The following is a 68,067-nucleotide window of genomic DNA, read 5'->3' on the forward strand; positions in this document are numbered from 1 at the left end:
ACTGTGCCCAAATTTCCTCAGCAGAACCCAAAATTACTGAACCATGGCCAGGTTTCCTCAGTATCACCCCAAAATTACTGAACCGTGCCCAAATTTCTTCAACAGCACCCAAAATTACTGAACCATGCCCAAGTTTCCTCAATATCACCCCAATTTTACTGAACTGTGCCCAAATTTCTTCAACAGCACCCAAAATTACTGAACTGTGCCCAAATTTCCTCAGCAGAACCCAAAATTACTGAACCATGGCCAGGTTTCCTCAGTATCACCCCAAATTTACTAAACCGTGCCCAAATTTCCTCAGCAGTCCCCAGATTTTCTGCTCTGAGCCTGCGGTCTTGGTCTGAGTCCAAATTTCTCACAATTTGCCCACTTTTGACAAACTGAGACCAAATTTCCGGAACTGAACCCACAATCTTGGTCTGGGTTCAAATTTTTTGCAATGCACTCAAATTTACTGAACCGTGCCCAAATTTACTGAACGAAACCCGCAGTCTTAGACTGAGTTTAAATTTCTCTCAATATGCTCAAATTTGCTGAACCAGGCCCAAATTTGCTGAACCGTGCCCAAACTTCCTGAACTGAACCCGTGGTTTTGGTCTGAGTTTAAATTTCTCTCAATATGCTGAAATTTGCTGAAGCAGGCCCAAATTTACTGAACCGTGCCCAAACTTCCTGAACCAAACCCACAGTTTTGGTCTCAGTTTAAATTTCTCTCAATATGCTGAAACTTGCTGAAGCAGGCCCAAATTTACTGAACCGTGCCCAAACTTCCTGAACTGAACCCACAGTTTTGGTCTGAGTTTAAATTTCTCTCAATATGCTCAAATTTGCTGAACCGTGCCCAAAATTCCTGAACCATGACCAGATCTTCTACACCAAATATCCAGTTTTGATATCTACCCAAATATCGACATATTTTGCCTCTTTTGGGTAGTTTTGCCTCAAGGATGGCGATGGTTTGTGGTTTAGAGACTTTTCTGCCCCCAAAATGGGAATGTTTTTGCCCTTTTGGCCATTTAGACCTCAAATACTGGCATTTTTCTGCCTTTTATGGGCATTCAGGTTCCAAAAACTGAAGTATTTTCCCATTTATTGCCATTTTTACCCCAAATATAGTGAGTTTTATCTCTTTATTGCCCTATTCTCAGCAGATAGAAGGATGTTTTTTATGATTTTTATGGAGGATGATTTTTATGATTTTATGGCCATTTTTCCCCAAACGTGGGTATGCATTGCCTCTTTTGGCCAGTTTTGCAGCAAATTTTGGGATGTTTTGTCTCCTATTGCCCATTTTACCCCAATATTGGGATGTTTTGCCACGTAGACTGGGTTTTCTCCCAAATTAGCATGCCATCGCCTTTCATGGCCAGTTTTGCCCATAATCTGGTGATTTTTACCTTTTCTGGCCATTTTAGTCCCAAACACAGGGATGCTTGACCCTTTATGGGGATTCTTTGCCATTTATGACCATCTTCACCCCAAAATGAGGACGTTTTGGAATCTTATTGCGAACTTTTGCCCCAATTTGGAGAACTCTTCGCCTTTTGTTCTCATGCGAGCAACAAATGTCGAGATGACATTTTTAGAGGAAATCTGGTTTTTTTTCCCCATTTGGGGCCCGTTGGGAGGAAGGAAATCAGCTTGAGGCTGCTCAGGCGTGGAGCTTCGTGGCATTTGGGGACGCTTTGGGGGATTTTGGTCCCCTCTGTGTCACCGTGAGTGCTGGTGCTGGTTGGGTTACACGGTGCTACATCCCATGACAAAAATGGTATTTTGCTCTACTTGAGCAAATCCGGGCATTTTTTGACCTCTATGGCCAGTTTTGCCCAAAATATAAGAATTTCCATGTCCTTTATGTCCATGGTGGCTCCAAATCTTGGGACATTTCACCCTTTATGCCCAAAATACAAGAATTTTTGTGTCTTTGATGGCCATGGTGGCTCCAAATCTGGAGATGTTTCACCCTTTATGGTCATTTTTGCCCCAAAGCCAAGAATTTCCATCTTGATGGGCATGGTGGCTCAAAACCTTGGGACATTTCACCTGAAATGGCCAATTTTGCCCCAAAAAAAAGAATTTCCATGTCCTTTATGGCCATGGTGGCTCAAAATCTTGGGACATTTCACCCTTTATGGCCATTTTTGCCCCAAATCCAAGAATTTCTGCGTCCTTGATGGGCATAGTGGCTCCAAACCTGGGGACATTTCACCTGATATGGCCAATTTTGCCCAAAATATAAGAATTTCCATGTCTGTAATGGGCATGCTGATTCCAAATTTGGGGAATTTTCACCCTTTATGGCCAGTTTGGCCCCAACCAGGAGCATTTTTCTGCCATTTATGAGTGTTTTGTACCCAAATAGATTTACCCCAAATAGATGAAAATTTCCCTTCTTCTACCAAATTTCATGCCAAATGTTGTGATATTTTGCCCTACATGGCCGATTTTCCACCAAATATAGTCATTTCTTAGGATTTTTGTGGCTAGATTTGCCCAAAAACTGGGGATAATTTCCTTTTTTTTTTTTTTTCCATCATTGAAACATTTTGTGATTTTTCTTATTTTTGACATGAATTTGTGAATGCTTTTCCTACATTTTTTTCTTGAATATTGCTCAAATCTCAAAATATCCAGGGACTTTTGCCCTCTTTAGCCCTTTTTGCAACAAAATGAGGATTTTTTAAATCAACTTCTGTAGAAAACCCGTGGACGTTTTGCCGTTTGTGGGCATTTTAGCTCTAAATTTGGTATGTTTTTTCCTTTTTGGGGCCGTTTGGGACCATTTCAGAGGAAGGAAATGATCTCGCGGCCCTGTGGTTTTTGGGGTCACACCGGGGGATTTTGATCCTTTTTGTGTCACCGTGGGTACTGGTAGTTGGGGTGCTCCTAATGCACACAGTGCTTCATCCCATAACAAAAATGATTTTTGGTGGCCAACGAGCAAATCTGGGGGCCTTTTGCCCTTTTTTGGCCAGTTTTGCCCCAAATACAATTTCCACACCCTTTATGGGGTAGGTGCCTTGAAATCTGGGGATGTTTCACCCTTTATGCCCAAAATACAAGAATTTTTATGTCTTTGAGGGGCATGGTGGCTCCAAATCTGGGGACATTTTGCCCTTTATGACCAGTTTTGCCCCAAATATTGGTTGCTTTTATACTTTATGGCCTGTTTTCCCCCAAATTTGGGGCTGTGTTGCCTCTTAAGGCCATTTTTACCCCATACACCAGGAACTTTTGGACCTTTATTGCACTTTTTAGCCAAATATGGAATTGTCTTTGTCTTTCATGTTCATATTTGCAAAAAAGAAAAATGGGGATAATTTTGCCTTTTATTGTCAATTTGCCACCAAATATGTAAATATTTGGCCTTCATGGCCATTTTTTTTGCACTGAATGTGGGGATATTTTAGATCTGGGGCAATAATTGGATGTTTTGCCCTTTATGGCCATTTCTGCTTCAAATAAGGACATTTATTTGCCTTTTATGGTGAATTTTACACTCCTTGGGGTCAAATTGTCCTTTTATGGACATTTTGGCACCTCATATAATCATCCCTTGACTTTTTTTTTCTGTTTTGCCCCAAATTCATGAATATTTTACCTTTCATGTATATTTTTTACCTAAATACTGAGATTTTATGTTTTTTTTTTTTTTATCACTATTGCCCCAAAAGTTGCGATATTTTGCCCTTTCTGGCCACACTTTCCCCAAATCAGGGCTGGTTTTTCTCCTTTTTTGGGGCCATTTGGGAGGAAATAACTCAGCCTGCGACCGCTCGGGCGTGGAGCTTCGTGGTTTTGGGGACGTTTTTAGGGATTTTGATGCTCTTTGTGTCACCGTGAGTACTGGTGCTTGTTGTGGTGGTTACACGGTGTTACATCCCATGACAAAAATGGTATTTTGCTCTACTTGAGCAAATCTGGGCATTTTTTGACCCTTATGGCCAATTTTGTACCAAATACAAGGATTTCCATGCTCTTCATGGCCATGATAGCTCAAAATCTTGGGATTTTTCCCATTTATGGCCAATTTTGTCCCAAATACAAGGGTTTCCATGCTCTTTATGGCCATGGTGGCTCAAAATCTTGGGATTTTTCCCATTTATGGCCAATTTTGTCCCAAATACAAGGGTTTCCATGCTCTTCATGGCCATGATAGGTCAAAATCTTGGGATTTTTCCCATTTATGGCCAATTTTGTCCCAAATACAAAGATTTCCATGCTCTTTATAGCCATGGTGGCTCAAAATCTTGGGATTTTTCCCATTTATGGCCAATTTTGTCCCAAATACAAGGATTTCCGTGCTCTTTATGGTCATGGTGGCTCAAAATCTTGGGATTTTTCCCATTTATGGCCAATTTTGTCCCAAATACAAGGGTTTCCATGCTCTTCATGGCCATGATAGGTCAAAATCTTGGGATTTTTCCCATTTATGGCCAATTTTGTCCCAAATACAAGGATTTCCATGTCCTCGATGGCCATGGTGGCTCCAAATCTGGGAACATTTCACCCTTTATGACCAGTTTGGCCCCAAACACGAGCATTTTGGGTTATTTTGGCCCAAAATACAGGAAAATGTTGCCCTTGATGGTCATTTAGTCAACACGTCTGGTGAGATTTCACGTTTTATGACTATTTTTACCCAAATACAGGTAAATTTGCCTCTTCCAGCCACTTCTTTGTCAAGAGTTGAAATATTTGAAATATTATGGGGATATTTTTCCTCCTTATCACCAGTTTTAGCAAAATTTGGGGCTGCTATCCCCTTTTAGGACCACATTTTTCCCAAATACGGGAAAAATTTTGCACTTTTTGGCTTTACTTTTTCCAATATGTGGGGCTGTCGTTTTTGCCGCAAAAATGGGATATTTTGGGGCACGGGGGATTTTGGTCCCTGCTGTGTCACCGTGGGTGCTGGTGGTGGTTACGGTGCTTATTACACGGTGCTACATCCCATGACAAAAACAGCAATTTTCGCTACTTGAGCAAATCTGGGGCTTTTTTGCCCATTATGCCCATTTTTACCCCAAATATGAAGACTCCCATATCCTTTATGGTCATTTTTTCTCTACATTCTCTATATTTTTCCCTTTAAGTCCATTTTTTGGGATCACTTTCACTTTTTTTGGTAAGTTTTCCAGCAAATCGTCTGAAGTTCTTCCTCTTCCAGCCCATTTTCCCCCAAATATAGTGAAATTTTACATTTTCTGGCCAATTTGGCCCTAATTATGGGGACACTTTTGCCTTTTATGGCTACTTTTGCAACACCGTTAGGGAAACTTTTGCCTTTTCCACCTTCTTTACCCCAAATATGCCCATGCCTTTTTATAGACAATTTAGCCCTAAATATGGGGGCATTTCGCTCTTTATAGCCATTTTTACCCCAAATATTGACATTTCTTCACATTTTGGGCAAGCTTTCCTCCAGATATGGACTTTTCTTTCCCCGTCGTGGTCGTTTCTCCAGCGAAAATGGGGCTGTTTTGCCTCTTTTTGCTTTTTTTTTTGCCTCAAATATTTTCCTTTTTTTGGACATATTTCCTCTACATATTTTGATCGTTTTGCCCTTTATGGCCAGTTTTGCACCAAAAATGGGGATGTTTTTCCTTTTAAGGTCATTTCCCCCCTATTATGGGAACATTTTTGCACTTTAGAGCCATTTTTGCCCATTTCTGCCTCTAACACCCTTGAACATTGGAGGCTTTTATGAGCCGTTTTACCCATTTTTGCCCATTTCAGCTCCCCATGAGAGGAAATTTGGGCCAAAAACCATCAATTTTGGCTCTTTTTGGGGGGGGATTTTGTTCCACCCTGTGTCACTGTGGGTTATACTGGTTGTGGTGGTTATGCTTGTACTTATCACCGTGCTACATCCCATGACAAAAAACCATCCTCAACATTTTGGGGACATTTCACCCTTTATGGCCATTTTTCTCCCAATACTCCCATTTCTCTACTTTTTATGCCTCCAAATACCGTTTTTTTAACCCCATATGGCACGTTTTCAACCAAAACACGACAATTCTTACCCCAAATATAACAAAGTTTGCCCCTTTATGGACATTTTCCCCCAAAACATGGAGATATTTCCCATTTGTCCCCAATTTTTGCCCCAAATATGGACATTTCTGTGCCACCGTGACTCAAATATGGGGGCGTTTAATCTTTTAATCCCATTTTTGCCCCAAATATTGCCATTCCTCAACATTTCGTGGCCAGCCATTCCCGAAATACGTTGATGTCATACCCTCAAAGTCCATTTTTGCCCCCAATTTGGTGTCGGCTTGCCTTTTCTCACAGTTTCTTCCCCAAATATGGGCTTTTTTTTTGCTCTTTATGTCCATTTTTACCCCAAATATGTTGATTATTTTGCTTTTTGTTCCCATTTTACGTTTTTCAACCATTTCTACTTCATAAGTCAACACTCAAGAAGGAAAACCCAAACTTTATAATTATAGAAAACACGCAAGAAGACAAAAAAAAAACACATTTTTACCCTCTAGGATGCCTCCAGGAGCCCAAATTGGGGTGAAAACGCCCGGAATTGGTGAAAATATATATTTTTGGCTGCAGAAAAAAGGTGGGAGGGGTTTTTGAGTGGCGGGTCGATGACTTTGCCCCGCCGTGGTACTGCTGGTAGCATTGATCTGTGGGGCCACGGGACCGAGGTCACCGTCTCCTCCGGTAAGTCCTCCGGCCAAAAATCTCGCCACGGCGATTTTGGGCCAATTTTCTTCAATTTTGGGCCGGGTGGGGGGTCCGTGGGGCGGCCGGCCCCCATTTTGGGGGCCGAAAAGGGGGCAAAACGGCCGTCGATGGGTGGAAATGTCCGATTTGGGGTCGATTTTGGGGGGGAATTTTCGTCTGGAGGGGGTTTTTGGGGCAGAATTGGGTGAAAATGTCGATTTTTGGGGTTGATTTTGATGGGGGGAAATTTGGTCATAGGGAGTTTGGTGTCAGGACTGGGTGAAAATGTCGATTTTCAGGTCTTTTCGGGGGGAAAAATTATTATGGCGGTGATTTGATGGCAGGGTCATGTCAAAAATATGATTTTAGGGTGTTTTTAGGGGAAAAATGTTAACTGAAGGCAGTTTGATGTCAGGATTGGGTCAAAAACTCAATTTGGGGGTCTTTTAGAAAAAAAAATCACGCGGAGGTGATTTGCCGGCAGGATTAGGTCAAAAACTCTTTGTCAGCCCTAAAATGTCTATTTTTAGATATTTTTTTTTTTTGGGGGGGGAGGGGAAAATAGGACGTGTGAGGGCAAAAGGGACCCGAGGGAAGGTTTTGGGGCTTAATTTGGCATTTTTGTTGAGTTGAGTTTAGTAGAGGGTTTGTGTAGAGTGGAAATGTCGATTTTTTTCTCTCCCCAGTTTATATATTTTATATATTTTATATATTTTATATATTTTTAATATATATAATATATTTAATAGATATTTCTATATGTTTATATATAATATATAATATATATATAAAATATATAATATATAGATTTTTAGATTTATAAATATATATTTTTTTTTCTGGGGGAGAAATTGCTTTGTTTGGGCAAAATATGGAGAAAAAAAGGACTTTTCAGGCAAAATTATGTCAGAAAATATATTTGGCAGATAAGGCTGAACAGGGGAAGACAGAAGACTTTGAATTTTGCAGTTTTTCAGGTTTTTTTTAGGTTTCGCAGTTGGGGCGTCTCTAGGGAGTTCGTTTTCTTGGTGACTTAGTCCCAAAGTTTGAGTTTCTAAGAAAAAAAAATAGAGATTTCTATTTAATAGGACAGTTTGATTATTGAGTCTTCGGGTCGAGCCCTAATTGAGGCTTTTTGAGAGCTTTTTGGGCAAAAGGACAGAAAAGTCCCTGTTTTTAACAAAAATGGCCAGGGAGGTTAGTTAATTGAAAAAATCATTGTGAATTGACCCAAAATAGTGGGTGAAGATTGAGGCTGAAGGATGAAATTTCAGGTAATGTCTTCCTTTTAATTTGGGCTGGTTTTGGGGTGGTTTGAGTTAAATTTGCCAGGCTGATGTCCCTAAGTCTAGGTCCCCGCAAATCTCCTGGAATTTGGCTTTTTTCATGGATTTTCTCTGAAATGAGGCATTTTGGGGGCTCTTGGGTGAATTTCAGGGGGTCTTGGTGGCTAAAAATATCTTAATTTTATCGATAATCGCTTTTGAGGCGGTTTTAGGAGTTTTTAGAGTTGTTAAAATTTCACCAAAGTCGAAATCTAATCCCTTTTTTACCCAGAAAAGGTTTAATAGGACATTTTTGGGGCAGTTTTAGAGGAGTTTGACTTACTTAGGGCAAAGACCCACCCAAAAAATATTGCATTATAATCCTTATTTTTAATTAATTAATTAGTAGGGACTTCATTAATTGAGACAAAAAGCAGGAGTGGCTTGAGACTGTTAGTTATTTTTTTCTTCCCTTCCAAATTTGGCTATTTAATGATAAATTTTGATACCATTAAATTTTAAATGAGGCTTAAGCATTGATTTTTGACCCATTATTGTCAATTTTTGGCATATTTTTGCTTTTATTCACCCATAACTCCTCAAAACCTCCCCACAAGTCTCATTTTTAATTTAATATCCAAAAATTAGGGTTTTTGGCATGACGATTTCTAATGCTTTTACGCAGTAGGCAGGCTTGGAATGAGGCATTTTGTGCTCAAATAGTGATTTTTATGGTATTTATGGCAAAATAGTGATTTTTAGGCAATTTCTCATTATAGTCTTAGTCGTTCTTTATGAGGGAGGAAAAATTGGTTGAAAAGAGCCAGGAATTGGGTTTTTTAAGAGCAGAGATGAACATTTTTAGAGGGGGAACCCATTTTATTGCATTTCTTAATTAAGCCATAAAAAGATAATTAGACATTTTACCTCTCCGGCTGCAGATACAACAATTTTAGCTAAATTCACGCAATAATCTGCTTTCCCCCCAAAAAAGCAAACACCCAATTATAGCAGAAAAAAAAAAAAAGGGGGGCAATAATTTGTGATGTTTAAGGTTTTTAGGTCAAAAAAGGGGGGAATTTGAGGTTCCAGGTTCAGTTTATTGCTTAAAATTATTTTAAATTGGTAATTATAATAATATTAACAATATATATAATAATATAATATGTTATAAAATAATATAACAAAATATATAACATATATAACACATATATAATATATATAATATAATATAATATATATAATATATAGTATTTATTATATATGTGTTATATATAGTGTATAATAATTATATATAATGATATTATTATAATTATTATCATTTAAAATCATTTTAATTTATTTTAGCCTAAAATCGACTCCAAGAGTTTAATTATTTGCCTGGAGTTGGTGATAAAAAATATTATTAAAAAGTTGTTTTTTTTTTCACCACAAACTTCCAACAATATGGCCCAAAGCTTTAAAAATATAAAGAAATTAAATTAAAAGTCACTTTTTTTTTCCTCTTTTCCACCTAAAATGGCTGATTTCAGCCCAGTTTGGTGGCCGGAAGTTGCAGCTGTGCTTGTTTTTCAGCTGGCTTTATTTTGAGGTTAGAATTGCCTGAAATAGCTCAGTTCTGGTTTCGAAAACAGCAAAAAAAGGGGAAGCGGGGGTTTTTCACCATTTTTGCATGTTAAATACGCGAAAAAAAAAAAGAAAAACAAAGAGGAGGCAAATCCTGTCTGAAAAACAGCACCTGGTTTTTGGGGAAAAATAACCCGCTTTGCAGGTGGTAAACAGCAGCTTTGGGCTAAAACCAGAGGGTTTCAGGCAAATTCAGTTGGGTCTGGCCGGGTTTCATTTCCCTGAAAATTGAGGAATTTGGCTCAAAAGATGTTGATAATTTCTAAGCCTCGCTACGTGCTTTAATGCATTTATACACCACTCCACCTCGTTTAACGTATATTCTATGTATAATATAGCATGTAATATATTAAATATAGGGAGATAATGGGTAGAATTATTAGATTTAATTATTAGATGAAATATATAGGTAGAATTATTAGATTTTATATAAATATTTAGTGTAGCAGGCGTATAATAGAAATTATATCCGATATATATAATATATCCGATATATATAATATATCCAATATATATAATATATCCAATATATACGCCAGGCTTCTAATATATATATCTATTAGCTATATCTGTAATATTTCATATATATTATATAAATATATATATTATAAATATAAATTAGATAAATCTGCTATGTCTAATATCTAATAAACGAATATTTATATTTATTATATATATTATATCTAATACCTATCGTATATGTTAGATATATAGGTGTCTCTATATATGTTATATCTAATATATATCATATATATTAGATATATTTTTGTATATTTAAGAAATATACATTTTTTGCACAGAAATATAACATAAAATACACGTTTTATGTATATTTTTTGTATATCTAACATATAAGATGGATATTAGATATATATAACATATATATAATATATAATAGCTATAGATAATATATAATTGATATTAGATATATGTAACGGATATATCGAATATATAATAACTATAAAATATATAATACATATTTAACGGATATATCTAAAATATTATATATTATATATATTATATATTATGTTTATATTATATATATTATATAGATGTGTGTAATATAATATATATATAATATATATAGATATATTATATTTATAGATATATATTTTATATATATATATATGATGTATATATTATATATATTATATATATGTGTGTGTAATATAATATATATAATATATATATATTATACATATATATAACGGATATATCTAATATATAATATAAATATATAATACATAATCGATATATATAATGGATATATCTAATATATAATAGCTAGAGATAATATATATTGGATATAATCAATAGATATATCTACTGCGTGTAATATATCTAATATCTAATATGTATAGCATGTGTTATAACGAATATATTTATTTAATATTTAATTAATTAATATTTAATGAATGTGTTATACATAGAAGATATTGGATATATAACAGATATATCAAATATATATATATATAATATAATATAATATATATATAATATATACTATATAATATATAGTATATATATCATATATATCGTATATTATATATCGAATATATCGAATATATATTATATTTTATAGACCTACTATAGGCTATTTAATGATATATATCACGATACATAAATTAATTAAATTAAATTAATTAATTAAATTAATCAATTAAATTAATTAGCTGAAGGCAAACCCATAAATTTTTATAGAGATATTTAAAAATCTAAGCATTAATTAATCGGCGGTAATTATTTCTATCGTAACGGGTTTAAATCCCTAGAATATTAATTATGCCCCTTAGATTTACAGAAAATTAATTAATTAGCTCTATATTAATCGATAATTAAGACAGAACTTAGACTTTCTCGATCGATAATCTAGACGCCCAAATTTAACCAAATTCACCCGCTTTTAGCTAAAATCGAAAGCCGTTCAAGTTGTTTTTTTTTTAATTTCAACCTTCCGGAGGGATTAATTAGCACTAATTATCTTCATTAATTCTCCGATTTTGACTTTTAGCCACTGATTCCCCCCCCAGCCCTCAAACCAGATTAATTTGGTTTTTGCCTGAATTCGGGCTTTTTTAAAGAAATTAGTGCTTGGCACTTAACGAGGATGGTGAGGGGACTTAATGAGCCGGGTTAATTAGCGGTAGCTGGGGACTAATTGCACTAATTGATGGTTGTAATTAGATGAGTTTAATTGCACTGGTTGATGGGACTGGCCCAGTATGGACCAGTATCAGGGCTCTGGGTACTGGTGGTACTGAACTGGATGCACTGGGGCTATAGGGTGCTGGTACTGGACCAGTACAGGTGGTACTGGGACCAGTACGGGTGCCCTGGCACCAGTACTGCCCATACTGGGACCAGTACGGGGGTTGCGGGACCAGTACTGCCCCTACTGAGACCAGTACATGGGCCCCGGCACTGGTACTGGTGGTACTGGCACCAGTACGGGTGCCCTGGCACCAGTACTGCCCCTACTGAGACCAGTACAGGTGGTACTGGGACCAGTACGGGGCCCCCGGCACCAGTACAGACCGTACTGGGACCAGTACGGGGGCTGTGGCACCAGTACCGCCCTTACTGGGACCAGTACAGGGCACCCGGCACCTGTACTGGCCCTACTGGGACCAGTACGGGCGCTCCGGCACCAGTACTAGCAGTACTGGGACCAGTACGGGTGCCCTGGCACCAGTACTGCCCGTACTGGGACCAGTACGGGGGTTGCGGCACCAGTACTGCCCGTACTGGGACCAGTACAGGGGTTGCGGCACCAGTACTGCCCGTACTGGGACCAGTACGGGGGTTGCGGCACCAGTACTGCCCGTACTGGGACCAGTACGGGGCCCCCGGCACCAGTACTGGCCCTACTGGGACCAGTACAGGGCCCCCGGCACCAGTACTGGCCCTACTGGGACCAGTACGGGGGCTCCGGCACCAGTACTGGCCATACTGGGACCAGTATGGGGGCTGTGGCACCAGTACTAGCAGTACTGGGACCAGTACGGGGCCCCCGGCACCAGTACTGGCCATACTGGGACCAGTACGGGCGCTCCGGCACCAGTACTAGCAGTACTGGGACCAGTACGGGCGCTCCGGCACCAGTACTAGCAGTACTGGGACCAGTACGGGCGCTCCGGCACCAGTACTAGCAGTACTGGGACCAGTACGGGCGCCCCGGCACCAGTACTAGCAGTACTGGGACCAGTACGGGTGCCCCGGCACCAGTACTAGCAGTACTGGGACCAGTACGGGCGCTCCGGCACCAGTACTAGCAGTACTGGGACCAGTACGGGTGCCCCGGCACCCGTACTGCCCGTACTGGGACCAGTACGGCGCCCCCGGCACCCGTACTGCCCGTACTGGGACCAGTACGGCGCCCCCGGCACCCGTTCTGCCCGTACTGGGACCAGTACGGGGGCTCTGGCTCCCGTACTGGGACCAGTACGGGGGCTCCGGCACCCGTACTGGCGGTACTGGGACCAGTACAGGGGCCCCGGCACCAGTACTGGCAGCACTGGGACCAGTTTGGGGGTCCCAGCACCAGTACTGCCCATACTGGGACCAGTACGGGGGCTCCGGCACCAGTACTGCCCATACTGGGACCAGTACAGGTGGTATTGGGACCAGTATGGGAGCTCCAGCACCCGTACAGGTGGTACTGGGACCAGTTCAGGGGCTCTGGCACCAGTACTGGCCATACTGAGACCAGTACAGGGACTCCGGCACCAGTACTGGCAGTACTGGGACCAGTACGGGGGCTCCGGCACCACTGCTGCCCGTACTGGGACCAGTACGGGGTCCCTGGCACCAGTACAGCCTGTACTGGGACCAGTAAAGGGGCTCCGGCAGCTGTACTGGTGGTACTGGGACCAGCAGGAGGCTCCAGCACCAGTACAGTCTTTACTGGGACCAGTATGGGGGCTCTGGCACCAGTGCTCACCCTACTGGGACCAGTTCGGGTGCTCCGGCACCAGTACTGGCCCTACTGGGACCAGTACAGGGGCTCCGGCACCAGTACAGCCAGTACTGGGACCAGTAAAGGGGCTCCAGCAGCTGTACTGGTGGTACTGGGACCAGCAGGAGGCTCCAGCACCAGTACAGTCTTTACTGGGACCAGTATGGGGGCTCTGGCACCAGTGCTCCCCCTACTGGGACCAGTTCGGGTGCCCCGGCACCAGTACTGGCCCTACTGGGACCAGTACAGGGGCTCCGGCACCAGTACTGGTGGTACTGGGACCAGTATGGGAAGTGAGACACCTGTACTGCCTGTACTGGGACCAGTACAGGTGGTACTGGGACCAGTTCGGGGGTTGCAGCACCAGTACTGCCCATACGGGGACCAGTACGGGGGCTCCGGGACCAGTACGGGGGCTCCGGCACCAGTACTGCCCATACTGGGACCAGTACAGGGGCTCCGGCACCCCTACTGGTGGTACTGGGATTAGTACGGGAGCTCCCACACTGGTACTGGTGCTACTGGGACCAGTACAGGAGCTCCAGCACCAGTACTGGCCATACTGGGACCAATACAGGGGCTCTGGCACCAGTACAGCCCGTACTGGGACCAGTAAAGGGGCTCCGGCAGTTGTACTGGTGGTACTGGGACCAGCAGGGGGCTCCAGCACCAGTACAGGCTGTACTGGGACCAGTAGGGGAGTTCAGGCACCTGTACTGGTGGTACTGGGACCAGTACAGGAGCTCCGGCACCAATATTGGCCATACTGGCACCAGTACAGGAGCTCCGGCACCTGTACTGGTTGTACTGGGACCAGTATGGTCTTTCTGGCACCAGTACTGCCCATACTGATAGCCACTAATACCAGTAAGGACCAGTACGGGGCGCTCTGGTACTGGTGGAGCTGAACCGGGTCTACTGGGGCTATTGGGTGCTGGTACTGGACCAGTAGGACCAGTATGGACCAGTATGGAACAATAAGGGCCAGTAAGGACCAGTATGAACCAGTAAGGACCAGTATGAACCAGTAAGGACCAGTATGGGGTTCTCTGGTACTGGCGATGCTGAACTGGGTGTACTGGGGCTATGGTGTGCTAGTACTTGACCAGTATGAACCAGTAAGGGCCAATAGGAACCAATATGGACCAGTATGAACCAGTAAGGGCCAATAGGGACCAGTAGAAACCAGTAAGGACCAGTATGCGGGCTGTGGTGCCAAACTGGGTCTACTGAGGCTATGGGGTGCTCATACTGAACCAGTAAGGGCCAGTAAAGGCCAGTAGGGACCAGTATGAACCAGTAAGGGGATTTCTGAAACTGGTGGTACTGGACTGGGTCTACTGAGGCTATGGGGTGCTCATACTGAACCAGTAAGGCCCAATACCTCCCAGTATGGCCCAATACCTCCCAGTACGGCCCAATACCACCCAGTATGACCTCCCAGTATAACCCAATACCCCCCAGTCTGACCCAATACCTCCCAGTATGACCTCCCAGTACAACCCAATACCTCCCAGTCTGACCCAATACCTCCTTATATGACCCAATACCACGCAGTATGACCTCCCAGTCTGACCCAATACCTCCCAGTACAACCCAATACCTCCTTATATGACCCAATACCTCCCAGTCTGACCTCCCAGTATGACCCAATACCTCCCAGTATGACCTCCCAGTACGGCCCAATACCACCCAGTATGACCTCCCAGTATGACCCAATACCACCCAGTATGACCAATACCTCCCAGTACCTCCCAGTACAGCCCAACACCTCCCAGTACTCCCCAACACCTCCCAGTACACCCCAATACCTCCCAGTATGACCCAATACCTCCCAGTATGACCTCCCAGTCTTCCCCAATACCTCCCAGTATGACCCAATACCTCCCAGTATGACCTCCCAGTACGACCCAATACCTCCCAGTACGCCCCAATACCCCCCAGTACACCCCAATACCCCCCAGTCTGACCCAATACCACCCAGTACAACCTCCCAGTACAACCCAACACCTCCCAGTACCACCCAGTCCACCCCAATACCTCCTTATACACCCCAATACCCCCCAGTACGGCCCAATACCACCCAGTACAACCTCCCAGTCCACCCCAACACCCCCCAATCCACCCCAATACCCCCCAATACCACCCAGTACGGCCCAATACCACCCAGTATGACCTCCCAGTATGACCCAATACCACCCATTATGCTCCAATACCTCCCAGTCCACCCCAATACCCCCCAGTACGGCCCAATACCTCCCAGTATGACCTCCCAGTCCACCCCAACACCCCCCAATCCACCCCAATACCCCCCAGTCCCCCCCAGTACCCCCCACTCTAACCCCCCACCCTCTTCCTCTCCCCTTTCCAGCCACCCCCCGCGGCCCCACCCTCTTCCCGCTGCTCTCCTGCTCTTCCTCCTCCTCCTCCTCCTCGCTCTACGCCGTGGGCTGCGTGGCCGTCGGCCACGTCCCCGCCGGGGTCACCTTCTCCTGGACCGATGTCACCAACGCCACCGTGGCCACCACCATTGTCAACTTCCCGGAAGCCCGCGGCCCCGGGGGCAACTGGGCCGCCAGCCGCTTGGAGTTGCCCCTGCAGGAGGGGAAGGGGCGCCAGCCCTTCTACTGCCGCGCCGCCCACCCGCGGGGCAACCCCGTGGTGCTGGCTGTGAGTAACCCCGGTGAGTAGGTGGTGGTGGCAGCGTGGGGGGTGGGGGGGGTGGGGTGTGGGGCGGTGGGGGGGTGTTGCTCGGGGTTTACTACTCGTTGGGGTTCTCCTTGGGGTGTCCTGCTGGGGGTGGCCTACTTGTTGTGTGCTACTTGTTGGGTTCTCCTTGTTGTATCCGATTTGTTGGGTTCTCCTTGTTGTATCCTACTTGTTGGGTCCTCCTCTTTGGGGACTTCTTGTTGTATCTTACTCATTGGGTTCTCCTTGTTGTATCCTACTCGTTGGTGTCTTCCTCATTGGGTCTTCCTTGTAGTGTCCTCCTCGTAGTATCCTCCTTGTTGTATCCTACTCATTGGGTCCTTCTGGTTGGGTCCTCCTTGTTGTGTCCTACTTGTTGGGTTCTCCTTGTTGTATCCTACTCGTTGGTGTCTTCCTCATTGGGTCTTCCTTGTAGTGTCCTCCTCGTAGTATCCTCCTTGTTGTATCCTACTCATTGGGTCCTCCTCATTGGGTCCTTCTCATTGTATCTTCCTCGTGGGTCTCCTCGTTGGGTCCTCCTTGTTGTGTTCTCCTCATAGTATCCTTCTCGTAGTGTCCTCCTCATGGTGTCTTCCTTGTGGGTCTTCTTGTTGGCTGCCTCCTCATTGTATCTCAGTTGTAGTGCCCTCCTCATAGTGTCCTCCTCGTTGTATCTTCCTTGCGGATCTCCTTGTTGTGTCCTCCTTGTTGTGTTCTCCTCATAGTATCCTCCTTGTTGGGTCCTCCTTGTTGGTGGCCTCCTTGTTGTATCTTCCTCGTTGTATCTTCCTCGTTGTATCCTCCTCATTGTATCCTCCTTGTTGTGTCCTCCTCCACCTCCTGAGCCTCCTCTTGGTCCTTTTTGGTCCTTTTTTTGTCCCTTTTTGTCCTTTTTTAGTCCTTTTTGGACCTTCTTGGTCCTTCTCCTCCTCTTGGTCCTCCATCTTCTCCTGAGCCTCCTCTTGGTCCTTTTTTGTCCTTTTTTGTCCTTTTTTGTCCTTTTTTGTCCTTTTTTGTCCTTCTTGCTCCTATTTGGCCCTTTTTTTTGTCCTTTTTTGTCCTTTTTTGGTCCTTTTTGGTCCATTTTGGTCCTTTTTGGTCCTTTTTGGTCCTTTTTGGTCCTTCTTGCTCCTATTTGGCCCTTTTTTTTGTCCTTTTTTGTCCTTCTTGGTCCTTTTTGGTCCTTTTTGGTCCTTTTTGGTCCTTCTTGCTCCTATTTGGCCCTTTTTTTGTCCTTTTTTGTCCTTTTTTGTCCTTCTTGGTCCTTCTTTGTCCTTTTTGGTCCTATTTGGTCCTATTTGGCCTTTTTTTTGTCCTTTTTTGTCTTTTTTTGTCCTTCTTGGTCCTTCTTGGTTCTTTTTGGTCCTATTTGGTCCTTTTTTGTCCTTTTTCTGTCCTTTTTTTTTTCTTTTTTTTTGTCCTTTTTTGTCTTTTTTTGTCCCTTTTTGTCCTTTTTTCTCCTTCTTTCTCCTCCTCACCCCCCCACCCCACCACCACCCCCTAACCCTCTCCCCACCCCCCCCACCCCACAGGCTCGTCCCAACCCACCGCCCCGGTCCTCTCCATCCACCCCCCGTCCCGCGAGGACTTCGAGGGCCCCTACAGGAACTCCAGCCTCCTCTGCCGCGTCCGCGGCCCCCGCGGCCTCACCCCCGTCACCTGGCTGAAGAACGGGGCCCCCGTCACCGCCGGCGCCGTCACCGCCGGCTCAAGGACCGACGGCACCGGCGCCTACGTCACCGACAGCTGGTTGAGCGTCACCGAGGCCGAGTGGGACGCCGGCACCGTCTACACCTGCCAGGCCGACGGCGAGATGAGGAACAGCAGCAAGTCGCTGGAGTGCGGGCGTAAGTGGTGGCCTCGTCTTTATTTTTGGGGGAAAAAGTGACATAAATTCAAATTTTGGGGGCACCAAAGCCAGCCCTGAATGTTAGATAAGACAGAAGTTATACCCTCGCCTTTATTTTTGGGGAGGAACCAGCCAAAATCCAAATTTTGGTTCCACCAAACCCATCCCTGAACCTTAGATAAGTCAGAAGTGAGGCCTTCATCTTTATTTTGGGGGAGGAACTGGCCAAAATCCAAATTTTGGTTCCACCAAACCCAGCTCTGAATCTTAGATAAGTCAGAAGTTGTACCCTCACCTTTATTTTTGGGGAGGAACCAGCCAAAATCCAAATTTTGGTTCCACCAAACCCATCCCTGAACCTTAGATAAGTCAGAAGTGAGGCCTTCATCTTTATTTTGGGGGAGGAACCGGGAAAAATCCAAATTTTTGTTCCACCAAACCCAGCTCTGAATCTTAGATAAGGCAGAAGTGATGCCCTCACCCTTATTTTTGGGGAAAAAACAGGCAAAATCCAGATTTTGGTGCCACCAAACCCAGCTCTGAATCTTAGATAAGTCAGAAGTGGTGACCTTACCTTTAATTTTGGGGAAGAACCAGCCAAAATCCAAATTTTGGTTCCACCAAACCCATCCTTGAACCTTAGATCAGGTCAAAGCTGTAGCTTTACCCTTAGTTTTTGGGAAAAAACAGCCAGAATCCCAACTTTGGTGCCACCAAACCCATCCTTGAACCTTAAATAAGGTAAAAGCGATATCTTCACCCTTATTTTTGGGGAAAAAATGGGCAAAATCCCAACTTTGGTGCCACCAAACCCATCCCTGAACCCTAGATAAGGTAGTAATGGTGCCCTCACCCTTATTTTTTGGGGAAAAAACAGCCAAAATCCCAACTTTAGTTCCTCCAACCCATTTTCCTTGTCCTTTGGGCCCACCTGCTTATTTTTTGGGGGGAAAAACACAACTAAATCCCAACTTCCCCCCCTCGCCCGCCTCTTCCAGTGGACAAACCCGACAGCAGCGACATCGCGGTGCGCGTCCTGCCCCCGTCCTTCGTGGACATCTTCAACGAGAAGGTGGCCAAGCTGACCTGCAAGGTGAGCAACCTGCCCACGGTGGAGGGCTTGGTCATCTCCTGGCTCAAGGAGGACGGGCAAAAATTGGAGACCAAGACCATGCCCCGAGTCCTCCAAGCCAACAGCCTCTACGGGGTGGAAGGGGTGGCCAGCGTCTGCGCCGACGAGTGGAACAAGGAGGAGGTCTACACCTGCAAGGTCAGCCACCCCGAGCTGCTCTTCCCCGTCGAGGAGAAGCTGCAGAAGGCCACCGGTGAGTCCTCTCGACGAATCGGGGGGGGGGTTAAAAATTAAGTTAAAAAAAGAAAAAAAAAGTTAAAAAGTTAAAAAAAAAATAAAAGTTAAAAAGTTAAAAAAAAAAAAGTTAAAAAGTTAAAAAAAGAAAAAGTTTAAAAGTTAATTAAGTTAAAAAAAAAGGTAAAAAGTTAAGTTAAAAAAAAAAGGTAAAAAGTTAATTAAGTTAAAAAAAAATAAAAAGTTAATTAAGTTAAAAAAAAAAGGTAAAAAGTGAATTAAGTTAAAAAAAAAAAGTTAAAAAGTTAAGTTTAAAAAAAAAAGTTAAAAAGTTAATTAAGTTTAAAAAAAAAAGTTAAAAAGTTAATTAAGTTAAAAAAAAAGTTAGTTAATTAAGTTAAAAAAAAAGAAGTTAAAAAGTTAAGTTAAAAAAAAAGGTAAAAAGATAATTAAGTAAAAAAAAAGTTAAAAAGATAATTAAGTAAAAAAAAAAGTTGAAAAGTTAATTAAGTTTAAAAAAAAAAAGTTAAAAAGTTAATTAAGTTAAAAAAAAAGTTAAAAAGTTAATTAAGTTAAAAAAAAAAGTTAAAAAGTTAAATAAGTTAAAAAAAAAGGTAAAAAGTTAATTAAGTTAAAAAAAAGTTAAAAAGTTAATTGTTAAAAAAAAAAGTTTAAAAGTTAATTAAGTTAAAAAAAAAAGTTTAAAAGTTAAGTTAAAAAAAAAAAGGTAAAAAGTTAATTAAGTTAAAAAAAAAAGTTAAAAAGTTAATTAAGTTAAAAAAAAAGGTAAAAAGTGAATTAAGTTAAAAAAAAAGTTAAAAAGTTAAGTTAAAAAAAAAAAGGTAAAAAGTTAATTAAGTAAAAAGCGAAGAAAAATCAATGTAATTACATCACAAATTTGGAAAAATGAGGAAAAGGTGTTGCAATTCCATCACAAAATAGTAAAAAGCAAAGGAAAATCAATGTAATTACATCGCAAATTTGCAAAAATTAAGAAAAGGTGTTGCAATTCCATCACAAATTAGTAAAAAACAGAGAAAAAGCATTGAAATTGCATCGCAAATTTGGAAAAATGAGGAAAAGGCGTTGCAATCGCATCTCAAATTTGGAAAAAGAACTAAAAGGTGTTGCAATTCCATCACAAATTAGTAAAAAAGAAAGAAAAATTAATGTAATCACATCACAAATTTGGAAAAATGAGGAAAAGGTGTTGCAATTCCATCAAAAAGTAGTAAAAAGCAAAGGAAAATCAATGTAATCACATCACAAATTTGGAAAAATGAGGAAAAGGTGTTGCAATTCCATCGCAAATTAGTAAAAATAAAAGAAAAATCAATGTAATTACATCACAAATTCGGAAAAATGAGGACAAGGCGTTGCAATCGCATCTCAAATTTGGAAAAAGAACTAAAAGGTGTTGCAATTCCATCACAAATTAGTAAAAAGCAAAGAAAATCACAAATTAGTAAAAATAAAAGAAAAATCGATGTAATTACATCACAAATTTGGAAAAATGAGGAAAAGGCATTGCAATCACATCTCAAATTTGGAAAAAGAACTAAAAGGTGTTGCAATTCCATCACAAATTAGTAAAAAACAAAGGAAAAGCATTGAAATTGCATCGCAAATTTGCAAAAATGAGGAAAAGGCGTTGCAATTCCATCACAAATTAGTAAAAAACAAAGGAAAAGCATTGAAATTACATCACAAATTTGGAAAAAAGAAATAAAAGGCGTTGCAATCGCATCTCCAATTTGCAAAAACGAAGAAAAGGGCATAGAAATTGTACCAAAAATTTAGAAAAACGAGGAAAAGGCTTTGCGATCCCATCTCAGATTGGGAAAAATAAGTAAAAAATGGAATAAAAAGCGCTTTGACCTCAACCTACCGCCCTCTCCCTTGCAGAGCGCGACGCCAAGCCCCCCGCCCTCTACGTCTTCCCCCCTCCTCCGGAGCAGCTCAACGCCCACGAGACCGCCACCGTCACCTGCTTGGCCAAGGGTTTCAACCCCCCGGACCTCTTCATCCGTTGGCTCCGCAACGGCGAGCCCTTGCCGGCCTCCAGCTACGTCACCATGCCCCCCGTGGCCGAATCGCAACTGGCGCGCTCTTACTTCACCTACAGCGCCTTGAGCGTGGCCACCGAGGACTGGGGGGCCGGCAACGTCTTCACCTGCTTGGTGGGCCACGAGAGGTTGCCCTTGCAAGTGGCCCAAAAATCGGTGGACAAGTCCTCGGGTAAACCCACCTCGGTCAACGTCTCCCTGGTGCTCTCCGACACCGCCAGCTCCTGCTATTAAAAAAAAAAATCATTTTTCCCCCCCCCATCCTCCTCCTCCTTCCGTCGGTTTTATCTCAACGTGTTCAAAAACCCCCCAAAAAATAGCTGTTTTGGTGAAAAATGTGTTCAACTCCTCCTCTCCCCCCCCAAAAATAATATTTTTGCAATGCAGAACGTCTCCCTATAATCCATTAATTATAATCCTGCCCCCTATAATCCATTTTTTTATTTTTTCAACGTGGATTGTTATAATCCCCCCCAAAAAAATTCATTTTTCAGTGTGGATCTCCTCAAAACCTCCATTAAAATTGGTTTTTTCAACACCATTTTTTTTTTTCGATACGTATTGCTATGCGAAACGTATCAAAACATCCATCAAAACTCCTTTCCGCAATGCAAAACGCCTTCAACCACCCCCAAAATTTTTTTCAACATTGGGATGTGTTGAGATCCTCCCCAGATTTCATTCTGCGGTGTGAAATGCGTTAAATTTTCCAAAACTTTGCTTTTACAACACAAAATATGTTAAAACACCCATTAAATGTATTTTTTTGCAATCAGGAACACGTTCAAGTCTCCCCAAAATTTCATTTTGTGGTGCCAAATGCGTTAAAACATCCCCGAAAACGTGTTTCTGCAATGCAAAATGTGTTAAATTCCCCCCAAAAGCTGTTTTTTGCCATGCAAAATTTCATAAAGCCCCCTAAAAATGTGCTTTTGTGATGGGAAAAGTGGTAAAATATCCACCAAAACGTCTTTTTGTGATGTTAAACATTTTTAAATCCCCTCCAAGTTGGTTTTTGCAGTGGGAAAAGTGTCCAAATTCCACCCAAATGTGATTCTGCAGGGCAAAATGTGCCAAAAATCCCCTCAAAAAAAAAAATTTTTTTTGCAATGTCAAAAAAAACCTGTTTCTGCAATGCAAAATGTATAAAAGTCACCCAAAAAATGTTTCTGCAGTGCAAAAAAAATATATGAATTGTTTCTTCGATGCAAAATGTACCCCAAATCCCCCCCAAAAAAACTCTGTTTCTGCATCCCAAAACTTGTCAACCTCCCCCCTTCGGGATTTGTATCCGCGGTGCAAAACCTGTGACCCCCCCTCCCCTCTCCCCGAGGGAGAACCGACGGAAATAAAGCAAAACGATGGATTTTTGTTGGAAAACTGACCAAAAGCTCATTTTTTGTCCGGGCTGGGCGGGGTGGGGGGCGCGCGGCGGTGCAGGCGGCGGCTGTGTGCATCTTGGTCTTTGTAAATCCTTCGTTTCGTCCTTTTTGGATCATGTTTTTTGTAAATCTTTGCATTTTGGTCATTTCAAATCCTTGACTCTTGGTCTTTGCATCTTGGTCTTTGCAAATCCTTCATTTTATCCTCTTTGGATCATGTTTTTTGGAAATCTTTGTGTCGTGGTTTTTGCATCTTGGTCTTTGCAAATTTTTCCTTCATCCTCTTTGTATCTTGGTCTTTGTGTCTTGGTCTTTGTAAATCCTTCGCTTCATCCTCTTTGGATCATGTTTTTTGGAAATCTTTGTGTCGTGGTCTTTGCAAATTTTTCCTTCGTCCTCTTTGTATCTTGGTCTTTGCATCTTGGTTTTTGTAAATCCTTTGCTTCGTCCTCTTTGGATCATGTTTTTTTGTAAATCTTTGCATTTTGGTCATTTCAAATCCTTGACTCTTGGTCTTTGCTTCTTGGTTTTTGTAAATCCTTCGTTTCGTCCTCTTTGGATCATGTTTTTTGTAAATTTTTGTGTCGTGGTCTTTGCAAATTTTTCCTTCATCCTTTTTGTATCTTGGTCTTTGTGTCTTGGTCTTTGCAAATCCTTCGTTTCATCCTCTTTGGATCATGTTTTTTGGAAATCTTTGTGTCGTGGTTTTTGCATCTTGGTCTTTGCAAATTTTTCCTTTGTCCTCTTGGCGTCTTGGTCTTTGCATCTTGGTCTTTGTAAATCCTTCGTTTCGTCCTTTTTGGATCATGGTTTTTGTAAATCTTTGCATTTTGGTCATTTCAAATCCTTGACTCTTGGTCTTTGTGTCTTGGTTTTTGTAAATCCTTCGTTTCATCCTCTTTGGATCATGTTTTTTGGAAATCTTTGTGTCTTGGTCTTTGCAAATTTTTCCTTCATCCTCTTTGCTTCTTGGTCTTTGTGTCTTGGTCTTTGTAAATCCTTCGTTTTGTCCTCTTTGGATCATGTTTTTTTGGAAATCTTTGCATTTTAGTCATTTCAAATCCTTGACTCTTGGTCTTTGCATCTTGATATTTGTAAATCCTTCGTTTCATCCTCTTTGGATCATGGTTTTTGGAAATCTTTGTGTCATGGTCTCTGCAAATTTTTCCTTCATTCTTTTTGCTTCTTGGTCTTTGTGTCTTGGTCTTTGTAAATCCTTTGCTTTGTCCTCTTTGGATCATATTTTTTGTAAATCTTTGCATTTTGGTCATTTCAAATCCTTGACTCTTGGTCTTTGCATCTTGGTCTTTGTAAATCCTTCGTTTCATCCTCTTGGGATCATGTTTTTTGGTAAATTTTTGTGTCTTGGTCTTTGTAAATTTTTCCTTCATCCTCTTTGTATCTTGGTCTTTGCATCTTGGTCTTGGCATTGTTCTCGTTCCAAATTCTTCGCATTTCTTGCACATTTCTTTGCAAACCCTTTGCTTTTTGCTCTTTGCAAATCCCTTTTTTTTTTTTTATTTTTCATGCTCTTTTTGCATCGTGCTCTTTGCAGACCCTTTGCTTCTCTTGCCTCGTGCTCCTCGTCCCTTTGTGTCCTCCTCATCCTCGTGTCCTCCTCATCTTCCTCATCCTCACGTCCTCACCTTGCACCACCCTCAGCCTCGCTTCCCCTTCTGCAACTTGCCCAAGATTTCGGCCCATTTTTCCCCCTAAAATCCCACAAAATCAGTTAATCGACCTCCCCCAGCAGACCTTTCGTTTATTTTGGGGGAGAAAAACGTGAAATTGGCTTTTTTTATGGAGGTCAGACACATGCTGCAGCAACTGACTGCAAAAAAAAAGGGGGGTGGCCTGCGTAAGGGAAACAAATTCAGTGGGGGGGGGGTTCCCAAAACCCAGCATTTTGGGTCTAAAAAACCCAATTTAGGTAAAAACCATAAATAACCAGCAAGGAACAGGGCCACCCTGTGACGCACAACCCGGAAAAATCGGGGTGCGCAAGGGATTGGCGTGGCCCCGCCCACTTTGGGGTGAAATCATCCATTTTTGGGGCCCCCGCGTCTCGTTATTTTGAGCCCAAATTCCCATTTTGGAGGATTTTGGGGGGGTTATTTTCGGCCAGGCTTGCTCAGCACCCCGCGTTCCCCAGCCCGCGGATGCCGCGCCGCCGCGTTCACCGCTCGCAGCCCCCCAAAACCCCGGGGATTTTCCATCCCTGCTGACAGCCGGACCTAAAATCCCGCAAAATTGACCCAAAACCATCCCCATTTTATATTTTTTTTAATATTTTTCTGCCCCGTGGCGACGGCGCTAACTCGCTCTCGCCTCTTCTCCCAAGCCTTCCTGGACTCCTACACGGAGGTGGAGGAGGACGACGACCTCGACAACCTGTGGACCACGGCCTCGACCTTCATCGTCCTCTTCATCCTCAGCCTCTTCTACAGCGCCACCGTCACCTTGATCAAGGTACGGATTTTGGGGGGAAAACGCCCCAAAACGGGGCTGGTTGGGTGGCCACTGGGAGACGTGGGGATGGGATCCACCATGTCCAAGAGCCGTTGAGTTGCAATAGAGCAAAGCCAACACCTCTCACACTCTTATATTCATTTTCCCCCCAAATTTTACTAAAATCTCAATGTTTTACCCCATTTCAAGACTTTTTAACATCAATCCCATCTCCTAATGACTTTTATTTAAGCAGAATTGGGTTAAAAGATGAGGAATTGGATCCACCACATGCAAGAAGACATTGAGTTTCCAAGGTGCAACCTCCTACCACCTCTCACACTCATAATTTCTCTTTTTTCCCCAAAAACTTTGCAAAAATCTCAATTTTTTACCCCATTTCAAGACTTTTTAGCATCAATCCTATCTCCTAATGACTATTATTTAAGCAGAATTGGGTTAAAAGATGAAGAATTGCATCCAGCACATGCAAAAAAACACATTAAATTGCAGCAACCTCCTGTCTCTTCCTCGCACTCATAAATTCAGATTTTCCCCCAAATTTTGCAAAAATCTGAAATTTTAATTAACCAAAACCCTCATTTTCCCCATCACCAGGTGAAATAACCCGGCTCCTGTCGGATTTTGCTGCCCACCGTCACCGGACGCCTTTTCCACATGGTGCAACCCCCTCCCTTTTCCCTTTTCCTTGTAAATAGTCATCGTGAAAATAAACATTTTTTTTTCTCCGGATTCTGCGTGGTTTTGTGCGTGTGTCGTGCATCGTGCCAGGATTTGGGTTTGATTTTTTTTTTTTTTTTTGGAAAAAAAATGGATTTGCATGATCTTGCAATTTTATTTTATTTTATTTTATTTTATTTTATTTTATTTTATTTTATTTTATTTTATTTTATTTTATTTTATTTATTTTATTTTATTATTTTATTTTATTTTATTTTATTTTATTTTATTTTATTTTATTTTATTTTATTTTATTTTATTTTTTGCAGTGGATTACATACTCTTGCAATTTATTTGTGTTTTTTGTTGTTGTTGTTATTTTGTTGTTTATTTTATTATTTTTATTTTTTTTTGCAATAGATTGCATGCTTTTGCAATTCTTTTAATTATTATTATTATTATTTGCAATGCATTGCATGTTCTTGTAATTTTTTTATTTTTTTTTGCAGTGGATTGCATGTTTTTGTAATAATATTATTATTATTATTGTTATTATTATTATTATTGTTATTATTATTATTATTATTATTATTATTATTATCATTATTATCATTATTATCATTATTATCATTATTATTATTATTTTGCATGGATTACTCGGTCTTGCCCTTTATTTGGAGTTTTTTAGTGGATTGCATGCTTTTGCGATTTATTTTATTTTATTTTATTTTAATTTTATTTTATTTTATTTTATTTTATTTTATTTTATTTTAATTTTATTTTATTTTATTTTTTATTTTATTTTCCAATAGATCGCATGCTTTTGCAACTTATTGAATGTTGATTTTTTTCTTTTTTTGCTATAAACTGCATTTTCTTGCAATCTATTTTGGGGCTTTTGCGATGGATTGAGTGTCCTTATAATATTTTATTTTATATTTTATTTTGTTTTGGTTTATTTTATTTTATTTTAAGATAAGATCGTGTTGGGTCTTCCAAGACCACGTTGGGTCTTCCAAGACTTTTTTGGGTCTTCCAAGACCAACTTGGGTCTTCCAAGACCGATTTGGGTCTTTCAAGACTTTTTTGGGTCTTCCAAGACAGATTTGGGTCTTCCAAGACCAACTTGGGTCTTCCAAGACCGATTTGGGTCTTCCAAGACTGAATTGGGTCTTCCAAGACCGATTTGGGTATTCCAAGACCGATTTGGGTCTTCCAACACCAAATTGGGTCTTCCAAGACAACGTTTGGTCTTCCAAGACTTTTTTGGGTCTTCCGAGACTTTTTTGGGTCTTCCAAGACTTTTTTGGGTCTTCCAAGCCCCTTTTGGGTCTTCCAAGTCCACAACCAGGCAGCCAATTAGCATCGCGGAAGGGTCGTTAGGGGTTAATTAGCTGGGTTAATGACGGCGTCCCCTGCCCCACGGATCTCTGGGATGGCGGTGGGCCGAGCGTCGCGAAATGGGGCGGAGGAGGAGCCTTCATCACCCTCTTCCTCCTCATCCTCTACGTCAGACCCCAGACCCTGCCCACTCCGTCCCCTCCTTCCCATTGGCCAACGGCCTCGGAGGGAGGACAAGCCAAAAAACGGGGTGAAAAACACCAGAAAATGCCCAAAAAACGTTAAAATCCCACTTTATTAACAAATTTCCACTATTTGTTTCTCCATTTCCATATTTTCAGCAAAAAATCCGCCTTTCTCCTCGCTCCCGCCATGTTTTTCCCATCATGCACCGCGCCCGTCCGTGGGAAAGGCGCCGGGGGTGGTTTTGGGGCAGGAAATGGCTATTTTGGGTGCGGTGACTCAGACGGAGAGGCGCGGTTTGGGTAAACAGGACACATCTGGCCGGGGTGACGCCGAAATCCAGATGTTTGGCGCTGCTTTTTTTGGGGGGAAAACAACCAGTTTCGGCTCCCCGAATGACTCAGGCGGCAGCCCAAGAAACCACGGCGGGGAGGAAAGAGGAGAAATGAAAATGGCTTTTGTCGTAAACAGGATTTTGGGGTTTTTGGTCAAAAAAATGAAATTTTGGCTCCCCGGCACGCAATCGAGCCACGGAGGGGTGTAGGGCTGGGGAGGAAAATGGGGGGAAAAAGGTGGAAAATGGGGAAAAAAAAAAAGGGAAAAAATGTTTTTTTTGAAGCTTTGTGATTAGGATAAGATCAACACAAAGTGGCTTCACTTTTTGGGGGGAAAAATGGGTTTTTGGCAACGTGATGGACATTGGGATGCGATAACACAACAGTGCTTTTTTTGGGGGAAAAAATGGATTTCTTGAGGCTCGATGAAGATTAGGCTGAGATGAAGCAACACGATGAGGCTTCATTTGGGGGGAAAAATAGTCTTTTTTGTTAACCCGATGGAAACTGAATAGGAAGCACCAACACAACAGGGCTGTTTTTTGGGGGAAAAGGGGTTTTTGGAGATTTATGGAAGTTAGGGTGTGACGCACCAACACAACATGGCTTCATTTTGGGGGAAAAAAAGAGTCTCTCGAAGCCTCCTGGAGATCACTGAGGCAACGCGGCTCCATTTTGGGGTGGAAAAAGGGGTTCTTGAAGCCCGTGGAAACAGTCTGAAAATCGTTTTATTCTGTGCATTTTCGGGAAAAGCACAAAAAATTTTGGTCCAACCCCTGGGACAACGGAGGGGTGAAGACCTCCAGCGATCAGAGGACCTGTGGAGACACCAAAATTAAAATTTTTAGCTTTAATTAACGTTAATTATCAGCGTTTTGGGGTGTGGGGGGGTACCTTGAAGAGGGTGACGCCGGTGCTGTAGCAGAGGCTGAGGAGGAAGAGGATGACGAAGGCCACGGCGGTCCAGAGGTCGGAGACGTCTTCGTCCGCCTCCAGCTCCGTCTCCTCGCCCAGGGCCACCATGATGCATTCTGGGGAAACTGACCAAAAAAAGGGGACGGGGGTCAGCACCAAAAAGACGTGTTTTTACCCATTTTCCACCCAATTCATCCACAAAACCCTACAACGAGCAATGGGATCGTGGGGATTTTTGGTACATGCATCAAAACCCCATGTTTTCACCTATTTTCCACCCAATCCTTGACCAAAACCCTTCAACAATCATCATGATCATGAGGATTTGGGGTACATGCACCAAAAAGCCACATTTTCACCCATTTTCCACCCAATTCCTCCCAAAATTTGATGCATTTTTGATACATGCATCAAAAATCCACATTTTCACCCATTTTCCACCCAATCCTTGACCAAAACCCTTCAACAAGCACCATGGTCATGAGGATTTTGGGTACATGTACCAAAAAGCCACATTTTCACCTGATTTCCACCCAATTCCTCCACAAAACCCTTCTGCAAGCAACAGGATCACAAGGATTTTTGGTGCATGTACCAAAAATCCACATTTTCACCCATTTTTCCACCCAGTTCCTCCACAAAACCCTACAACGAGCAATGGGATCATGAGGATTTTTGGTACATGCATCAAAACCCCATGTTTTCACCTATTTTCCACCCAATCCTTGACCAAAACCCTTCAACAATCATCATGATCATGAGGATTTGGGGTACATGCACCAAAAAGCCACATTTTCACTCATTTTCCACCCAATTCCTCCCAAAACCTCTTCTGTAATCAACAGGACCATGACAATTTTTGATACATGCATCAAAAATCCACATTTTCACCCATTTTCCACCCAATCCTTGACCAAAACCCTCTAACAAGCACCATGGTCATGAGGATTTTGGGTACATGCACCAAAAAGCCACATTTTCACCCATTTTCCACCCAATTCCTCCACAAAACCCTACAACGAGCAATGGGATCATGAGGATTTTTGGTACATGCATCAAAACCCCATGTTTTCACCTATTTTCCACCCAATCCTTGACCAAAACCCTTCAACAATCATCATGATCATGAGGATTTGGGGTACATGCACCAAAAAGCCACATTTTCACTCATTTTCCACCCAATTCCTCCCAAAACCTCTTCTGTAATCAACAGGACCATGACAATTTTTGATACATGCATCAAAAATCCACATTTTCACCCATTTTCCACCCAATCCTTGACCAAAACCCTCTAACAAGCACCATGGTCATGAGGATTTTGGGTACATGCACCAAAAAGCCACATTTTCACCCATTTTCCACCCAATTCCTCCACAAAACCCTTCTGCAAGCAACGGGATCACAAGGATCTTTGGTGCATGTACCAAAAAGCCACTTTTTCACCCATTTTTCCACCCAGTTCCTCTCCAGAACCCTTCAACAATCATCATGATCATGAGGATTTGGGGTACATGTACCAAAAAGCCACATTTTCACCCATTTTCCACCCAATTCCTCTCCAAAACTCTTCCATAAGCAACGGGGCCATGAGGGTTTTTGGTGTATGTATCAAAAAGCCACTTTTTCACCCATTTTTCCACCCAATCCCTCTCCAAAACTCCTCAACAAGCAACGGGGCCACGAAGATTTTGGCGCATGCACCAAAAAAAGCCATATTTTCACCCAAATTCCACCTAGTTATTGGGCAAAACCCTGCTGCGAGCAAAAGAGCAGTGGGTTGATTTTTGGTGCATGAAAAATAATAATTATAATTTTTGCCCATTTTCTACCCAATTCACGTCCAAAACCCTGCCGCAAACAAAGTGGAAGTAGGATATTTTTTTTAGCTAAATGTCACATTTTCACCTATTTTCTACCCAAATCCCTCTCCAGAACGCTCCCAGCAAGGAGGGATTTTTGGTGCGTGCAGCAAAAACCCCATTTCCGCCTGTTTTCTCCTCAATTCGTGTCTAAAACCCTGCCGCGAGAAAAGGGGAAGTGAGATTTTATTATTATTTTTTTGGGTAAGTGCAGCAAAACACCGCATTTCCACCCATTTTTTCTCTCGTTTCTCTCTAAAACCTTGCTGCAAAAAAAGAGGATTTTTTTTAAATTTTGGTGCGTGCAGCAAAAACCCAATTTTCCCTGTTTTCTACCCAATTCTTGGCCAAAACCCTGCTGCGAGCAAAGTGGGAATCCCTAATTTCTGTAAATCCTGCTCTTTTTCACCTCTCTTGATTAAAAAAAATAGGCAAAAAAGAGGGGAAAATGGAAAATTGATTAGCCCCTTCCTAATTGATTAGCCCTCTCCCTAATTGATTAGCCCAATTCCTAATTAATTTGCTATGTCCTTAATTAATTAGCCCAATTTCTAATTGATTAGCCCAATTCCTAATTGATTTGCCCAATTCCTAATTAATTAGCCCCATTCCTAATTAATTTGCTCTGTCCTTAATTAATTAGCCCCATCCCTCATTGATTAGCCCCGTCTCTCTTTAATTAGCCCCGTTGCTAATTGGGAGGGTTTGGGAGGAGGTGGATGTGCTGGATGAAGGTACATTTCTGGGTGATTTCTCTGTTTTTTTAATATTATCTTTTTTTTTTTTTTTCATTTTTATTCTGATTTTCAAATTTATCATCATTAATTATTATTTTTTTAATTATTATCATTAATTTCCTTTTGGGAGGGGATTGGAAGGAGGTGGATGTGTTGGATGAAGACACCAGTGCTGGCACATTTCTGTGTGATTTCTCTGTTTTTTTGGTTTTTAACTATTTATCCTTATTTTTTTCTTATTTTCATCATTATTATCATTTTTTTTGAATTATTATCTTTTTTTATCCTTTTTTTGGAAGGGGATTGGGAGGAGGTGGACACACTGGATGAAGACACCGGCACCCTCATATCTCTGTATGATTTCTGTGTTTTTTTTTTTTGTTTGTTTGTTTGTTTTTAATTATTATCCTTTTTTTTTTTTTTCCATTATTTTTTTTCATCATTATTATTATCTTTTTTTTTTTTTTTGAAAAATTCTTTTGATTTTTTTTTTTAATTTTTTTTGGAAGGGGACTGGGAGGAGGTGGACATGCCAGATGAAGACACCAGCACATTTCTGTGTGATTTCCTTGTTTCTTCTTATTATTATTTTTAATAATATTTTTTTTTATCTCTTCTTTTTATTATTTTTTCATCATCATCATTATTGTCATTTTTTATTTTTATTTTTTAATTAATATCAATATTTTTTCGGAAGGGGACTGGGAGGAGGTGGACATGCTGGATGAAGACACCAGTGCCAGCACATTTCTGTGTGATTTCCATGTTTCTTCTTATTATTTTTTTAATAATAATATTTTTATCCCTTATTATTTTTTCATCATCATTATTATCTTTTTTGGGGATTTTTTTGTTTTTTTGTATTATCATCTTTTTTTTTTGGAAGGGGATTGGGAGGAGGTGGACGCACCGGATGAAGACACCAGTGCTGGAACTTTTGTGTGTGATTTCCATGTTTCTTCTTATTAATTATAATTTTTAATAATAATATTTTTATCTCTTATTATTTTTCATCATCATGTTTTTTTTTTTAATTTTTTTTGATTTTTTATCCTTTTTTTTCGGAAGGGGACTGGGAGGAGGTGGACGCACCGGACGAAGACACCAGTGCTGGAACTTTTGTGCGTGATTTCCATGTTTCTTCTTATTATTTTTAATAATATTTTTATCTCTTATTTTTCATCATTATTATCATTTTTTTTAATTTTTTTGATTTTTTTATATTTTTTTGATTTTCTGTTTTGTTTTTTTGTTTTTTTGTTTTTTTTATTTTTTTCTTTTTTATTTTTGATTTTTTGATTTTTTGATTTTTTTGATTTTTTTGATTTTTTTATTTTTTATTTTTTTGATTTTTTTTGATTTTTTTATATTTTTTGATTTTTTTTGAATTTTTTTGATTTTTTTTTTATTTTATTTTATTTTTATTTTTTATCCTATTTTTCGGAAGGGGACTGGGAGGAGGTGGACACACCGGACGAAGACACCAGTGCTGGACCTTTTGTGTGTGATTTCCATGTTTCTTCTTATTATTTTTAATAATAATATTTTTATCTCTTATTTTTCATCATTATTATCATTTTTTTGATTTTTTTTATTTTTTTGGTTTTTTTGTTGTTTTTTTATTTTTTTATTTTTTTTATTTTTTTTGATTTTTTGATTTTTTGATTTTTTGATTTTTTGATTTTTTGATTTTTGATTTTTTGATTTTTTGATTTTTTGATTTTTTGATTTTTTGATTTTTTGATTTTTTGATTTTTTGATTTTTTGATTTTTTGATTTTTTGATTTTTTTGATTTTTATTTTTTTGATTTTTTGATTTTATTTATTTATTTATTTATTTACTTCGATTTTTTTTGATTTTTTTTGATTTTTTATCCTTTTTTTCGGAAGGGGACTGCGAGGAGGTGGACGCACCGGACGAAGACACCAGTGCTGGACCTTTTGTGTGTGATTTCCATGTTTCTTCTTCTTATTTTTAATAATAATATTTTTATCTCTTATTTTTCATCATTATTATCATTTTTTTAATTTTTTTGATTTTTTTGTTTTTTTTTGTTGTTTTTTTATTTTTTATTTTTTTTATTTTTTTAAATTTTTTTTGATTTTTTGATTTTTTTTGATTTTTTGATTTTTTGATTTTTTTGATTTTTTTATTTTTTTTATTTTTTTTATTTTTTTTTAATTTTTTTAATTTTTAATTTTTTCTTATTATTTTTAATTTTTTTAATTTTTTTTGATTTTTTATCCTTTTTTTCGGAAGGGGACTGGGAGGAGGTGGACGCACCGGACGAAGACACCAGCGCTGGAACTTTTTGTGCGTGATTTCCATCTTTTTTATTCCCACACTTCAAATTTCCCCCCCCCACCACACTTAAATTTTTCCCGCCGAACTCATATTTTTTCTATTTTTTCCATCCTTATTAACAATTTTTGGGTTTTTTTGGACGGATTTACAAGGACGGATTTTGGACGGCCCCGCGCTCAGTAGCAGGTGCTGTCGGCGTCGCTCAGGACCACCGAGACGTTGACTTGGGTGGGTTTACCCGTGCTCTTATCCAGGCTTTTTTGGACAAAATTCAGCGGGATCCCGTCGTGCCCCACCACGCAGGCGAAAACGTCCCCGCGCTGCCACTCGGCCGCCGCCACGCTCAACTTGCTGTAGACGCTGAAGAGCCCGGCCTCCCCTTCTTGGGGTCCGAAGGTAGAGAAGCTTCCGGAAGCCACCGGTCGGTCCTGCTGGGTCCAAGTCACCAAAATGTCGCGGGGACGGAAGCCCGAGGCCAAGCAGGTCAAGGTGGCGGTCTCTTGGCGGGCCAGTTCCTCCGCCGGCGGGGGGAAGACGTAGACGGAGGGCGCCTGCACCGAGACGGCTGCGGGGTGGGCGCAAGAGAAGGTCAGCGGGGGGGCTCCCAGTAAGAGCCTTCCCGTTGGCTGGGGCCTCCCAGTAAGACCTTTCCAGTTGGTTGGGGCCTTCCAGCTTGATAGACCTTCCCAGTAGGCTAGATCTTCCCAGTAAGGTAGACCCTTCCAGTTGGCTAGGTCCTCCCAGTAAGACCTTCCCAGTTGGCTATGTCCTCCCAGTAGGACCCTTCCTGTTGGCTGGGGCCTCCCAGTAAGACCTTTCCAGTTGACTAGATCCTTCCAGCTTGATAGACCTTCCCAGTAGGCTAGATCTTCCCAGTAAGGTAGACCCTTCCAGTTGGCTAGGTCCTCCCAGTAAGACCCTTCCAGTTGGCTAGGTCCTTCCAGTAGGCTAGATCCTTCCCAGTTGGCTAGGTCCTCCCAGTAAGACCTTCCCAGTTGGATAGACCCTTCCAGTAGACAAGACCCTTCCAGTTGGCTAGGTCCTCCCAGTAAGACCCTTCCCAGTTGGCTAGGTCCTCCCAGTAAGACCTTCCCAGTAGGCTAGATCCTTCCAGTTGGCTAGACCCTAGTTGGCTAGGTCCTTCCAGTTGGATAGACCTTTCCAGTAGACAAGACCTTTCCAGTAGGCTAGGTCCTCCCAGTAAGACCTTCCCAGTTGGATAGACCTTTCCAGTAGACAAGACCCTTCCCAGTAGGCTAGGTCCTTCCAGTTGGATAGACCTTCCCAGTTGGCTAGGTCCTCCCAGTAAGACCTTTCCAGTTGGTTGGGGCCTTCCAGCTTGATAGACCTTCCCAGTAGGCTAGATCTTCCCAGTAAGGTAGACCCTTCCAGTTGGATACACCCTTCCAGTTGGCTAGGTCATCCCAGTAAGACCCTTCCAGTTGACTACATCCTTCCAGTAGGCTAGGTCCTCCCAGTAAGACCTTCCCAGTTGGATAGACCCTTCCAGTAGACAAGACCCTTCCAGTACGCTAGGTCCTCCCAGTAAGACCCTTCCAGTTGGCTAGGTCCTCCCAGTAAGACCTTTCCAGTAGGCTAGGTCCTTCCAGTTGGATAGACCCTTCCAGTTGGCTAGGTCCTCCCAGTAAGACCTTCCCAGTTGGCTAGGTCCTCCCAGTAAGACCCTTCCAGTAGACCTCTTCCAGTTGGCCAACCCAATCCACTCAACTCCTCCAGCCAACTGGTTCCACCTGGCCCCAAACTCCTCCACTCTTTCCCCAAAAACGTCTCCACTCATTCCCCAAAATTCTCCGCTCTTTCCTTCCCCAAAAACGCCTCCGCTCTTTTTTTCCCCAAACTTTTTTCTGCTCGTTCCCCAAAATTCTCCGCTCTTTCCCCAAAAAGTCTCCACTCTTTCCTTCCCCAAAAACGCCTCCGCTCTTTCTTTCCCCCAAATTTTCCGCTCGTCCCCCAAAAACGTCTCTGCTTGTCCCCCAAAAATGTCTCCACTCTTTCTTTCCCCAAATTTTCTCCGCTCTTCCCCAAAATTGTCTCCGCTCTTTCCCCAAAATTCTCTGCTCTTTCTTTCCCCAAACAACTTCTCCTCTCTTTCTCTCCCCAAAAACTTCTCCGCTCGTTCCCCAAAATTCTCCGCTCGTTCCCCAAAATTCTCCGCTCTTTCTTTCCCCCAAAAACACCTCCGTTCATTCCCCAAAAACGTCTCCGCTCTTTCTTTCCCCAAATTTTCTCCGCTCGTTCCCCAAACTCCTCCGCTCTTCCCCCAAAAACGTCTCCGCTCGTTTCCCAAATTTTCTCCGCTTGTTCCCCAAACTTTTCTCCGCTCTTTCCCCAAAAACTTCTCCGCTCGTTCCCCAAAATTCTCCGTTCTTTCCCCAAATTTTTCTCCGCTCGTCCCCCAAAAACTTTTCTCCGCTCTTTCTTCCCCAAAAAACGCCTCCGCTCTTTTTTTCCCCAAACTTTTTTCTGCTCGTTCCCCAAAATTCTCCGCTCTTTCCCCAAAAAGTCTCCACTCTTTCCTTCCCCAAAAATGCCTCCGCTCTTTCTTTCCCCAAATTTTCCGCTCGTTCCCCAAAAACGTCTCCGCTCTTTCTTTCCCCCAAATTTTCCGCTCGTCCCCCAAAAACGTCTCCGCTCTTTCTTTCCCCAAATTTTCTCCGCTCTTTCCCCAAAATTCTCTGCTCTTTCTTTCCCCAAACAACTTCTCCTCTCTTTCTCTCCCCAAAAACTTCTCCGCTCGTTCCCCAAAATTCTCCACTCGTTCCCCAAAATTCTCCGCTCTTTCTTTCCCCCAAAAACGCCTCCGTTCATTCCCCAAAAACGTCTCCGCTCTTTCTTTCCCCAAATTTTCTCCGCTCATTCCCCAAATTTTCTCCGCTCGTTCCCCAAATTTTCTCCACTCGTTCCCCAAAATTCTCCGCTCTTCCCCCAAAAAAACTTCTCCTCCCCCATCTTCGGGCGGGGTTTCCTACCTAGGTCTTTCTGCACCGATTTGGTGACGGATCCTTGGATTTCGGGGCCGGCCACGCCGCAGGTGAAGCTCTCGCCGCTGTTCCACTCCTCGGCGCAGATTTTAAGGACGCTGGTGAGGCGGTAGAGGCCGTTCTCCTGTTTTTGGGGTTCCCCGGTGACCACGTCCAAGGCGGTCCCCTCGCTGCGGGACCACGAGAACTTCAAGTCCTGGGGGGCGTTGGTGGCCACGCAGGTGACGCTGGCGTTTTGGCTGATGTAGAGGTCCTCCAAGGATGGGGGGAGGAGGGTGACCTCCAGTTTGGGTCCGGCACCTGGGTGGGGTGGGGTGGGGTGGGGAGCGGCGTTGAGCGGGGTACGGAGGGTGGGGACGCCAAAATCCGCAGCCAAACGCTCGCCCCGTCTTCTCGATCCCACCAAAAATGGAGATTTTGGGGGCGTTTTGCAGCCAAACGCTCGCCCCGTCTTCTTGATCCCACCAAAAATGGAGATTTTGGGGGCGTTTTGCAGCCAAACACTCGCCCCATATTCTCGAGCCCACCAAAAATGGAGATTTTGGGGGCGTTTTGCAGCCAAACGCTCACCCCGTGTTCTCGATCCCACCAAAAATGGAGGTTTTGGGGGCGTTTTGCAGCCAAACGCTCGCCCCGTGTTCTTGATCCCACCAAAAATGGAGATTTTGGGGGTGTTTTGCAGCCAAACACTCGCCCCGTGTTCTTGATCCCACCAAAAATGGAGATTTTGGGGGCGTTTTGCAGCCAAACACTCACCCCATATTCTTGATCCCACCAAAAATTGAGATTTTGGGGGTGTTTTCCCCAAATTGAGCATTTCGGGGCAAGTTTTGGGACCTCGCTCCTACCAAAAGTAGAGCTTTGGGGCGTGGCCCCCCCTCGGGAGCTCTTGGCCGAGCACCAGACCCTAAAAACCTCCCCCAGAAGACAGGAATCGGGGCGTTTTCCAAGAAAATCGCAAAAAAAAAACATTTTTTCATTTTTTTTCCTAATTTTTTGGGGTCTTCATCCACCAATTTCCTTAATTCCTGCCTTTTAGCTCCGAAAGCCGCCGTCGCCGCGTTTTTGGGTGCCGCGACGTCACTCACCTGGCCGAGTGTCACCTCCTGGGTGCCCCCCCACCCCCAAGACCTCCACCCAACCGTCCTTCTTGACCTCCCACCCACCCCCCCACCCCAAGACCTCCACCCACCCCAAGACCTCCACCCACCCCAAGACCTCCACCCACCCCAAGACCTCCACCCACCCACCCCAAACCCCCCCGCCCCCAAAACCGCCCCCGAAACCGCCCCTCACTTGTGCAGTAGGTGCTGATGGACTCGACGATGGGTTCCTTGAGCGAGGTGTGGGACACCCGGCAGGAGAACTCGGCCCCCTGGTCCCAGCTCTGCCGGCTGACGTTGACCTGGCTCCACTGGGTGGCCTTCTTGTTGGAGCACTCGCTGCAGCTGTAGTTGTCCTCCTCCAGCTCCTGGACCTGCTGGTTGATCAGCCACTCCACCTGGGCGTTGCTGCCCTGCAGCCCCTCGATGAGGCACACCAGCAGGACGCGGTTCTCGGGGTCTTCTTGGGTTGGGTAGCTGAGGAGCTTCACCGTCGGGGGGATGTCCTCACAACAGTGGCCTACAGAAGAAAAGGATCAGAACCCATCTAGGAGTTGACCAAGATGTCTTGGAAGACCAAGATCAAGGTCAAAACCACCCAAAACCCATCTAGGAGTTGACCAAGTCATCTTGGAAGACCAAGATCAAGGCCAACCCAACTAGGAGTTGACCAAAAACCATCCAAAACCCATCTAGGAGTTGACCAAGTCATCTTGGAAGACCAAGACCAACGCCAACCCATCTAGGAGTTGACCAGGTCATCATGGAAGACCAAAATCAAGGCCAAACCCACCCAAAACCCATCTAGGAGTTGACCAAGCCATCATGGAAGACCAAGATCAAGGCCAACCCAAATAGGAGTTGACCAAAACCACCCAAAACCCATCTAGGAGTTGACCAAGTCATTGTGGAAGACCAAAATCAAGGCCAAAACCACCCAAAACCCATCTAGGAGTTGACCAAGTCAACATGGAAGACCAAGATCAAGGCCAAAACCATCCAAAACCTGTCTAGGAGTTGACCAAGTCATCATGGAAGACCAAAATCAAAGCCAAAACCACCCAAAACCCATCTAGGAGTTGACCAAATCATCATGGAAGACCAAAATCAAGGCCAAAACCATCCAAAACCCGTCTAGGAGTTGACCAAGTCATCTTGGAAGACCAAGACCAACGCCAACCCAATTAAGAGTTGACCAAGTCATCATGGAAGACCAAAATCAAGGCCGAAACTACCCAAAACCCATCTAGGACTTGACCAAGTCATCATGGAAGACCAAAATCAAGGCCAAAACCACCCAAAACCCAACTAGGACTTGACCAAGTCATAATTGAAGACCAAAACCACCCAAAACCCAACTAGGACTTGACCAAATCATCATGGAAGACCAAAATCAAGTCCAAAACCACCCAAAACCCAACTAGGCCTTGACCAAGTCATAATTGAAGACCAAAACCACCCAAAACCCATCTAGGACCCCACCAAACCCCCCCATGACACCAGGCCCGGCCTTTTTTTGGTCTCACCGGTGATGTCCTCGCTGAGGGAGGTGGAGGTGGGCGCGTGGGTGACCTTGCACTGGAAATTTTGGCCGTCGTAGCTGCTGGCCGGCACGGTGAGCTGGCTGCTGACGGTGTAGAAGCTGGCGCTATTTTGGACAGCCGGGAAGGTCAACTGGTCACCAGTGACACCAGAGACCCAAGTGACGGTGACGGGCTCGGGGAAGAAGTCGGTGACGAGGCAGCCGATGGTGACGTTGCTCCCGTCCTTGCAGTCGGTGGCGGGGACCAAGGGGTAGGCGGTGGGACGGGTGGCGGAGACTGGAGGAGGAGGAGAAGACCCCCAAATTGGTGGTCACCCAAATTCTGGTCACCCCGAAGTTTGGAGGAGATCCCCCCCCAAAAAAAAGTGATGTGAAAGCGCCCTCGAGACGCCGGGCGCCCCCGGGGGACCTCGTGGCCAGACAGGGGGGAAGTTCACGAATTTCCTCCCGACGCCGTTTCTCACCCCGAAAATAATTAAAAAAACCTCAACGCGGCGTTTCTCGCCCCAAAAAACCCACCCCCACGTCACGGCGTCGCACCGAGGTCTCCCACCCGCCCGCCCCGACCCCGAAATATTTCGGTGCGCGGCGTCGGCTGCGCCGCTCCGGCTGTCCCCCTCTAATTTGGGGGCTTTTCTGCGCTTTTTGGGACATTCTGATGGTAAGGAGAGGGGGGGGGGTTGGAGGGGACACGGGGCTGCTTTTGCTGAGCGGGGCTGGAGGAAAAAAGGGGCTGGATTGGCTAAAAAGTGAGGTTTTCTACCCAAAATTGAGGCTGAGCGCGACAAAAATGGCAAAAATTTGGGGTTTCCTAGAGGAGGTCGAGCACAACCGAAATGGCTCAAAACTGCGATTTTTTTAAATAATTTTGCAGCTGAGCATCGGTCAAAGACCTCAAAATTGGCTTTTCTAGGGAAAATCGAGGGTGAATATTTTTGGCAGGGCTCAAAATCGGTTTTTCCTCGAAAAAACTGGGGTCGAACAGGGCAAGCGCAGCCCAAAATCGGAGTTTCCTAGAGAAGATCGAGGTCGAGCATCACTGCACAGCTGAAAAAGTGAGATTTCCTCTAAAAATATCAGAGCTGAGCGTCACCGCGCAGCTCAAAATTGAGATTTCCTCTAAAAATATCAAATCGGAGCGTCACTGCGCAGCTCAAAATTGAGATTTCCTCTAAAAATACCCATCTGGGCATCTCTGCGCAACCCAAAAATGAGATTTTTCTCTAAAAATATCAATTCTGAGCATCTCTGGGCAACCCAAAAATGAGATTTCTTCTAAAAATATCAATTCTGAGCATCTCTGGGCAACCCAAAAATGAGATTTCTTCTAAAAATATCAATTCTGAGCGTCACTGAGCAGCTCAAAATTGAGATTTCCTCTAAAAATACCAATCTGGGCATCTCTGCGCAACCCAAAAATGAGATTTTTCTCTAAAAATATCAAATCTGAGTGTCACGGAACAGCTCAAAGATGAGATTTTCTCTAAAAATATCAATTCTGAGCATCTCTGGGCAACCCAAAAATGAGATTTCTTCTAAAAATATCAAATCTCAGCATCACTGCGCAGCTCAAAGATGGGATTTTCTCCAAAAATATCAATTCTGAGCATCACTGAACGGCTCAAAAATGAGATTTTCTCCAAAAATATCAAATCTGCGCACCACTGAACAGCCTAAAAATGGGATTTTCTCCAAAAATATCAAATCTGAGCATCTCTGCGCAGCTCAAAAATGGGATTTCCTCCAAAATTATCTAATCTGAGATAATTTTGAGATAATATCGAGGCGGTGCACGGCTCAAACTCGCCTTTTCCTTGGAACACCAAACCTGAGCATCCCACAAAAACCTCAAAAATTGATTTTTTGGGAAGAAAATCGAGGTTGAGGACCTCCGGCACAGCTCCAGGCTGGATTTTTTCTAGAAAAATCTCCAGGTTGAGCACTGCTGGTGGGATGGAACCTCATCGGGGTGGGTTTTTGGGGGGGTTCTTGGGTGGGCTTTGCTGGGACATCTAGGTGGGCTTCCCTAGCAGATCTAGGTGGGCTTCCATAGCACGTCTAGGGGAATATGGCTAGAAAAGCTAGGTGGGCATGGCCAGAACATCTAGGTGGGCTTCCGTAGCACGTCTAGGTCAGCATGGCCAGAAAATTTGGGGGGGCTTCCCTAGCAGATCTAGGTGGGCTTCTGTAGCACGTCTAGGGGAGTATGGCTAGAAAAGCTGGGTGGGCATGGCCAGCATGTCTGGGTGGGCTTCCCTAGCACATCTAGGTGGGCTTCCATAGCACGTCTGGGTGAGCATGGCTGGAAAATCCGGGTGGGCTTCCCTAGCATGTCTAGGTGGGCTTCCATAGCACATCTAGGAGAGTATGGCCAGAAAAGCTAGGTGGGCATGGCCAGCACACCTAGGTGAGCTTCCCAAGCTTATCTAGGTGGGCTTCCATAGCTCATCTAGGAGAGCTCGGCCAGAAAAGCGAGGTGGGCTTCCCTAGCAGATCTAGGTGGGCTTCCATAGCACGTCTAGGTGGGCTTCCCTAGCATGTGTAGGTGGGCTTCCATAGCACGTCTAGGGGACTATGGCTAGAAAAGCTAGGTGGGCTTCCATAGCACATCTCGGTGGGCTTCCGTAGCACGTCTAGGGGAGTATGGCTGGAAAATCTGGGTGGGCTTCCCTAGCATGTCTAGGTGGGCTTCCCTAGAAGCTCATCTAGATGGGCATGGCCAGAAAAGCTAGGTGGGCTTCCATAGCACGTCTAGGTGGGCTTCCCTAGAAGCTCATCTAGGTGGGCATGGCCAGAAAAGCTAGGTGGGCTTCCATAGCACGTCTAGGGAAGCATGGCCAAAAAAGCTGGGTGGGCTTTGCTAGAACAGCTAGGTGGGCTTCCGTAGCACGTCTAGGTGGGCTTCCCTAGCAGATCTAGGTGGGCTTCCATAGCACACCTAGGGGAGTTTTCCTAGCTCATCTAGGGGAGCATGGATAGAAAAGCTAGGTGGGCTTCCATAGCACGTCTAGGTGGGCTTCCATAGCACGTCTAGGTGGGCTTCCATAGCTTATCTGGGTGGGCTTTGCTAGCACAGCTAGGTGGGCTTCCATAGCACATCTAGGGGAGCATGGCCAGAAAATTTGGGTGGGCTTCCCTAGCACATCTAGGTGGGCTTCCATAGCACGTCTAGGGGAATATGGCTAGAAAAGCTAGGTGGGCTTCCATAGCAGATCTAGGTGAGCATGGCCAGAAAATCCGGGTGGGCTTCTCTAGCACATCTAGGTGGGCTTCCCTAGCACATCTAGGGGAGTATGGCTAGAAAAGCTAGGTGGGCACGGCCAGAACATCTAGGTGGGCTTCCATGGCACGTCTAGGGGGGCTTCCCTAGCTCATCAAGGTGAGCATGGATAGAAAAGCTAGGGGAGCTTCCCTAGCATGTCTGGGTGGGCTTCTGTAGCTCATCTAGGTGGGCATGGCCAAAAAACCTAGGTGGGCTTCCATACCGTGTCTAGGTGACCATGGCCTGAAAAGCTGGGTGATATTTGCTAGCACATCTAGGTGGGCTTCCATAGCACGTCTGGGTGAGCATGGCTGGAAAATCTGGGTGGGCTTCCCTAGCATGTCTAGGTGGGCTTCCATAGCACATCTAGGAGAGTATGGCCAGAAAAGCTAGGTGGGCATGGCCAGCACACCTAGGTGAGCTTCCCAAGCTTATCTAGGTGGGCTTCCATAGCTCATCTAGGAGAGCTCGGCCAGAAAAGCGAGGTGGGCTTCCCTAGCACATCTAGGTGGGCTTCCATAGCACGTCTAGGGAAGCATGGCCAAAAAAGCTGGGTGGGCTTTGCTAGAACAGCTAGGTGGGCTTCCGTAGCATGTCTAGGTGGGCTTGCCTAGCAGATCTAGGTGAGGATGGCCAGAAAATTCGGGTGGGCATTGCTAGCACATCTAGGTGGGCTTCCCTAGCAGATCTAGGTGGGCTTCCATAGCACGTCTAGGTGGGCTTCCATAGCACGTCTAGGGGACTATGGCTAGAAAAGCTAGGTGGGCTTCCATAGCACATCTCGGTGGGCTTCCCTAGCACATCTAGGTGGGCTTCCGTAGCACGTCTAGGGGAGTATGGCTGGAAAATCTGGGTGAGCTTCCCTAGCATGTCTAGGTGGGCTTCCCTAGAAGCTCATCTAGATGGGCATGGCCAGAAAAGCTAGGTGGGCTTCCATAGCACGTCTAGGGCAGTATGGCCAGAAAATCTGGGTGGGCATTGCTAGCACTGCTTGGTGGGCTTCCATAACATGTCTAGGTGGGCTTCCCTAGCAGGTCTAGATGAGCATGGCCAGAAAATTTGGGTGGGCATTGCTAGCACATCTAGGTGGGCTTCCCTAGCACATCTAGGTGGGCTTCCATAGCACGTCTAGGGGACTATGGCTAGAAAAGCTAGGTGGGCTTCCATAGCACATCTCGGTGGGCTTCCCTAGCACATCTAGGTGGGCTTCCGTAGCACGTCTAGGGGAGTATGGCTGGAAAATCTGGGTGGGCTTCCCTAGCATGTCTAGGTGGGCTTCCCTAGAAGCTCATCTAGATGGGCATGGCCAGAAAAGCTAGGTGGGCTTCCATAGCACGTCTAGGGCAGTATGGCCAGAAAATCTGGGTGGGCATTGCTAGCACTGCTTGGTGGGCTTCCATAACATGTCTAGGTGGACTTCCCTAGCAGGTCTAGATGAGCATGGCCAGAAAATTTGGGTGGGCATTGCTAGCACATCTAGGTGGGCTTCCCTAGCACATCTAGGTGGGCTTCCATAGCTCATCTAGGTGAGCATGGCCAAAAAATCTGGGTTGGGTTCCCTAGCACATCTAGGTGGGCTTCCATAACACGTCTAGGTGAGTATGGCCAGAAAATTTGGGTGGGCTTCCCTAGCACATCTAGGTGGGCTTCCATAGCTCATCTAGGGGAGCTTTCCTTGCTTATCTAGGTGAGCATGGCCATCAGAGCTTGGTGGGCTTCCCTAGCACGTCTAGGTCAGCATGGCCAGAAAATTTGGGTGGGCATTGCTAGCACTGCTTGGTGGGCTTCCATGGCACGTCTAGGTGGGCTTCTGTAGCTCATCTGGGTGAGCATGGCCAGAAAACCTGGGTGGGCTTTGCTAGCACTGCTTGGTGGGCTTCCCTAGCATATCTAGGTGGGCTTCCATAGCACGTCTAGGGGAGTATGGCTAGAAAAGCTAGGTGGGAACGGCCAGCATGTCTGGGTGGGCTTCCGTAGCACGTCTAGGTGGGCTTCTGTAGCTCATCCAGGGGAGCATGGCCAAAAAATCTGGGTTGGGTTCCCTAGCACATCCTGGTGGGCTTCCGTGGCACGTCTAGGGGAGCTTCCCTGGTAGATCTAGGTGATCATGGCCAGCAGAGCTTGGTGGGCTTCCCTAGCTCATCTGGGTGGGCTCTGCTAGGACATCTAGGTGGGCTTCCATAGCACGTCTAGGTGAGCATGGCCAGAAAACCGAGGTGGGCTTCTCCAGAACATCTAGGTGGGTTTCCGTAGCTCATCTAGTGGAGCATGGCCAAAAAATCTGGGTGGGCATTGCTAGAATATCTAGGTGGGCTTCCATAACACGTCTAGGGGGGCTTCCCAAGCTCATTTGGGTGAGCATGGCCAGAAAACCTAGGTGGGCTTCCATAGCACATCTCGGTGGGCTTCCATAATGCATCTAGGTGGGCTTCCATAGCACGTCTAGGGGAGCATGGCCAGAAAATCTGGGTGGGCTTCCCTAGGAGATCTGGGTGGGCTTCCCTAGCCCGTCTGGGTGGGCTTCCCTTGCTCCTTCAGGTGAGTATGGCCAAAAAATCTGGGTGGGCATGGCCAAAAAACCCAGGTGGGCTTCCATAGCACGTCTAGGTGACCACCATCCCCTTGGTGGCCACCATGACCTCCTGGTGACCTCCACCATGACCCCTTGGTGGCCACCATGACCTCTTGGTGGCCACCACCATCACCTTCTAATGGCCACCATGAGCTCTTCTTGATGGCCACCATGACCCCTTGGTGACCTCCACCATGACCCCTTGGTGACCACCATCATGACCCCTTGGTGGCCACCATGACCTCCTGGTGACCTCCACCATGACCTCTTGGTGGCCACCATGAGCTCTTCTTGGTGGCTACCATGACCTCTTGGTGGCCACCATGACCTCTTGGTGGCCACCACCGTCACCTCCTAGTGGCCACCATGATCTCCTGGTGACCTCCACCATGACCCCTTGGTGGCCACCGTGACCTCCTGGTGACCTCCAACATGACCCCTTGGTGGCCACCATGACCTTTTGGTGGCCACCATGACCCCTTGGTGGCCACCATGACCTCCTTTTAGTGGCCACCACCATGACCTCCTGGTGGCCACCACCATGACCCCTTGGTGACCTCCACCATGACCCCTTGGTGGCCACCATGACCTCCTTTTAGTGGCCACCACCATGACCCCTTGGTGGCCACCATGACCTCCTGGTGACCTCCACCATGACCTCCTGGTGGCCACCACCTTGACCCCTTGGTGGCCACCATGACCTTTTGGTGGCCACCATGACCCCTTGGTAGCCACCACGAGCCCTTGGTGACCTCCACCATGACCCCTTGGTGGCCACCATGACCTCCTTTTAGTGGCCACCACCATGACCCCTTGGTGGCCACTATGACCTCCTGGTGACCTCCATCGTGACCCCTTGGTGGCCACCACCATGACCTCTTGGTAGCCACAATGACCCCTTGGTGGCCACCACCATGACCTCTTGGTGACCTCCACCATGACCTCCTGGTGGCCACCACCATGACCTTTTGGTAGCCACAATGACCTTCTGGTGACCTCCACCATGACCTCCTGGTGGCCACCACCATGACCCCTTGGTGGCCACCATCATGACCTCTTGGTAGCCACCATGACCCCTTGATGGCCACCACCATGACCCCTTGGTAGCCACCGTGACCCCTTGGTGGCCACCATGACCTCCTGGTGACCTCCACCATGACCCCTTGGTGGCCACCACCATGACCTCCTGGTGACCTCCACCATGACCTCTCGGTGGCCACCATGACCTCCTCGTGGCCTCCACCATGACCCCTTGGTGGCCACCGTGACCTCCTGGTGACCTCCACCATGACCCCTTGGTGACCTCCACCATGACCTCCAGGTGGCCACCATGACCTCCTTTTAGTGGCCACCACCATGACCTCTTGGTGACCGCCACCATGACCCCTTGGTGACCTCCACCGTGACCCCTTGGTGGCCACCATGACCTCCTTTTAGTGGCCACCACCATCACCTCCTGGTGGCCACCACCATGACCCCTTGGTGGCCACTATGACCTCCTGGTGACCTCCACTTTGACCCCTTGGTGGCCACCACCATGACCCCTTGGTGGCCACCACCGTCACCTCCTAGTGGCCACCATGATCTCCTGGTGACCTCCACCATGACCCCTTGGTGGCCACCATGACCTCCTGGTGACCTCCACCGTGACCCCTTGGTGGCCACCATGACCTCCTGGTGACCTCCACCATGACCTCTCGGTGGCCACCCTGACCTCCTCGTGGCCTCCACCATGACCCCTTGGTGGCCACCGTGACCTTCTGGTGACCTCCACCATGACCCCTTGGTGGCCACTATGACCTCCTGGTGACCTCCACTTTGACCCCTTGGTGGCCACCCCCATGACCCCTTGGTGGCCACCACCATGACCCCTTGGTGGCCACCACCATGACCTCCTGGTGACCTCCACCATGACCCCTTGGTGGCCACCATGACCTCCTGATGACCTCCACCATGACCCCTTGGTGGCCACCGTGACCTCCTGGTGACCTCCACCATGACCTCTTGGTAGCCACTTTGACCTCTTGGTGGCCACCATGACCTCCTGGTGGCCACCACCGTGACCTCTTGGTGACCTCCACAATGACCCCTTGGTGGCCACCATCGTGACCTCCTGGTGACCTCCACTTTGACCCCTTGGTGGCCACCACCATGACCCTTTAGTGGCCACCACCATGACCTCCTGGTGGCCACCACCATGACCCCTTGGTGGTCACCATGGCCTCCTGGTGACCTCCACCATGACCCCTTGGTGGCCACCACCATGACCTCCTGGTGACCTCCACCATGACCTCTTGGTAGCCACCATGACCTCTCGGTGGCCACCCTGACCTCCTCGTGGCCTCCACCATGACCCCTTGGTGGCCACCGTGACCTTCTGGTGACCTCCACCATGACCTCCTGGTGGCCACCACCATGACCCCTTGATGGCCACCACCATGACCCCTTGGTAGCCACCGTGACCCCTTGGTGGCCACCATGACCCCTTGGTGGCCACCACCATGACCTCCTGGTGACCTCCACCATGACCTCTTGGTAGCCACAATGACCCCTTGGTGGCCACCACCATGACCTCTTGGTGACCTCCACCATGACCCCTTGGTGGCCACCGTGACCTTCTGGTGACCTCCACCATGACCTCTTGGTGACCTCCACCATGACCCCTTGGTGGCCGCCACCATGAGCTCTTCTTGGTGGCTACCATGACCTCTTGGTGGCCACCATGACCCCTTGGTGGCCACCACCGTCACCTCCTAGTGGCCACCATGATCTCCTGGTGACCTCCACCATGACCCCTTGGTGGCCACCGTGACCTCCTGATGACCTCCACCATGACCTCTTGGTAGCCACCGTGACCCCTTGGTGACCTCCACCATGACCCCTTGGTGGCCACCATGACCTCCTGGTGACCTCCACTTTGACCCCTTGGTGGCCACCACCATGACCCCTTGGTGGCTACCACCATGACCTCTAGGTGGCCACCATGACCTCCTGGTGACCTCCATCGTGACCCCTTGGTGGCCACCACCGTGACCCCTTGGTGGCCACTTTGACCTCTTGGTGGCCACTGTGACCTCCTGGTGGCCCTCCCGCGCCCACCTCTCCCCACGCGTCGTCTCCTTCGCCAGCACCAACCTGGAGGGAAAGAGGAGAAAAATTGGGGTGAAAAACCTCGATTTTGGGTAAAGTACCCGGATTTGGGGTAAAATACACAGATTTGGGGTAAATTTCCTGGATTTGGGGTTAATTACCTCGATTTTGGGGTGAAGAATGCGGATTTTGGGGTGATGTGTTCTTGGGGGTGAATAAACTGGATTTTGGGGTGAATTACCTGAATTTGGGGTAAATTACATTGATTTTGTTCTGATTTGGGGTGAATTACCTGAATTTGGGGTAAGTTACATGGATTTTGTTCTGATTTGGGGTGAATTTCCTGGATTTGGGGTTAATTACATTGATTTTGGGGTGAATAATGCAGATTTGGGGGTGAATAAACTGGATTTTGGGGTGAATTACCTGAATTTGGGGTATGTTACATGGATTTTGTTCTGATTTGGGGTGAATTACACAAATTTGGGGTAAAATACACGGATTTTGTTCTGATTTGGGGTGAATGACATGGATTTGGGGTGAATTACCTCGATTTTGGGGTGAATAATGCAGATTTGGGGGTGAATAAACTGGATTTTGGGGTGAATTACCTGAATTTGGGGTAAGTTACATGGATTTTGTTCTGATTTGGGGTGAATTACATGGATTTGGGGTAAATTTCCTGGATTTGGGGTTAATTACCTCGATTTTGGGGTGAATAACGCGGATTTGGGGGTGACATGGGTTTGGGGGTGAATAAACTGAATTTTGGGGTGAATTACACGGATTTGGGGTAAATTACATGGATTTTGTTCTGATTTGGGGTAAATTTCCTGGATTTGGGGTTAATTACATCGATTTTGGGGTGAGTAACATGAATTTGGGGGTGACGTGGGTTTGGGGATGAATAAACTGGATTTTGGGGTGAATTACCCGAATTTTGGGTAAGTTACATGGATTTTGATCTGATTTGGGGTGAATTACACAAATTTGGGGTAAAATACACGGATTTTGTTCTGATTTGGGGTGAATGACATGGATTTGGGGTTAATTACCTCAATTTTGGGGTGAATAACATGGATTTGGGGGTGACGTGGGTTTGGGGGTGAATAAACTGGATTTTGGGGTGAATTACCCGAATTTTGGGTAAGTTACATGGATTTTGATCTGATTTGGGGTGAATTACATGGATTTGGGGTTAATTACCTCAATTTTGGGGTGAATAATGCGGATTTTGGGGCTGAAATGGGTTTGGGGGTGAATAAAGTGGATTTGGGGGTGAATTACCTGAATTTGGGGTAAGTTACATGGGTTTTGTTCTGATTTGGGGTGAATTACACAAATTTGGGGTAAAATACATGGATTTTGTTCTGATTTGGGGTGAATTACATGGATTTGGTGTTAATTACATCGATTTTGGGGTGAATAACGCGGATTTGGGGGTGACGTTCTTGGGGGTGAATAAACTGGATTTTGGGGTGAATTACCTGAATTTGTGGTAAATTACATGAATTTTGATCTGATTTGGGGTGAATTACACAAATTTGGGGTAAAATACACGGATTTTGTTCTGATTTGGGGTGAATGACATGGATTTGGGGTGAATTACCTCGATTTTGGGGTGAATAATGCAGATTTGGGGGTGAATAAACTGGATTTTGGGGTGAATTACCTGAATTTGGGGTAAGTTACATGGATTTTGTTCTGATTTGGGGTGAATTACATGGATTTGGGGTAAATTTCCTGGATTTGGGGTTAATTACCTCGATTTTGGGGTGAATAACGCAGATTTGGGGGTGACATGGGTTTGGGGGTGAATAAACTGGATTTTGGGGTGAATTACCTGAATTTGGGGTAAGTTACATGGATTTTGTTCTGATTTGGGGTGAATTACCTCGATTTTGGGGTGAAATTCCTGATTTGGGGGTCAATTACCTGAATTTCAGGGCGAATTGCCCCAATTTGGGGTGAATTACCCGAATTTTGGGGTGAATACCCCGTATTTTGGGGTAAAATACCTTGATTACGGGGTGAATGGCATGGATTTGGGGCTAAATTGCCTGGATTTGGGGGTGACTTGGATTTTGGGGTGAATTATCTGGATTTAGGGATTAATTAGCTAATTTTACGGGCCCTTTCAGTGCTTGATCCGATCGGTTATTGATCCTATTGATTATTGATCCTATCGATTATTGATCCGATTGGTTATTGATCCTATTGGTTACTGACCCTATTATTTATTGACCCCATTGATTATTGGTCCTATGGGCCATATAGGTTATTGATCATATTGGTTATTGATCCTATCAATTATTGATCCTATTGGTCATCGATCTGATGGGTTATTGACCCTATTGGTCATCAATCCTATCGGTTATTAACCCTATTGGTTATTGATCCTACCCATTATTGACCCTATGGGTTATTGACCCTATTGGTTATTGATCCTACCCATTATTGGCCCTATCAGTTATTGACCCTATTGGTTATCAATCCTATGGGTTATTGACCCTATTATTGACCCTATTGGTTATCGATGCGAGGGGTTATCAATAACCCGATTGATTATCGATTGATTATTAATCGCTCCCATTGACTATCGATCCTACAGGTTACCGCCCCTCCCCATAATCGATCCCATTGGTTATTGATCGCCCCACAGCGATCCCACAGCGACCCCCGGCGGCCGCCGCGCCAAAACACCCCAAACGGCACCAAAACGGGGCCAGAAACGGCAATTTTGGGCCTCTCCTGCCCCCCTGCTGCCACGGTGGCCGATTTCTGCAGAAATTCACCCAAATGCGTGGGAGTGGTGATGACGTCATCAGCCCGGATAGGATTTTTTTTTTTTCCACCCCGGGGGAAGCAGCCAATGGGGTTGTTTTGGGTAATTTTGGGTTATTTCTGTTATTGCAGGTTTTTTGCAGCTCTCGGCTCCGGGCAGAGCTCGGTGCCCAAAATCGCCAACGGGGACCCAAAATCGCCTCTCTTGACCCCAAAATCTCAGCGCGGGTCGAGGGGGATTTGAGGAGGACCCAAAAATCCCGCGCGGACCCCAAAATCTCCATTATGGACCTCAAAATTTGCATCCGGGCTCAAAAACCTCAATTATGGGCTCCAAAACTCTGCCACGGACCCCAAAACTTCAATATTCACCCCAAAATTCCAGCAGGGCTCAAGATCATCAGCATGGACCCAAAATCTCCGTTTTTGACTCAAAAACCTCCGTCACGGACCCAAAATCTCTGCTTTTGACCGCAAAACCTCCACCATGGACCCAAAATCTACATTTTTGACCGCAAAGCCTCCATCGCAGACCCAAAAATCTCCATTATGGACCCAAAATCTCCAGCACGGACCCCAAAATATCCCCGGAAGACACAAAAAAATCCAGGATGGACCAAAAATCTCCATTATGGACCCAAAAACTCCAATATAGACCCCAAAACTCCACCAAGTGTCAAGAAGCTTCAGCATGGACCCAAAAATCTCTGTTATGGACCCAAAAACTTCATCATGGACTCTTGATCTTCATCATGGACCCAAAATCTCCATTTTGGACCCCAAAATCTCCCATCTGATCCCAGAATCTCAAGAAAAGATCAAAGGGCTCCAAAAATCTCCGTTATGGACCCAAAATCTCCATTATGGACCCAAAAATCTCCATTATGGACCCAAAATCTTATCACGGTCCCAAAATGTCCAGGATGGACCCCAAAATGCCAGCAGGATTGAAAGGACTCTGAGACGGACCCAAAAATCTCCTTTTTGGACCCAAAAACTCCTGAGCGATCCCAGGGGATCCTCCCCGGACCCAAAATCTCCAGAACTGAGCCCAAAGCTCCAGCACGGACCAAGAAATGGGGGAGCCTGGGTATGGGGCAGGGGGGATCTGTGGGGCAGAGAGAGCTATGGGGCAGGAGCCAGCTGTGGGGTAGGGGAGAGCTATGGGGCAGGGGTAGCTATGGGGCAGGAGAGAGCTGTGGGGCTAAGCTAGTTGTGGGGCAGGGAGAGCTATGGGTCAGGGAAAGCTGTGGGTCAGAACTAGCTATGGGGCAGAGCTAGCTATGGGGCAGAGCCAGCTGTGGGGCAGGGGTAGCTGTTTGCTATGGGGAGCTGTGGGTCAGGGAAGAGCTATGGGGCAGGAGAGAGCTGTGGGGCAGAGCTAGCTATAGGGCAGGGGAGAGCTATGGGGCAGGGGGAAGCTGTGGGGCAGAGCTAGTTGTGGGGCAGGGGTAGCTGCTTGCTAGGGAGAGCTGTGGGGCAGGGAAAGCTATGGGGCAGAGCCAGCTGTGGGGCAGAGCTAGCTATGGGGCAGGGGAGCTGTGGGGCAGAGCTAGCTATGGGTCAAGGAGAGCTATGGGGCAGGGGAGCTGTGGGGCAGAGCTAGCTATGGGTCAGGGAGAGCTATGGGTTAGGGAGAGCAATGGGGCAGAGCTAGCTGTGGGGCAGGGGAGAGCTATGGGTCAGGGAGAGCTGTGGGGTGCAGCTAGCTGTGGGTCAGAACTAGCTATGGGGCAGGGGGAAGCTGTGGGGCTGAGCCAGCTATGGGGCAGGGGTAGCTATGGAAAGCTATGGGGCAGAGCCAGCTGTGGGTCAGGGGAGCTGTGGGGCAGGGGTAGCTGTTTGCTATGGGGAGCTATGGGGCAGGAGAGAGCTGTGGGGCAGAACTAGCTATAGGGCAGGGGAGAGCTGTGGGTCAGGGAGAGCTATGGGGCAGGGGGAAGCTGTGGGGCAGAGCTAGCTGTGGGGCAGAGCTAGCTATGGGTCAGGGAGAGCTGTGGGGCTGAGCTAGTTGTGGGGCAGGGGTAGCTGCTTGCTAGGGAGAGCTGTGGGGCAGGGAAAGCTATGGGGCAGGAGGCTAGCTGTGGGGCAGAGCCAGCTGTAGGGCAGGAGAGAGCTATGGGGCAGAGCTAGCTATGGGTCAAGGAGAGCTATGGGTTAGGGAGAGCTGTGGGGTACAGCTAGCTGTGGGTCAGAACTAGCTATGGGGCAGGGGGAAGCTGTGGGGCTGAGCTAGCTATGGGGCAGGGGTAGCTATGGAGAGCTATGGGGCAGAGCCAGCTGTGGGTCAGGGGAGCTGTGGGGCAGGGGTAGCTGTTTGCTATGGGGAGCTATGGGGCAGGAGAGAGCTGTGGGGCAGAGCTAGCTATAGGGCAGGGGAGAGCTGTGGGTCAGGGAGAGCTATGGGGCAGGGGCAAGCTGTGGGGCAGGGGTAGCTGTTTGCTAGGGAGAGCTATGGGGCAGGGAGAGCTATGGGGCAGGGAAAGCTATGGGGCAGGGAGAGCTGGGGGTCTGAGCTAGCTGTGGGTCAGAGCTAGCTATGGGTCAGGGAGAGCTGTGGGGTAAAGCTAGTTGTGGGTCAGGGGAGCTGTGGGGCAGGGAGAGCTGTGGGGCTGAGCTAGTTGTGGGGCAGGGATAGCTGTTTGCTAGGGAGAGCTGTGGGTCTGAGCTAGCTATGGGGCAGGGAGAGCTGTGGGTCAGGAGAGAGCTATGGGGCAGAGCTACTTGTGGGGCAGGGGTAGCTGTCTGCTAGGGAGAGCTGTGGGGCTGAGCCAGCTGTGGGTCAGAGCTAGCTATGGGTCAGGGAGATCTATGGGGCAGGGGAAAGCTGTGGGGCTAAGCTAGTTGTGGGTCAGGGGAGAGCTGTGGGGCTGGAGATCTCTCCGTGTCCTTAGAACCACTTGTGGGGCAGATCGCTATGGGGCAGGGGGGATAGATGTGGGGCAGGGAGATCTGGGGGGCTGGAGACAGTTGTGGGGCTGGAGATAGATGTGGGGCAGAGACAGATGTGGGGCTGGAGGTAGATGTGGGATAGAGGCAGTTGTGGGGCTGAAGATCTGTGGGTCTGGAGGTAGGTGTGGGGCAGAGATCTGTGGGGCTGGAGGTAAGTGTGGGGCAAGAATACTTGTGGGGCTGGAGATATGTGGGACAGATGTGGGTCTGGAGATACATGTGGGGCAGAGACAGGTGTGGGGCAGACATATCTGTGGGTCTGGAGGTAGATGTAGGGCAGGAATACTTGTGGGGCCGGATATATGTGGGGCAGAGACAGTTGTGGGGCTGGAACACTTGTGGGGCTGGAGATGAATGTGGAGAAGGGAGATCTGTGGGGCAGAGACATCTGTGGGTCTGGAGGTAGATGTGGGGCTGGAGATAGATGTGGGGCAGGGAGATCTGTGGGGCTGGAGATATGTGGGGCAGAGACAGTTGTGGGTCTGGAGATAGATGTGGGGCAGAGACATCTGTGGGTCTGGAGGTAGTTGTGGGGCAGAGACAGTTATGGGTCAGGAGACACATGTGGGGCAGGAATACTTGTGAGGCTGGAGATATGTGGGGCTGGAGATATGTGGGGCAGGAATACTTGTGGGGCAGGGAGATCTGTGGGTCTGGAGATATGTGGGGCAGAGACAGTTGTGGGGCTGGAGATAGATGTGGGGCAGAGACACATGTGGGGCTGGAGATATGTGGGGCAGAGACACATGTGGGGCTGGAGATATGTGGGGCAGGAATACTTGTGGGGCAGGGAGATCTGTGGGTCTGGAGGTAGTTGTGGGGCAGAGATATCTGCGGGTCTGGAGGTAGTTGTGGGGCAGAGACAGTTATGGGTCAGGAAACACATGTGGGGCTGGAGGTAGCTGTGGGGCAGAGACAGTTATGGGGCTGGAGATATGTGGGGCAGAGACATCTGTGGGTCTGGAGGTACTTGTGGGGCAGAGACAGTTATGGGTCAGGAAACACATGTGGGGCAGGAATACTTGTGAGGCTGGAGATATGTGGGGCAGGAATACTTGTGGGGCAGGGAGATCTGTGGGTCTGGAGATAGTTGTGGGGCAGAGACAGTTATGGGGCTGGAGACAGATGTGGGGCAGGGAGATCTGTGGGTCTGGAGATATGTGGGGCAGAGACAGTTGTGGGGCTGGAGATAGATGTGGGGCAGAGACACATGTGGGGCTGGAGATATGTGGGGCAGAGACACATGTGGGGCTGGAGATATGTGGGGCAGGAATACTTGTGGGGCAGGGAGATCTGTGGGTCTGGAGGTAGTTGTGGGGCAGAGACAGTTGTGGGGCAGGCAGATCTGTGGGGCAGGAGCTCTCTACATCCCCACCTCCTCACCCCACATCACCCCACACCCTCCCTGCCCCACACCTCACCCCACAACCCCACCCCACACCCTGCCCCACATCACCCCACCTCACCCCACCCCACCCCACAACCTCCTCACCCCACAACCCCACCCCACATCACCCCACACCCCTCCTGCCCCACCTCACCCCACATCACCCCACACCCTCTCTGCCCCACACCTCACCCCACACCCTCTCCCTGCCCCACAGGCAGCCCCACGGCGCCCGCCGTCTTCCCCATCTCCTCCTGCTGCGGCTCCACCCAGCAGCAGCCGGTGGTGGGCTGCTTGGCCACCGGTTACATCCCCGGTCCCGTCACCTTCTCCTGGTCCGGGGCCAGCGGGGCCACCTCGGTCACCGTCCCCGAGACCCACGGCGTCGGGCCCCACAAGCGCGCCAGCTTCCTCCGCCCGCCCCACGCGGGCGCCGGGGACTTCTTCACCTGCAGCGTCAACCACCAGGCCACCAGGACCAGCCTGACCCAGAATGTGGAAGGTAGGGGAGGTGATGGACCAAAATTGGGGGTTTTTGGGTTTTTTTGGGGGGTATTAAGGGGGTTGGGGGGCGGATATGGGGTTATGTGGGGCGGGAGGTCCTAGAGAACCCATAACTACCTTTAGTTTCTCACCAGACCCCATAAGTCGTGTAATAGGGTAAAAGGTTCTTGAGAACATCTGGAGGTTCCACCAAGCCCCATAACCACCTTCAGGTCCCACCAGGCCCCATAAGTGGTTATATGGGGTGGGAGGACACCAAGACCCCATAACTGCCTTCAGGTTCCCACCAGACCCCATAATTTGTCTAATGGGGTAGGAGGTCTTCAAGATCTGTTGGGTATCTGGAGGTTCCACCAGGCCCCATAACTACCTTCAGGTCCCACCAGCCCCATAAATGGTTATATGGGGTGGGAGGTCCCCAAGACCCCATAACTACCTCCAGGTCCCCACCAGACCCCATAAGTCGTCTAATAGGGTAAAAGGTTCTTGAGAACATCTGGAGGTCCACCAGCCCCATAACTACCTTCAGGTCCCACCAGGCCTCATAAGTGGTTATATGGGGTGGGAGGTCCCCGAGACCCCATAACTACCTTCACGTTCCCACCCGACCCCATAAGTCGTCCAATGGGGTGGGAGGTCCCTGAAACTCCTCCCCTCACCCCATAGCTTGTGGGGTGGGACGGGACCTTCCCCCTGCCCCCATTGGACCACGCGGGGACCTCCCGTCGCCCCACGATTGGGGTGGGAGGGCCCGTTTGGGGACTGCCCCCTCCCCTACCATTGGCCGAGGTGTCACCGGGTCCCCACCTCACCCCATAAGTCACCCCATGGGGCGGGACCTCCAGAAGACCCCAAAAACCCCCTCCAAACCCCATAAAACCTCCAAGTTTTGGGGTGTTCCCAAGGTTCCTTGAGCCATATTACGTCCCCACCACACCCTATAACCCACCCCATGGGGCAGGACCTCCAGAAGACCCCCAAAACCCCCTCTAGACCCCATAAAACCTCCAAGATTTGGGGTTCCTTGACCCATATTTCGTCCCCACCACACCCCACAAGACCCTCAGTTGGACGGGACCTCCAGAAGACCCCCAAAACCCCTCAGGACCCCCCCAGACCCCATAAAACCTCCAAGATTTAAGGTTCCTTGGCCCATATTATGTCCCCACCTCACCCTACAACCCACCCCATGGGACGGGACCTCCAGAAGCCCCCCAGACCTTCAGAAGACCACCTCGAGACCCCATAAAACCTCCAAAATTTGAGGTTTTACACCCTACAACCCACCCCATGGGGCAGGACCTCCAGAAGACCCCCAAAACCCCCTCAAGACCCCATAAAACCTCCAAGATTTGAGGTTCCTTGGCCCACAGAAGGTCCCCACTCCACCCCACAAGACCCTCAGTTGGACGGGACCTCCAGAAGACCCCCAAAACCCCCTCCAGACCTCATAAACCCCCTCCAAGATTTAAGGTTCCTTGGCCCATTTTACGTCCCCACCACACCCTACAACCCACCCCATGGGGCGGGACCTCCAGAAGACCCCCAGAATCCCTCAGGACCCCCCCCAGACCCCATAACACCTCCAAGATTTGAGGTGTCCCCAAGGTTCCTTGGCCCACAGAAGGTCCCACCTCACCCTACAACCCACCCCATGGGACGGGACCTCCAGAAGCCCCCCAGATCTTCAGAAGACCCCCTCGAGACCCCATAAAACCTCCAAAATTTGAGGTTCCTTGGCCCATATTACGTCCCCACCTCACCCTACAACCCACCCCATGGGGCAGGACCCCTAGAAGACCACCAAACCCCCCCAAAATCCCCTCGAGACCCCATAAAACCTCCAAAATTTGAGGTTCCTCGGCCCATATTTCGTCCCCACCACACCCCACAAGCCCCTCAGTTGGTCGGGACCTCCAGAAGCCCCCCAGACCTTCAGAAGACCCCCTCGAGACCCCATAACACCTCCAAGATTTGAGGTGTCCCCAAGGTTCCTTGGCCCACAGAAGGTCCCACCTCACCCTACAACCCACCCCATGGGGCAGGACCTCCAGAAGCCCCCCAGACCTTCAGAAGACCCCCTCGAGACCCCATAACACCTCCCATCTCCCCCTCCCCGCCCCCCAGGTTGCGTCGCCACAGATGGCCAAAGCCCCCCCGAGGTCCAGGTCCTCCACAGCTCCGTCTGCTCCACCTTGGGCGACGACTCGGTGGAGCTCCTCTGCGTCATCACCGGCTTCTCGCCGCCCCCCGTGGAGGTGGAGTGGCTGGTGGACGGTGCCCCGGGCCACCTGGTGGCCACCATGACCCGCCCGCAGCGCGAGGCCGGCTCCAAAACCTACATGGCCACCAGCCAGACCAACGTGTCGCGAGAAGACTGGAAGGCGGGCAAGGCCTTCACCTGCCAGGTCAAGCACCCGGCCACCGGCGTCACGGCCCAGGGCCACGCCCGCTTCTGCCCAGGTGAGGAGGAGGAGGGTGGGAGAGGTGGTGGGATCTCGGGGGGGTTCCACTTGGTAGAAGGTGCCAGGTTCTGGTTGGGTTCCACCAGGCCTAGAAGGTTCCGTGACCATGATGGGTTCTACCAGGAGTAGGAGAAGGTTGGATGACCATGTAGGGTTCTACCAGGTGTAGAAGGTTCCAGAACCTGGTTGGGTTCTACCAGGGGTAGAAGGTTCCAGATCCTGGTAGGGTTCCACCAGCCTAGAAGGTTCCGTGACCATGATGGGTTCTACCAGGAGTAGAAGGTTCCAGAACCTGGTTGAATTCCACCAGGTGTAGAAGGTTCCAGGTCCTGGTTGGGTTCCATGAAGGTAGAAGGTTGGATGACCATGATGGGTTCTACCAGGTGTAGAAGGTTCCAGAACCTGGTAGGGTTCCACCAACCTAGAAGGTTCCAGGTCCTGGTTGGGTTCTACCAAGGTAGAAGGTTGGATGACCATGATGGGTCCTACCAGTCTAGAAGGTTCCATGACCATGACAGGTCCTACCGGCCTAGAAGGTTGGACCACCAGGATGGGTTCCTCCAGGGGTAGAAGGTTCCAGAACCTGGTTGGGTCCTACCAGGGGTAGAAGGTTCCAGAACCTGGTTGGGTTCCATGAAGGTAGAAGGTTGGATGACCATGATGGGTTCTACCAGGAGTAGAAGGTTCCAGATCCTGGTTGAATTCCACCAGGTGTAGAAGGTTCCAGGTCCTGGTTGGGTTCCACCAGTCTAGAAGGTTCCATGACCATGACGGGTCCTACCAGCCTAGAAGGTTGGACCCCCAGGATGGGTTCCTCCAGCCCAGGAACCGGAGAACATCTCCACCTCTTCCCCCCCCCCAGAGTTCTGACCACCTTTGTTGTCCTCCTGACCCCCCTGCTGGCCATGACCACCGACCTGGAGACCCCCCCCCTCCAAAAATTTTTGGGGAGGGGGTGTGGACAACCCAGCAGGTCCTCCTCCCCCCCCTCCACCTCTTCCTTGGACCTCAGGACAACGTCGGCCACCCGCCCGTCGCCCTGGGACCTCTCCGGAACCCCGAGGAGCGGTGGGAAAAGAAAAAAATGGAAAAAATGGAGATTTTGGTGAAAAGCAACAAAAATAAAAAAGAATCAGAATCACGTGGCTGCGGTGTGTGGCACCGGCGCAGAAGGTTGGATGACCATGATGGGTCCTACCAGGTCTAGAAGGTTCCGTGGCCGTGACGGGTCCTACCAGGTCTAGAAGGTTCCGTGACCATGATGGGTTCCACCAGGTCTAGAAGGTTCCGTGACCATGATGGGTCCTACCAGGTCTAGAAGGTTCCGTGACCGTGATGGGTTCCACCAGGTCTAGAAGGTTCCGTGACCGTGATGGGTTCCACCAGGTCTAGAAGGTTCCGTGACCATGATGGGTCCTATGAGGTCTAGAAGGTTCCGTGACCGTGATGGGTCCTACCAGGTCTAGAAGGTTCCGTGACCATGATGGGTCCTACCAGGTCTAGAAGGTTCCATGACCGTGATGGGTCCTACAAGGTCTAGAAGGTTCCGTGACCGTGATGGGTCCTACCAGGTCTAGAAGGTTCCGTGACCATGATGGGTTCCACCAGGTCTAGAAGGTTCCGTGACCGTGATGGGTTCCACCAGGTCTAGAAGGTTCTGTGACCATGATGGGTCCTACCAGGTCTAGAAGGTTCCATGACCGTGATGGGTCCTACCAGGTCTAGAAGGTTCCGTGACCGTGATGGGTCCTACCAGGTCTAGAAGGTTCCACGACCATGATGGGTTCCACCAGGTCTAGAAGGTTCTGTGACCGTGATGGGTCCTACCAGGTCTAAAAGGTTCCGTGACCGTGATGGGTCCTACCAGGTCTAGAAGGTTCCGTGACCATGATGGGTCCTACCAGGTCTAGAAGGTTCCGTGACTGTGATGGGTTCCACCAGGTCTAGAAGGTTCCGTGGCCGTGACGGGTCCTACCAGGTCTAGAAGGTTCCGTGACTGTGATGGGTTCCACCAGGTCTAGAAGGTTCCGTGTGACCATGATGGGTTCCACCAGGTCTAGAAGGTTCCGTGACTGTGATGGGTCCTACCAGGTCTAGAAGGTTCCGTGACCACGATGGGTCCTACCAGCCTAGAAGGTTGTAGGACCATGGTGTGTTGGACCATTCTAGAAGGTCCCAAGACCATGGAGGGCTAGAATGTTCTAGAAGGTTGTAGGACCGTGGTGTGATGGAGCATCTAGAAGGCTGTAGGACCTTCTAGAAGATCTAGAGGGCTGTAGAACCTTCTAGAACATCCAGAAGCTTGTAGGACCGTGGTGTGATGGAGCATCTAGAAGGCTGTAGGACCTTCTAGAAGATCTAGAAGCTTGTAGGACCTTCTAGAACATCTATGAGGCCGTAGAACCTTCTAGAACACCCAGAAGCTTGTAGGACTGTGCTGCGTTGGCCCATTCTAGAAGGTCCCAAGCCCCACCGCGCTTCTCCTCGCCGCCTTCCCACCCCACCCCAACCCCCCACCGTGGCCACCAGCCCCCAGGGGGTTTTGGTGGCCACCTCCAACGCCCTCCTCCCACCCCGCAGGCTCCGGCCCCCAGAGCTGCAGCCCCATCCAGATCTTCGTGGTCCCACCAAGCCCCGGTAGCCTCTACATCCGCCAGGACGCCAAGGTCCACTGCTTGGTGGTCAACCTGCCCAGCGACGCCAGCTTGAGCATCTCCTGGACCCGCGAGAAGAGCGGCGCCCTCCGGCCCGACCCCATGGTCCTCACCGAGCACTTCAACGGCACCTTCACGGCCAGCAGCTCCTTGGCCATCTCCACCCAGGACTGGTTGGCCGGCGAGCGCTTCACCTGCACCGTGCAGCACGAGGACCTCCCCGAGCCCCTCGGCAAGAGCATCGCCAAGCACGCAGGTTGGTGGCCCACCACGTGGGGTTGGGGTCCCACCACGTAATTTGGTGTCCCAACATGTCAGTTGGTGTCCCACCACCATGTAATTTGGGGTCCCACCACGTAATTAGGAGTTCCTCCATGTGATTTGGGGTCCCACCACCTAGTTTGGGGTCCCACCACCTAGTTTGGGGTCCCACCACGTGGAGTTGGAGTCCTACCATGTGGAATGGAGTCCCACCAAAACCTAGTTTGGGGTCCCACCACCTAGTTTGGGGTCCCACCACGCGGGGTTGGAGTCCTACCATGTGGAATGGAGTCCCACCACCACGTAATTTTGGGTCCCACCACGTAATTTTGGGTCCCACCACATAATTTGGGGTCCCACCACGTGGGGTTGGAGTCCTACCATGTGGAATGGAGTCCCACCACCACGTAGGTTGGAGTTCCTCCACGTAATTTGGGGTTCCACCACGTAATTTTGGGTCCCTCCACGTAATTTGGAGTTCCTCCACATAATTTAGGGTCCCACCACCTAGTTTGGGGTCCCACCACGTGGGGTTGGAGTCCTATCATGTGGAATGGAGTCCCACCACCACGTAGGCTGGTGTCCCACCACGTAATTTGGGGTCCTACCACTCAATTTGGGGTCCCACCACATAATTTGGGGTCCCACCACGTAATTTGGGGTCCCACCACATAATTTGGGGGCCCACCACCTAGTTTGGGGTCCCACCACGTGGGGTTGGAGTCCTACCATGTGGAATGGAGTCCCACCACCACGTAATTTGGGGTCCCACCATGTAATTTGGCATTTCTCCACGTAATTTGGTGTCCCACCATGTGGGGTTGGAGTCCTACCATGTGGAATGGAGTCCCACCACCACGTAGGTTGGCGTCCCACCACGTAATTTGGAGTTCCTCCACTCAATTTGGGGTCCCACCACCTAGTTTGGGGTCCCACCACCTAGTTTGGGGTCCCACCACGTGGGGTTGGAGTCCTACCATGTGGAATGGAGTCCCACCACCACGTAATTTGGGGTCCCACCACGTAATTTGGGGTCCCACCACGTAATTTGGTGTCCCACCACCACGTAATTTGGGGTCCCACCACGTAATTTGGCGTTTCTCCACATAATTTGGGGTCCCACCACGTAATTTGGCGTTCCTCCACTCAATTTGGTGTCCCAACATGTCAGTTGGTGTCCCACCACCACGTAATTTGGGGTCCCACCACGAGGGGTTGGAGTCCTACCATGTGGAATGGAGTCCCACCACCACGTAGGTTGGTGTCCCACCACGTAGTTTGGGGTCCCACCACATAATTTGTTGTCCCATCATGTATTTTGGTGTCCCACCACATAATTTGGGGTCCCACCACGTGGGGTTGGAGTCCTACCATGTGGAATGGAGTCCCACCACCACGTAGGTTGGCGTCCCACCACGTAATTTGGAGTTCCTCCACTCAATTTGGGGTCCCACCACGTAATTTGGGGTCCCACCACATAATGTGGTGACCCACCACCTAGTTTGGGGTCCCACCACGTGGGGTTGGAGTCCTACCATGTGGAATGGAGTCCCACCACCACGTAATTTGGGGTCCCACCACGTCATTTGCCGTTTCTCCACATCATTTTCCACCCCACCACGTCGTTTCCCACCCCACCACCAACCCCGCCCCCAAAACCCACCCCCAAACCCCCCGATTTCGGTTAACCCCCCACCTCCTTTCCAGGCAAGGTCACCGCCCCCTACATCTTCACCTTCCCACCCCACGCCGAGGAGCTCTCCCTGGCCGAGGTCACCCTCACCTGCCTGGTGAGGGGCTTCCAGCCCGAGCACGTGGAGGTCCAGTGGTTGAGGAACCACAACAGCGTCCCCGCCACCGAATTCGTCACCACCCCACCCCTCAAGGAACCCAACGGGGACGGGACCTTCTTCCTCTACAGCAAGATGACCGTCCCCAAGGCCAGCTGGCAGGGCGGCGTGTCCTACGCCTGCATGGTGGTCCACGAAGGGTTGCCCATGAGGTTCACCCAACGTCCTCTCCAGAAGACCCCCGGTAAATAGGGTTTTCGCCCCAAAATCCCGCCCCCTCCGCTTTTTTTTGGTTTGTAAATAACTTTCTGTGGCCCGAAGTTCTCCTGGTCTTCTAATAAAGCCCACCGGCCTCGTCTCGCACCGCCTGGTCTCCAAGGAGTGGTGTCTTTGGGGGGTCTCCAAGGGGTGGGACGCTGGGGAAGGGGTTGGGGTGGAGGATGGATGGGTGGATGGATGGATGGATGGATGGATGGATGGATGGATGGATGGATGGATGGATGGATGGATGGATGGATGGATGGATGGAGGGAGGAGAAGATGGAGGAGAAGGTGGAGGAGAAGATGGTTGGATGAGAAGATAGGTGGTTGGGTGGAGAGACACCAGGCTTGATGGTTGGTTGGTTGGATGGATGGATGGTTGGAGGAGAAGATGGATGGATGGATGGATGGATGGATGGATGGATGGATGGATGGATGGATGGATGGATGGATGGATGGATGAGAAGATGGGTGGTTGGATGGAGAGACACCAGGCTTGATGGTTGGTTGGTTGGATGGACGAGAAGATGGATGGATGGAGGAGAAGATGGTTGGATGGAGAGACACCAGGCTTGATGGTTGGTTGGATGAATGGATGGATGAGAAGATAGAGGAGAAAATAGTTGGATGGATGGAGGAGAAGATGGTTAGATGAGAAGATGGATGGATGGATGGATGGATGGATGGATGGATGGATGGATGGATGGATGGATGGATGGATGAGAAGATGGATGGTTGGAGGAGAAGATGGTTGGATGGAGGGATGGTTGGATGGAGAGATGCCAGGCTTGATGGATGGTTGGATGAATGGATGAGAAGATGGAGGAGAAGATGGATGGATGGTTGGGTGGATGGATGAGAGGATGGATGGATGGAGGAGAAGATGGTTGGATGGGTGGATGTTTGGTTGGAGAGACACCAGGCTTGATGGATGAGAAGATGGGTGGATGGTTGGATGGATGGAGGGACACCAGATGTGATGGATGAGAAGATGGATGGATGGTTGGGTGGTTGGTTGGATGGAGAGACACCAAACTTGATGGTTGGATGGATGGATGGATGGATGAGAAGATGGTTGGATGAGAAGATGGTTGGATGAGAAGATGGATGAAAAGATGGGTGGTTGGATGGATGAGAAGATGGTTGGATGGATGGAGAGACACCAGCCATGATCCTTGGGTGGCTGGTTGGTTGAGGATGGACATCCACCTTCTCACCCATCTTCTTCTTCTCATCCATCCATCATCTTCTCATTGGACAGATCAGATCAGACCGATTGGTCGGTTGGATGGTTAGAAGATGGGTCAGATGGTCAGATGGTTGGACAGATGGACGGATGGACGGGTGGAGATGTTCTGGAGATGTTTGGGGACATCTGGGAATGGTTGGATGGATGGATGAGGAGATGATGGGTGGATGAGGAGATGGTGGATGGATGAGAAGATGGATGGATGGAAGCTCTTGAGGAGGACAGATGGACAATCGGGTGGGATGGAAGGATGGACAGTTGGTCGGATGGACTTTTGGATGTCGGTGGAGATGCCACAAGGGTTGGTGGACCCGTGGTTGGGTTGGGTGGAGGCTGTGGTGGACGGATGGGTGAGGAGGTGGTGGATGGAGAGGTTCTGGAGGTGTTTTGGACGATCTGGGTGGTTGGATGAGGAGATGGTGGGTGGATGGAGGAGATGATGGTTGGATGGATGAGAAGATGATGGTTGAATGAGAAGATGGTTGGATTAGGAGATGATGGTTGGATGGATGAGAAGATGGTTGGATGGGAAGATGGATGATTGGATGAGAAGATGGTTGATTGGACAAGATGATGGTTGGATGGAGGAGATGATGGATGATTGGATGAGAAGATGATGGTTGGATGAGAAGATGATGGTTGGATGGATGAGAAGATGGATGAGGAGATGGTTGGACGGACAAGAAGATGGTTGGTTGGATGAGGAGATGGTTGGATGGATGAGAAGATGGTTGATTGGACAAGTTGATGGATGATTGGACGAGATGATGGTTGGATGGATGAGATGATGGATGAGGAGATGGTTGGATGAGGAGATGATGGTTGGATGGATGAGAAGATGATGGTTGGATGAGAAGATGATGGTTGAATGGATGAGGAGATGATGGTTGGATGGACAAGACGATGGTTAGATGATTGGATGAGGAGATGGATGATTGAATGAGAAGATGATGGTTGGATGAGGAGATGATGGGTGGATGGATGAGGAGATGGATGAGGAGATGGTTGATTGGATGAGAAGATGGATGAGAAGATGGTTGGATGGGAAGATGGTTGATTGGATGAGGAGATGGATGGATGAGATGATGGTTGGATGAGAAGATGGATGAGGAGATGGTTGGATGAGAAGATGGATGATCGGATGAGGAGATGATGGTTGGATGGAGGAGAAGATGGTTGGACGAGATGATGGATGATTGGATGAGGAGATGGATGATTGAATGAGAAGATGATGGTTGGATGAGAAGATGGATGAGAAGATGGATGAGGAGATGGTTGGACGTATGAGAAGATGGCTGCTTGACCACCCACCCCACCCACCCCTACCCCAACCCCTCGATCCCCCCGGGGACATGGTGGGACTCAACCCCCCCGTGATCCCACCACCTCCATCGTGTCTTCTTCTCCCCCCCATCCCACCAGAGCTGGACATCTCCACCGCCCTCTGCCCGGACGCCGGCGACCAAGAACTGGACGGGCTCTGGGCCACCATCGCCGTCTTCATCACCCTCTTCCTCCTCAGCGTCTGCTACAGCGCCACCGTCACCTTCTTCAAGGTGGGCTTCCGTAACCACGTCCCCCCCCCGGTGTCCCCCCCCCCAGGTCAAGCCACCATCACCTTCTTCAAGGTGGGCTTCCATAACCACGTCCCCCCCCCAGTGCTGCTATGGGGTGGCCGTGACCCCCCCGGTGTCCCCGTTTTGTCCCCGTGTCCCCCTCCACCATCACCTTCTTCAAGGTGGGCTTCCATAACCACGTCCCCCCGCCCCCCAACGCCGCTATGGGGCAGCCGCTATGGGGCAGCCGCTATGGGGTGGTCGCTATGGGGCGGCCGTGACCCCCCCCGGTGTCCCCTTTTTGTCCCCCCCCCCAGGTCAAGCCACTGTCACCTTCTTCAAGGTGGGCTTCCATAACCACGTCCCCCCCCACAACGCCGCTATGGGGCGGCCGCTATGGGGTGGCCGCTATGGGGCAGCCGCTATGGGGTGGCCGCTATGGGGCGGCCGTGACCCCCCCGATGTCCCCTTTTTGTCCCCCCCCCCAGGTCAAGTGGCTTTTCTCCACCGTCCTGCAGCTGAAGAGCGCCGGCGGCCCCTACCGCAACGTCCTGAAGGAGGCGGCGTGAGCGGCCCCAAAACGGCCGCTTTTGGCCCCAAAACGGCGACGCAAAAGAGGACGGCGGGGGGAGGACGGGAGAGGGGACGGATCCGGGATTCGTGATTGGGGTGGGGTGTTATGGGGTGATGTGGGGTGATGTGGGGTGTTATGGGGTGCTATGGGGTGATGTGGGGCGCTATGGGGTGATGTGGGGCGCTATGGGGTGCTATGGGGTGATGTGGGGTGCTGTGGGGCACTATGGGGCACTATGGGGCGCTATGGGGTGGAATGGGGAAATATGGGGTGCAGAGGGGTGCTATAGGGCACTATGGGGTGCTATGGGGTGATGTGGGGTGCTATGGGGCACTATGGGGTGCAATGGGGCACTATGGGGTGGTGTGGGGTGCTATGGGGCACAATGGGGTGCTATGGGGTGCTATGGGGTGATGTGGGGTGCTATAGGGCACTATTGGGCGCTATGGGGCGCTATGGGGTGGAATGGGGAAATATGGGGTGCAGAGGGGTGCTATAGGGCACTATGGGGTGCTATGGGGTGCTATGGGGTGATGTGGGGCGCTATAGGGCACAATGGGGCACTATGGGGCACAGTATGGGGTACAGTGGGGTGTAATGGGGCACTATGGGGTGCTATGGGGTGCTATGGGGTGCTATGGGGTGCTATGGGGTGATGTGGGGTGCTGTGGGGCACTATGGGGTGCAGTGGGGCGCTATAGGGCACTATGAGGTGCTATGGGGCACTGTGGGGCGCTATAGGGCACAATGGGGCGCTATGGGGCACAGTATGGGGCACAGTGGGGCGTAATGGGGCACTATGGGGTGCTGTGGGGCGCTATGGGGTGCTATGGGGTGCTATAGGGCGCTATGAGGCACTATGGGGCGCTATAGGGCACAATGGGGTGCTGTGGGGTGCTGTGGGGTGATGTGGGGTACTATGAGGCGCTATAGGGCACTATGGGGCGCTATAGGGCACTGTGGGGTGCAATGGGGTACTATGGGGTGCTGTGGGGCGCTATGGGGTGGTGTGGGGTGCTATGGGGCACTATGGGGTGCTATAGGGCACTGTGGGGTGCAGAAGGGTGCTATAGGGCACAATGGGGTGCTATGGGGTGCTATAGGGTGATGTGGGGTGCTATGGGGCACTATAGGGCACTATGGGGCACTATAGGGCACTGTGGGGTGCAATGGGGTACTATGGGGTGCTGTGGGGCGCTATGGGGTGGTGTGGGGTGCTATGGGGCACTATGGGGTGCAATGGGGCACTATGGGGTGCAGAAGGGTGCTATAGGGCACAATGGGGTGCTGTGGGGTGCTATGGGGTGATGTGGGGCACTATGGGGCGCTATAGGGCACTATGGGGTGCTATGGGGCACAGTGGGGTTTGAAGGGGTGCTATGGGGTACTATGGGGTGCTATAGGACACTGTGGGGTGTTATGGGGTG

The 68,067-nt window shown here is 47.9% G+C and overlaps 1 long non-coding RNA gene and 2 gene segments (V, D, J or C); 1 reads left to right on the plus strand and 2 right to left on the minus strand.

The window, feature by feature from the left end:
- Positions 1-6,537: 6,537 nt before the first annotated feature.
- On the plus strand, positions 6,538-22,825 carry LOC140000049 (Ig mu chain C region-like). The segment is given in 5 exon segments: positions 6,538-6,687; positions 15,908-16,219; positions 17,757-18,071; positions 19,072-19,398; positions 21,285-22,825. Coding segments are annotated over 5 exon segments (1,425 nt in total).
- A 4,748-nt stretch (positions 22,826-27,573) lies between these two features.
- Positions 27,574-31,700, minus strand: LOC140000072 (uncharacterized). Its single transcript, XR_011805363.1, has 2 exons — positions 28,710-31,700; positions 27,574-28,633 (listed from the first exon to the last, which is right to left on the minus strand). It is a non-coding gene; the product is annotated as an uncharacterized lncRNA (long non-coding RNA).
- A 1,935-nt stretch (positions 31,701-33,635) lies between these two features.
- On the minus strand, positions 33,636-39,590 carry LOC139999961 (Ig alpha-1 chain C region-like; the record flags this gene model as incomplete). The annotated part of the segment is given in 4 exon segments: positions 33,636-34,196; positions 36,622-36,933; positions 37,930-38,256; positions 39,263-39,590. Coding segments are annotated over 4 exon segments (1,356 nt in total), but the record flags the coding sequence as incomplete, so codon positions are not given.
- Positions 39,591-68,067: the final 28,477 nt, after the last annotated feature.

This window comes from Anas platyrhynchos, chromosome 31, assembly GCF_047663525.1.
Source record: "Anas platyrhynchos isolate ZD024472 breed Pekin duck chromosome 31, IASCAAS_PekinDuck_T2T, whole genome shotgun sequence".
Classification (NCBI taxonomy): domain Eukaryota; kingdom Metazoa; phylum Chordata; class Aves; order Anseriformes; family Anatidae; genus Anas; species Anas platyrhynchos.